The sequence below is a fragment of the Puntigrus tetrazona genome, unplaced genomic scaffold (assembly GCF_018831695.1).
Source record: "Puntigrus tetrazona isolate hp1 unplaced genomic scaffold, ASM1883169v1 S000000173, whole genome shotgun sequence".
In the NCBI taxonomy this organism is placed as follows: Eukaryota; Metazoa; Chordata; class Actinopteri; order Cypriniformes; family Cyprinidae; genus Puntigrus; species Puntigrus tetrazona.
The window spans coordinates 455,707-527,795 of record NW_025047844.1 but is presented as its reverse complement, the minus strand read 5'-3'; the positions used below and the strand labels follow the sequence as shown (position 1 = coordinate 527,795).

At 39.4% G+C, this 72,089-nt stretch overlaps 2 protein-coding genes and 2 long non-coding RNA genes across 5 annotated transcripts in view; 1 reads left to right on the top strand and 3 right to left on the bottom strand.

Annotated features, from left to right (window-relative positions):
- The window catches only part of mxra5b (matrix-remodelling associated 5b), a 13,401-nt gene extending 11,443 nt beyond the window's left edge, over window positions 1–1,958 (top strand). Inside the window, exon 6 of the mRNA XM_043230486.1 lies at window positions 1–1,958. This exon is cut by the window's left edge and continues 1,669 nt beyond it. Coding sequence (XP_043086421.1) covers window positions 1–228 — 228 coding nt within the window. The 3' untranslated portion in view covers window positions 229–1,958.
- A 14,564-nt stretch (window positions 1,959–16,522) lies between these two features.
- Window positions 16,523–56,444, bottom strand: LOC122333037 (NACHT, LRR and PYD domains-containing protein 12-like). 2 transcript variants are annotated; one of them, XM_043230541.1, is made up of 16 exons: window positions 56,218–56,441; window positions 55,942–56,032; window positions 55,678–55,791; window positions 55,159–55,236; window positions 50,119–51,915; window positions 48,533–48,703; window positions 48,120–48,290; window positions 47,306–47,476; window positions 46,496–46,666; window positions 45,913–46,086; window positions 45,121–45,291; window positions 39,463–39,633; window positions 19,119–19,289; window positions 18,299–18,469; window positions 17,481–17,651; window positions 16,523–16,582 (listed from the first exon to the last, which is right to left on the bottom strand). In XM_043230541.1, exons 2-16 carry the CDS (start codon window positions 55,983–55,985, stop codon window positions 16,567–16,569), a joined length of 3,762 nt encoding a protein of 1,253 aa, XP_043086476.1. In that variant the 5' UTR covers window positions 55,986–56,032; window positions 56,218–56,441; the 3' UTR covers window positions 16,523–16,566. The 2 variants fall into 2 exon arrangements, with proteins under 2 accessions (XP_043086476.1, XP_043086477.1); XM_043230542.1 differs by lacking the exon at window positions 55,159–55,236 and having other exon boundaries at window positions 56,218–56,444.
- LOC122333041 lies at window positions 23,227–26,226 on the bottom strand. Its single transcript, XR_006248573.1, has 3 exons — window positions 26,197–26,226; window positions 23,332–23,450; window positions 23,227–23,242 (listed from the first exon to the last, which is right to left on the bottom strand). It is a non-coding gene; the product is annotated as an uncharacterized LOC122333041 (long non-coding RNA).
- Window positions 26,287–27,463, bottom strand: LOC122333040. Its single transcript, XR_006248572.1, has 4 exons — window positions 27,266–27,463; window positions 26,989–27,079; window positions 26,768–26,881; window positions 26,287–26,314 (listed from the first exon to the last, which is right to left on the bottom strand). It is a non-coding gene; the product is annotated as an uncharacterized LOC122333040 (long non-coding RNA).
- Window positions 56,445–72,089: the final 15,645 nt, after the last annotated feature.

Sequence of the window (72,089 nt, the reverse complement as noted above, 5' to 3'; positions counted from 1 at the left end):
AACTGCATTCCTCTTGCTACGCCTAAAGCCGAGGTGGTCTGGGAAATCCCTGACGGTCTTCAGCTGAAGGTCGGCGTCCAGCCGCGGCTCTATGGAAACAAGTATCTCCATCCGCAAGGTTCACTGGTCATTCAGAATCCTTCCAGCAGAGACAATGGTGTTTATAAGTGCACGGCCAAAAACGTGGTCGGTAGCGATAGTAGATCAACTTACGTCTATGTGTTTTGATGCAAACTAACTTTTCAGACAAGCCCAGAGAACTGCGTTAAGACTGTTTGCACAAAAATACATCATCCTTTGCAATCTACTGACTCTTGTAAATATGAAAGCGTGAAATTTCTGTCCACTTCAAATGAAGCGACTCTGGAGTGTCCGTACATCAATGGATGTTCATCAGTGCTGTTGGGAAGTAAACTGATGATCAAGCTCATGTGGAATTTGCAACAATAGAACTCTGCATAATCTCGTTTGTTGATGTGTTAACTCTTTACTTAAAGCCTTTGTGTATAATGTATTATAAAAGTAGTTTTAATGCATCAATTCTGCTATGAAATACACCTTATAATGCATTGCCGGTTTTACTTTTTACTTTTAACACTTATACAATTTTTTTACACTATGTATTTTAAATTTGGTAATAATTTACAACGTACATTATGAATAATTATTATAATGCAGTATACATAAAGGCTTTAAGTAAAGTGGTACAATATCTATTGTGCTTTTAATTATCAACTCCATTTAGCATATTTTACCATGATTAATTTAATTGCTAATGCTTCAGTTTGCCAACTACAATATTGAGCATCAGCTAAGATTATTGATTATATGATTTATATTATTTTTTCTTGCTTTTTGAATTTTATTATTTACTAATATATTATTGAAATCAAAAGCTGTATCTTTTAATATTATTTAATGCACCTGAACTAACATGAACTTACAGTGAACGGCTTTAATTAACCCTAACAAAAATTAAATCAATTCTGAAATAAATGCATTGCTTAATGTTGCAGCGCATTTACTAACATTAACTAACGGGACTTTTAACCAATTCATATATTGAAATTTTGCAGATTTTTGACCCCACATTATTTTCACATTTTACATGCATTCATTTAGCACTAAAACGTTAGTGACTGAAACATCAGAAACTAGTCTTAAAAATGCAACAGAGAACAATTTACTTTTATATTAGAAAGCTTGACTCTTATTGAATTGTTCATTAATAATAACTTCTTTAACATCCACTCATGCATATTTATGAATGAAAAGTGCTCATTGCATGAAATAGGAGTCTGGTTAAACTGCTGCACTTCATATGTGAACATAATTAGATCATTTCTACCGCAACTGATGACTATGAGCATTAATGTTTTCTTATGATGCTTCCCTTGCATGAATAAGATCAATAACTGACCAATGCTCAGTTTTATAACATTAGTATGCTGCTAAGCTAATGTGCTCAGTGTGCAGCATCATATTTGGGTGCTTATGTATATTCATATTCTTATGAAACATTGAAAGGATGTCTAATCTCTCCTCAGCTTTGCTTTCACTAGTCTTTGCATCTCAGCACGCTGCCTTTTTAGCAGGTTTTGCGACGCAGCTTTTAACAGCTATGCTTGGCCAGCGTGAAAATCTAGTGAAAATGCTTTATTATATTAAATCAGGGATTGCTTCCAGAGCACATTATTAAGACTTTTTTTTCTTTTGCCACGTATACAATGATGCTGCACTTGAGAAAGGTTGAGAAACGGGTGTGAAATAGTCTCTTCTCACTTCAACGCTGGACCAAGAGCTGATTTAATACATGGTTCGCACAGAAAAACAAATCTATATTTGTTTATGCCTTTTCTGTATATCATCATTCATTTATTTGAATAAATTATGTCTTTTTTTTGTGCCAAAAATCTAATCCACATCCACAAGTTTATTATTTATAAAAAAGTACTTCAAACCGGCTTCGTTTTTTTTAATAAAAACTGTTTCCATACTTCTTTAGTAATTTGTAAACATGGTGTTTTATTTTTATGTACTTTAAATGAAATGTTAGCATGTTTTCAGCTAAAAAAATGTACATGATTGTTAGATTTTATTGCTAATTTAATTTTGAGACACTTATACCGTGCTATACTCGTATGTCTACTGTTTTAGATGTATAGTATATATAGATACTAAATATACTGTATAAAGACCAGTGAAAGCTCTACTGTGCAGTACACTATATATTTATAGTATGGTGGACTGACAGCACTATTTGGGATTTTTACAAGCCTTTATTAATATTTAAATAGAGTAGTTCAGCCAAAAAAAACTTTATTTTCTAAATGATGCTAACCCTCAGTTCATTCAAGATTAGAATGAGTTTGTTTCTTTGTCAGATTTGATTAAATGTGTAATTCGTCTCTGTCTCATCAATGGATGTTCTGCAGTGAATGGGTGCCGTCAGAATCAGAGTCTGATAAAAGTCTCGTATTTTAGTTGAAATGTTTGATCTTCTGTCTTCTCCAGATGTTAACTGATGGACCGGATCGCTGTGGATTATCGTCATGCTTTTATCAGACTCTCGTTCTGACGGCACCCATTCACTGCAGAGCATCCATAGCGGAGACAGAGACGTTGTAATTCATTGCAAAGGCAATCAGCTGGTCAAGCAAAACCAGATCAGTCAGATATGCACGACTAACGAAACAGAAAAGAGAATAAGATTGATTTTCCTTAAGTAACACACAGAAGCAGTGAGCGTTATATATTTAGCTGAATTATTCAGTCAGTTTGTGTTTTGTTGTCCTCTGATGGAGATGACTTCACAAGTAGATTTCTCTCTGATTTTTAGGGTTCTTGGACAAAAGAGGCCGGGATTTCAGAAAAGCAGCTAATATGACATCCCTGACCCAAATCAGGACCTTCAGAGGGAATCTGTTTTCTTCTAGTGACTGAAGAGCTGGTGAGAGGTGGCTTACATCCACACTGTAAAAACATCTACATAAAAATGATTCAAATAGAAATATCTGTTGCCAGAAATTCACCAAAAAATGTGTTGACAGTGTTTCAGATATTACGGGGTATTATGCCATACAGATGCTTGTATATTTAACAACTTATACCTTACAGTATATATAAGCGATATTAATATACAAAACCAGTCTCAAATGTGAATAAATAATTTTTCCATTGATGTCTGGTTTGTTTGGATCTGACAATATTTGTCTGAGATTTGAAGTCTGGAATCTGAGGAAATGCAAAAACATAAATCTTGAATTTAATTCAAAACAATAAATTAATTGAATTTAAGCCTAAAACGTTTTTTTATTCATATATAGGAAATAAAGATTAAATAAATGTATAACACCCAAGTGTTGATATTCATATTTTATAGGAAATAAATTGTAAATAAATGATCCCTTATTTTACTTTAAGTTTTTTGTATATTTTTACTTTTGTGTGTGTGTGTAATATATAAATATATATATTATATATATATATATAATATATATATATAATATATATATATATATATATTAGGGATGCACTTTCCACCTCCAAAAAAATTCTTGGCTGAAAAAGGCTATTTCGTTTTTTATAATATAATGTGATTCTGTCTGATTCTTAATTCTCAAAGTCATGAAATGAATAAAAACGTCTGTGTGGTATAATTGCAATGCTATTGCTGTAACTTAGTTACAGCTGACTCCACGCTTTACAATTCTCAAGGCTCCTGATGATAGTTATTATATGACTTGAAAAAGTTATGTCTGATTCTAAAATGAATAAAAATAATGCAATGAACAAACAATACATTTGAACGAACAATTTTATTACAGTATTTATTAATGTCTTAATGTCAGTTGTTAGTTCATGTTCATTCAGAGATTAACGAGCACAGCTGTTAATTTTAATACTGCATTAGTAAATGTTGCAGTTAACATGAACCAATATTAATAGTGTTGTTCATTCTTAGTTCATGCTAACTGTACTAGTCAACTCGTTATAACTAATCATCCCTGATGTAAACTTAAACTATGTTCAGTTTTGCTGCCTTCAGTAAAAGTGGGGTTATTTTAAAGGCTTGCATTTTTAATTTTTTTTATTTAGTATCATTGAAATGGTGTTAAGTCTTACAAAAGCACTTAATATTATTTAATAAATAACAAATAATCATTACAAAGCGGTTTCTGCCAGCTACATCCAGAATATATATAATGTTGACAGGACCTGCTAAATGGCCTTGTATTTGATTATTATTTTTAGATGTATTTTCCAGAAGGATAAACTGGGGCCGAATGAGAAGGTAAAGACTGGCAGGACCTTGGTTTTTACAGTCAAACGCTCCGCTGGGACTCGACTCCTCCTCGCTTTTGACCTATTTCTCCTTTTCTACTCCCAGAGTGCACTTCTCTTAATATTTAATGATTTATAAACAGCTGCTAGAGCACAGCTGACCTTGACTTGAAGTACTAGCGATGACAACAGCCCTCGAGTTTATTAGAGACTCTTCTAACTGCTTTACCTCCACATGTAGAGCAATAAAACGTACTTTTATTCAAAGCAATTGGGATATCGTTTCATAATGAGTCATAATTGAGAGAAACGAGCGTACAGGTTCATGTCTAAACCAGCCGGAGGAGTTCTGTTAGTTTAAATCATAGATTTATGGTTTATAAGGTCAGAAAGCAAGTCCAAGTGGAAAAGCAGCTGTTTCTGAGTCACACGTCTCTAATTTCTGTCTCGTTCCTCCCAGAATCCTGCCTTAATGTTTGCTACAGCGTCATTTAGTCTCGTTAGATGCTTTTCCACCTTCATCAGAACAGCTGCTTGAACCCCGTCTCAGACAAACAGGCACGCTTTTACACTACACACATGCAAAAAAGTGATTTTCTCAAGTGCTTGTAATGATTTTTATGCAGCACAAGTGTCTAAATATTCCTAAATCAAGACACATTTACTCGAGAAGCATAATTTGTCTTGTTTTCTTAAAAATGTATCAATGCCAAACTTATGTTATGCTTGAATGGAGAAAAAAAATTGGTAACATTTTATATATGGTGCATTATAAAAATATTTTTAATGCATAAATGATGCACCTTATTAATAATGTTTTATACCGAAAACTGTCTACCAATGTAGCATGAAAACTAAACTACCAGTTGTAGATTTATTTTCCATTTTTTAGCACATTTTGATTGATTTTCTAAGAAAACAGGACTCCTTGTGTCAGTTTGCTTTGCAAGTAAATGCATATTGACTTTAGCATTTTTATAAAATATAAATGATATATGCATTTTAATATATAATTAAATATTTATTGAATTTTTCACCTTATAATGCATATTATAGGTATAATAAAAAAAAGTGCATTCAAAATATGAGAAGCAAAAAAAGTAACAAGGTGGGTTTTTTTTTTCTTTACAGCATAAATGTACTTTTCTTAGAAAAAAAAAACATTTTGCATCATTTGCTTTTCAAGAAAATCTATCTTGATTTAAGGATGCTTGGATATTTGTACTGGAAAACAAGAAAAAAGAAGAAAATGAAAGACTGAGTTTATAATGAGAATCTGTGATGTTGAAATGATGTTTAATATGAGAAGATAGTAATTGAACATATTGTTATCTTGTATTAACCCTTTTATTGGACTTTTTCTAGTAAAATTTGGGATGATTTCCGGCTGTCTTGTGCTGATCTGGTGTGTCTTTGGGATGCTTTTTGCTCTGAGAAGTTTTGTTGAATCTCTGCGAGGCTTTAAAGATGCTGGAAAGTCTGATCTTCATCAAACACTTTTAAAAATCATCGTGTGTCTGCTGAAACCCAACGATCACATGTTCACACAGACTGCATGAGTTTATGACAACCACTCGCTTGATTTGATGCAGATGTTGCTCAAACACACTTCAAAGATCTCCTGGTCAGCAGACAAATCTGAACTTCGATTCAGAAAAAATATGTGAAGTAAATTGAGCTTGGATATAAAATTCCCTGACGATGATCTGTGGATTCATGGTTCTTCGGGCAGATCAGATGAGGTTTATGGGACTGAATCTTAATGGTTTTGCAGAAAATGTCAGCCTGAGACAGAACGAAGGAACTGGAGAGATCACATCTGTGTGTGCTTGATGCAGGCCTGATTTATGTGGCTGAAGAATGCTGAAGCAGCTCGTTTATGACGCCCAGTTTTATCCGCCATTGTTCCTCAAAAGATCTCGTGATCTTCATTAAGTCTCAGACTTTCCCAGGCAGCGGACTGAACTTTGTAGTCTGTGTGTTCCCACGGATAAGAAACAGTGAAACTCGAGGTTTGATCAGCTTTATGGAACGATCTAACCAAAAATAGCACTTTTTATATAAATAACATTAACTTAAATACAGATCAGCTGCTTTCTCCAAACCTCACAGAATCTCATTCACTGCTTCTTTTCAAAATCTTGTCAAATATAAAAAAATTATCCTACTTCCCCTTTGAATTAATTTGATTTCTCTGACCCAAATAGCATATAGAATATTATTATTATTATTATTATTATTATTATTATTATTATTAGCTGACACCTCTCAAAGAACAAAAATAAAAATAATTAAAAGAAATATGCTTTATGATGTAATTTCCCTCATATGAAGAACATCTGATTAATTTGATTAAATCATTTTGCTCAAGTAATTTAAATATTATTTGAGTTTCTGGATCTTTAAATCCTTCATAGACTTTAACGCCAAAAAAAGTTATTGCTGCTATAATGATGTATTACAAATAATTTCATATTATGCATTGTATTTTTGAATTATGAAGTTATATTTTTAGAATGTAATGTTATATATTGTATTATATTTATATTTAATCATATATTACATAATATAAATTATATATTTCATAATTATTTTTAATATTATAATTGGATTTATTTTGTGCCAAAAAATGTTTTCTACATAAAAAAAACAGTTCTACGTTTTGTTAGCAGATAATAGTCTTTCTCAGAAGAGCAGCCTGGCTTCAGTTTGTCAAGCTACTAGTTATTTAAAGTAGTTAAGTGGTTTGAAAGCAGCTTCAGCACAAGTTTTGACACAAAGAACTAAACAGCTGAAGCAACAAGACCACACCGAGAACTTTATGGTGTGTGTGTGTGTGTGTGAGTGTGTGTGTGTGTGTGTGTGTGTGTGTGTGTGTGTGAGAGAGAGAGAGAGAGAGAGAGTGTGAGAGATTTTTATTATTAAAGTCTTCATTATACATTTAAAATCTTCCACATATCAATTCATTTCATAAAATCCACAGATATTAAGGTAGAATGTTCAACTTCCATTTGTGATTCTTAATTTTGCAAGTCCTTTAAAAACCTTCAATATATTACAATCATTTTTGAAATCTAGTTTTTGTTTTCTACCCATATTAAAATTCAGCAAACACTCTTTCTTTTCTTTTTATTCTTTTCTGTGTTTTAGACTCCTTAAAACCATAAATAAATGCAAGCATACTGAACATTTCATCAAAAATCATTGTTAGCACTTCGAACAAAGTCTAGTCTATCGACTAACGGTCGATAAAAAATACAACTTTTAATTACTTGAGGATTCATAACAGGAAAAAAAGGCATTAACTGCAAGAATGTCATGTAAGATCCTCAGTTTCAGATTATATTTTGTGAATGGTAGCTTGTATAATGTACCCCACATTGGTTTAAAAATCAGCACACAAATGACTGCATCATGTAGAATCAGAACCATGTACCAGCTTTACACACACCACAAATATTTTCCACAAGCAAAACTTAATGTTTCTGTCCTTCAAATAGTTTACTGTTAAAGGACAGTCATATCCATATCTGATAAATTTTGTTATAATGTGGAATAATAATATAGAAACATTTCTAATTTACAATTTTTTCCAACATCTATCCAACTATTGTTTTTTTTTATCAAACATCATAATTCATCAACACGTTCATTAAAAAATGCCAATCTACAACATTTGGCAACTTAATCCCATCTTCCCAAACACACTAATGTTTAAAAGAGGTTGTAACCATCCCATCGAAAACCAGATATATTTCAGATATTTTTGGTTCCTTCCCATCATTAGATATTAAATAATGACTTAACAGACAAGCCAACCCGCTGTTCCTGAATTAGAAAAGAAATCTGGATCCATTTCAGGGTGCTAAATCTTGATTTGTTTTTGTTTTTTTGTCAGGTGGCAGAACAATGTGATTAATTATAATGATCTTGATGCTCATCAGACTACATTCTGACCAACTAGGTCACATGTAAATTGGTAGTATGCACTGAGATCAGGACCCTTTTTTCACATTGAAAATATTGATTAATCCCCAACCACCATTGATGGAAGACAGGAACTTAAGCTCAACTCCTGCAGCTTGGAAAAATTTACCTCTCTTAATACAAATGTAAAATCATCAACAGATCACAATGAAACTGCCAATACAACAGTTGGCAAGAGGCATTTAACCATGCAGAGGCACCCCATCCCATCGAATGGAGTGACACCTGGCCTTCTTCCCCCAATTACCTGTTACCCAACACTACTAGAAAGCAACTGCTTTCCTGAATTAGAAAAGACTATAATACCTCGCAAAGGTATTCTGTGTTAACAGCCCGCAGAACAATGTGGAGATGTCTGCAGTGAAGGATCTGCAGTGGCCATTCTGACCTAAAGGTCAGCAGAGTCACTAGCAATATGCACTGAAATCAACTCAAAACTCATCTTTTCGCTTGGACACCCCAACCCAACATTGATAGAAGACAGGATCTTCTCCTGCTCCTTCCTATCCTTTTCTTGTTAAAGACAAAAACAATCAAGAGATCCCATGAGGGCACAAAGACAATACTAGGAGGATTTAACCTTATGCACTAATGGCGCCTTTGACAGCGATATTTTGCTTCTATATGCCTGTTACCTCAACACACAGGAAGCAACTGTCTCTACATAAAGGCGACTATAAAACCTGACTAAATGTAAATGTCTGCTAGAGAGACACTGTGCATCAACGCAATGGAGGAGGGAACACTTTGGGTGGAGTGAGCTCTCACCCCTAGGGGGCAAGGTTCCCCTTGGGCCTGGTACGCTAAGGTGATGGCATCCACCATCCAGTAGGCCAACCCCTGCTTGGGCCTTGCCTTTCTGCTGACCTCCATTGCAGACAAAAAATGGCTCAGAGCTTCTGAATCCTGGGTGCAGTCCACATATATGTGTAATGCTCTGACAGGACTGGATCTGCCTCCTCTGTGGGCAGTGCTTTCAGGTTCACCAACTGATCGAGATAGGGTGTGGTAGGAACCTTAGGCACGTATCCAGGCTGAGATCTCAGGACTACATGAGGGTAGACTGGCTCGAATACAAGGCACTCTTCATTCACCAAAAATGCTGGTCCCCTTGATGGAAGTGAGCGCGGTCAGGCAGGAACCTAAGCTCAACTGACTCCAGGGGCTCAAAAGGACCTCTCTGAAGGCCAGCCAGGACAATTGAGAGATCCTATGAGGGCACAAGGGGTGTCCTAGGAGGATTTAACATTTTGGAACCTTTAGGAACCTTACGACGAGATTGTGCTTTCCCAAAGACCGGCCTTCTACGGCATCATGAAGCAGGTGGAGAGGGACAGCCTGCGCTCAAACCCTTCTTGCAGGAAGTAGAGCACTACTCCAATCTCTGCTAGAAGAACGCCAGTTCGCAAACACGCTCCACTTCAAGGCATAGGCTTGCCTCATAGAGGGAGCTCTAACCTGTGTAATAGTGTTCACCACACCTTGTGGTAAACCAACTAAGTCTGCCGCATTCCGTTCAGGAGCCACACATGGAGGTTCCAGAGGTCTGGACAGGCTGCAACATGGTGCAAGCCCCTGAGAAAGAAGTTACTTCCTCAAAAGAATTCGCCAGGGAGGGGCTGTTGCGAGGAGATTGAGTTTGGAAAACCAAGTCCGGGTGGGCCAGTATTGCGCAACCAACAGGACCTGTTCCTCATCCTTCCTGACCTTGCACAGAGTCTGTATGAGCAAACTCACTGGGGGAAACACATATTTGCGTAGAGCCCAAGGCCAGCTGTGTGCCAGTGCGGGTTCAGCTGTGCCAAGGGGAGCCTCGGTTAGGGAATAGAACAGCTGGCAATGGAAGGATTTACAAGAAGCAAACAGGTCGACCTGAGCCTCTCCGAATCAACTCAATCAGCTGGATCATCTTGGGTGGGGTATCCATTATCTGGGAAAAGTGAGTGTTGTCGTGAGAGTGCGTCGGTTGCACGACTGAACTCCCTCAGAATATGTACAGTGTGCAGTGATTTGAACTGTGACTGACTTCATAGGAGGAGATGTCAAGCAAGCTGTTACATGCAACGTGACCATGAACCTCCCTGGAGGTTGATGTATGACACAGTCGCAGTGTTGTCTGTACAGACCGACACATGCCTGTCTTGCAGCAGTGGCTGAAAGTGCTGCAGAGCTAGATGTACTGCCAATAGCTCTAGGCAATTGATGTGCCAAAGCAGACAAGGCCCTGTCTAGAACCCCAAGCCCAGAAGTTGTCTCCTGGAACATATGGCCAGAAGCCATATGCCCCAGGAGCCTCTGAAAACATTTCAGTAGAACCACTGTCTTGCCTCTGAATGAACTCATGCGGGTCAGCACTGATTGCACACGCTGTCATACTCACCGAGTCGCCGGGCAAACTGAATCGCATAGCCGAGCCGAATTGTCCATATAAGTCAGTTATTGCCCACGCTGTCATACTCACCGATTGGGTAAACGGAATGCCATCAACACATCCAAACTCCTCGCAAGTGACACTATTGGAATCATCAGTGTACCAAGAGTTGTGCAGCGAGAAGCAGTTGGGGCAGACAGCATGTTTGGGCTGGATCTCACCAGAATGCCCAAATGCCTTACCATGCTGGCTGGAGATACGCAGGGACGTGCTACGTAACTGTCTTCTCTTGGTCACTGGCAATGGGGGACACTGGGGACAGAGTGAGGAAGCAAAGCATTGCACACCACGAACCTGAAGGCATGAAGGATGAGGAGATTGCTCTTTTTCACATTTGGTACAGAAGGGAAATGAAACAGAAATTTTTCTGTGTCCTGAAGAGCAACTTCCCACCTCTCCTGAAGAGCAACTTCCCACCTCTCCGGGCCATCCGTCCCAGGGTCTCTTTGTCGTCTTCCTACAGAACTTGGAGGCTACCTGTGGCGGAGTGGGCATCACCCTCTGGCGTGATGCTAGACGCATCGGCCTTGACGGGGTCTCAGGATGAGGCGGAGAGGATATTGTTGCTGCAGGGGAGCGCCCAGCGCCCTTGATGACGAGCAGTCTGAGACGAAGCCCGTGGTGGAACTGTGGGAGATGGAGGATCAAGCCGGGGGAGGGTGTGATGAGTTGCCTTGGTCTGCTGCTGTACTGCAAAAATCTGTTTAGCAAACGTCCAAGAAGCGAATCTTGTCAGTATCATGCATCTTGGGCCATCAAGGCAGACATCGGCTTCCCAAGGCACTGCGCCTCGACCTTCATCACCGGTAGGGAGAAATTAGTCACCGTACACAGCTCGCAACCACCCTTCTGCAGCTCTTTTCAGTGCCTCTGCCTGGTGGACCTGCAGGATCGCCATGGCATGCACGGCAGAGGCGGCTTGGCCCACAGCAAGCCTTAGCAGTGAGAGCTGCAGTGGTCCTACATGTTTCAGAAGGTGGCATTTTGCAGTCACAAGTGCATTGCATCTGCTCTCTCCACCTTGGAAATATCCACATATCCCCTCACCTTGCCGCCATCAAGGGTGGTGAAGATGGAGGAGGAAGACGAGCGGCCTCTGGCTGAAAAAGGAGCCATCCACGACTTCATCAACTCCTCATGCTCTTCCGGAAAAAAGGCAATGGAGCGGGACGTGATTTACTATCACGGCAGCACCCAGGAACCAATCTTGCAACTACCAAGGCTCAGGGCTGTGCGGTGTGGACACCTCCAGCCCGATACTCACGGCCGCCTGGGCAAGCATGGCTTGCAGCTCCGTACCTGAATCGGGCGGAAGCCACAGCTCCCGAGGGCCACAGTTCGTCCTCATCATTCTCCTCAGGTGATGATAGTCCTTCCCCTGATGCTGCGGTAAACATCTGGTCCTCCCTTGGTGCACCGAACAAAAAGAGAGGACCGCCATGAGATGGCTCACTATAGCCCTCTAATCCTCCAATGTGTCAGCCATTGATCCTCTGCCAGTCACAGAGAGACCAGGTTGGGTGACAACAGAAGCTACCGATTCATCCCAAAGCATATGGTGAGACACCCAGGGGAATTGCTGGAACGCAGAAACACTGCAAATTGTCTCATCGATGCCACCTAGAACAGCTTCTGTTTCAGCTTCTCCTCTGTTTGTAGTACTTCAGGACTGGAAGTCATGCAGAAATCTGATGAGTAGCCTATTTATGCCCACGTGATGGGAAGGGGCTCAGGATTAGTTAACCACTTGCCAAATTTCATTGGCACTTTCTTATATCAAAGCTAATAAGGGCTTCAAGCAAGAACCCCAGTCTGTCGTCACAACATAACTCGTAGTAACTGACAGACAGGAAATTGTATTCTTTTTTTAGATACATTAACTGGAGCATGTGCATGAATTGATTTCAGTGTTATCTTTAAGTTTTTTGCAGTAGCTTTTAATTATCTTCTTTCTAATATAAGTTCTAATGCAAGTTTTTAAAGCAGTTGCTGAAATCATAATTCAAGCGTCTGCTAATTTTTAAATCAAACCCAGCAGATAATTTAATGAAGTTCTCATGCAGCTGTTTTTCATCCTTATAAATGCAACAAAATATATAAATAATAAGTTTACTTCTTGGGTTGACATTTATGAAGTAATTGCCTTTTATCCTGCAGTAATGAGTTTTTCTTCCCCCCTTTCTTGTTGTTTCTCAGACATCAGTTTTTTTATTATGCATTAATTTCATTTTCTTTTAATTTAATGTTCTAGTGATTATGAGGTTAAATATTAAATAGAATGCATTTTTATTTGACCTTTTTTAATTATTCTAGTTAGCATCAATATCTTTCTCTCTCTCTTTCTCTTTCAGTTTTACATCATTAAACTAAATTAAAATGATAAATTATGCTTTGGCAAACTGATTGACTGATTGATTGATTCCAGTTAAGTTTTATTCTATTTCAGTTAACAATGTATTTATTAAACACATTTAAAGGAACATCTAAGTACAAATAGAAAAACCATCACGTTTTCGTTGTTCAGTGTTAAGTTGCATTATTGGTGCAATAATCCCATGCTTTGATGCAAACATGAAACTCTTACAGCATTACCAGAAATCCTGGCAATGAGGCGCAGATGGAATCCATTCTCTTAAAACAATTAATCAAACAACAATTTGTCTGGAAGTGATTTCATTAATGTCTGGTTAATATAACATCTGCAAAGAACAATTAATAGCACAGTTTCTGCCAGAGCTTTCATCTAAATCATTTAAATCAATAAATGATTGGTGGTCTATGTAGAATTTTGTGTAGAATCAATAAAAAATCACTAAAAAGGTTGTATTTGCTCATTTTCTTTTTTTTAATACAAATCTGTGTTCAATCTTAAACTATTGAGAAAACTATTGAGAGTTTTCTAAAACAGATAAAAAAATTCCTTCTCCAGTAAATGTCTTGATATACAATAGGACTGAAGATAAAAATACTGAAAACAACATTTGTTTCTTGCAGTGGCACAGTTTCTGATTAATTATTTTATTTAAAACACTGCATTTGAAGATTTCGTCAGCACAGAAAGCTGTTGCTGTTGTTTGTTCTGCTGAAAGTGAGCTTCTATTTAGTTCTAATAAATCCTGCCCTGATTACAGGCTCTGAAACACTGTGAGCATGATGAGAGGCTTTGAAGACGTCTTTATTATATGATCCTTAAAATACAGATGCTTTACAAAAACAGGCATGATCATGTTGTCTGTCTGGAATCATTAGGATCTCTACTTAAATGTTGCTTTCTCTAGATTTTTTTTTTGAAGTTAAAAAGTTTTTAAACATTATTTCTGTGCTGCTGTGTGGTTTTTCTTAATGAACCTCAGCAGCTTCATCATTTTTAAAAACATCTTCTGTTTTCTTCTACAGAAGGAAAGAAGGTCTTGAAATCTTGGAACAACATGAAGGTGAGTAAATGATGATCAAACCTGACAGCTGGTTTAACGCTAGAAAAGTTTAAGACCACAGAAGACCCGATGACTCTGCTTAAGTGTCCTTCTGTTCTGAGCATGTCAAGGGTCAACAGTGAAGTGGTCAAGCAGCCAAGAGTCCTCTATAATTTGCTGGTGACCACAAACACAAAAACAGTGTCTGATCAAAGCTGTGTGTTGGAAAATAAAATAGATAATAGGTTAAGATATTAGTTTTTTAGTGCCATTGGACACTATCGACCACAACATTTTCTTGAATAGATTAGACAACTATGTCTGCATTAGTGGAATTGCCTTAGCATGGTTCAAGTCATACAGTAAACACTGCATTTGCTCCCTATCAAACACTGTATAGATTTTAAAATCTTGTTAATTATTTATAAAGCCCTGAAAGGTTTAACTCCTCAATACTTGAGCGAGCTCTTATCACATTATAGTCCTGCATGTCCACTGTGTTCTCAAAACTCTGGCTGTTTAATGATACCTAGAATATCAAAATCGACTGTGTCACGTCTCTGACTCTTTGTTTATGGTTTTTGTCTCGTGCCATGTGCTCCCAGTGCCCTGCCTTCCCTCTATGTTAATTGTATCATTGTCCTCAGCTGTGTCTTGTTAATTTAGTTAATTTCCTTGTGTATTTAGTCCTGTGTGTTTTGAGTTCACGTTGTCCTACGTAGTTTTTGTCCTGCTTGCCTGTTCTGCCTACTTTTGTATCTTTATTTTTTCCCGTTTGGATTAAATCTGTTTAAGTTTATTTTGAGTCCCTGTGTGCTTAGTCTCGCGAAAGCGCGAACTTGACAGACTGCAGGCAGTAAGCCCTTTTCTGATTTAACACCCAAACTCTGGAACAATCTCCCTAACACTGTTCGGGAGGCAGACACACTCTTTTGGGTATAAATCTAGATTAAAGACACATCTCAGTTTTAATTGACTTTGTAAAAGAGGTGACTAAAACACAGGTTTGTGCTACTAGAGTGTTTCCACCCTTTTATCAAGAGTTAAGCAGTATGGAAGGGATAATGTTTGATTGAATTACACATTGAGTTTGGTTGGAAATCAGAGCGAGAGAAGGAGAGAATTGGCAAAATCTGAACACACACTCGGAGCAGCTAGAAGGCAGCACCACTGTCAGCAGACAGTGAAGACGCAGCACTTATGTTTCTTTAATTAAATCAGAGCCTTTTGAGGATTAATTCTTAAAGTCTGATATACGTTTGAGGCCGAACATACAGCTTCTTGGTCTCGTACTGACAAATACAAAATGGTGCCAAAATACCTGTCTTGGAGAGTATCCTAGAAAATGTGAAGTTAAAGAAAGACATTGGATGTATATATAGATTAAATGTTATAATGGATCAGTTGTCTCTTAAAGTGACAGCGTCTAATTTACTAACTGCTGTCTGTATCCTTAATGTTATTCCAAGACGCTCTTAAATGACATACTTTGTATTTTTAAGAAGAATGAATCCACAGTCCAAAATTGATAATAATTCAGACACACTGGGAGAGATAAAAAATATTTATATTTATAGATCACAGAATTAAACATTTTAATGGAAACTAGAGTGAAGCTACATTTTTATCTTATATTTTATCTTATATTCTCCAATTACACACACATACAAGGTGTGTTACTAAACTTCTAAAGCAGATCCATCATGCAAAAATACATTTTTTCAAAAGATGTTTGAACACTGTTTTGTGGCCACAGTGTGTGAAAACAACCTGTAATGGTAAAAATGATTTATTCATAAAACCAATAATTACGTAGCAGATTTCAGATTCTCCCCATGTTTACGTCACAGAGGGGAAAAGGTCCTGCCCATTGTAACGCTCTCTGCCCTATTAGCATAAACACAGTCTTGAATGTGAGAGAAGCTGAGGCCCACCATTAGTGTTTTCTTGCTGTGTCTTCTGGAGATCAATCAATCAATCAATCATTTTTATTTATATAGCGCTTTTAACAACACAGATTGCATCAAAGCACTGTACAGTATAATGTAGAAGAGTACAATGACAGGGATGTATAATGACGAGAGTGACCAATTTCTTATTAAATGCAGAGACGGTCTCTGTAATCAATTCGACGTTAAATCACTAGAAGTTAAGTGTCCCCAACCAAGTAAGCCAGAGGCGACAGCGGCAAGGAAACAAAACCCCATCCATACAGAATGAAGAAAAAAAAAACATTGGGAGAAACCAGACTCAGTTGGGGTCAGTTCTCCTCTGACCGGACGCCCAGCACTTAACTTCCAGTTCAATTTTAAACGCAGCTGTGTCATATAGTGTAAATGACTTAGTGTGTGTGTGTATGTGTGTGTGCATCAGGATCTGGTGATCTGTCGACGTGCGCGTCTAGGTGTTCTGGTCTCTGATGAACATAATCTCTGTGTGCTGATCCACCATCTAGTCTGGATACAAACTGAAAACAGATTGAGAAAGAGACAGGACTAATATTAGCGTAGATGCCATTCTTTTTACGATGTCACAAGTACATTGTATTTTAAGAGTAGTGTTCCCGGTTCCAGCAAATCTAAGTAATGCAGCCTAAAAATCCTTTAATGGATTTGAATAATAAAAGGTGTGTTGGTGTGTTATGTGTAGGCTAAGTTAAAAAGATGTGTCTTTAATCTAGATTTAAACTGGCAGAGTGTGTCTGCTTCCCGAACAGAGTTAGGGAGATTGTTCCAGAGTTTAGGTGCTAGATAGGAAAAGGATCTGCCGCCCGCAGTTGATTTTGATATTCTAGGTATTATCAAATGGCCAGAGTTTTGAGAACGTAGCGGACATGCAGGACTATAATGTGATAAGAGCTCGCTCAAGTATTGAGGAGCTAAACCATTCAGGGCTTTATAGGTAATTAATAAGATTTTAAAATCTATCCAATGTTTGATAGGGAGCCAGTGCAGTGTTGACAGAACCAGGCTAATATGATCATACTTCCTAGTTCTAGTAAGCACTCTGGCTGCTGCGTTTTGGACTAGCGAGATGTGCAGTGTCTCCCTCTGAAAGAATTCTCCTTCTGAAAAAGCTTCTTAGCGCTCTTTTATATTACATATAAAAGCAATGTGAAGAAGATCACGGTAATTAGTTAACCTCATCATAATCACAAATGGGGCTTATAAACTTTGAAATAGCATGCAATGTCAAGTTGATGTCAAAATTTGTTATTTTTACAGTGACAAGCTCTTATCAATGTAATTTATATAATTAAATTTCATGCAAGTGCATTTTCAGTAAAGTTCAACTTCAGTGATTCTGCTTATGTTTTTACTTTTTCCCTTCACAAATATTTTACAGTGTGTCATATATAATCTTACCACAGTATCTCCAGTTTACAGTCAGGACCCTGTAGTACACCAGAGAGCAGATTTACTGATTCTCCTAGTTTATTCCCAGACAGATTCAGTTCTCTCAGATGTGAGGGGTTTGATCTCAGAGCTGAAGCCAGAGCAGAACAACCTTCATCTGTGACGCCACAATAATCCAACCTGTAGAGAACAATGACACACTCTTCACTCTCAGATCAGATCAGTTTAGCTGAGAATCTATTAGTAAAAATAAAGTACAAATCAATGAGTGATGAGTCATTGGACTGAGATTTAAAATGTGAAAGACTACAATTAATCATTTAAAACATTACTAATTCAAGAAAATAATTCATATTTCTTTATTGCACTGTCAGTATTTTAACCAAATTATCTTTAGAGATTCATGCAAATCTGTTTAATCCCACTATTCATTACACAGCTGAGCTTTACACTGTTGTTCTGATCTGTATCCACTGTCCTTGCTCTCAATCTTATCTGACTGCTTTTAGTAATTTTGTCTGCTAACAGTCAAGCCTTTGCTAACAAGACAGGCTATTAGCACTTAGTTTTTCTAATGCAAAAACAGATTTAACATCAACACAGAAGTCCAGACATGTACAGAAAACAAAGCCAGACAATGTTTTACTTTATGTATCTCTGTACCTTAATTGACAATTGTCTCATCCAATCAGTAGCAAGTATTCAATTTACAAACAAAACCTAATTTTTACATTTTGTGTGACTTCTCATTTTGTTTTCAGACTTTTTTAGGGGTGATTTGTTTTTCATTTCACAAATATTTTATACTGTGTCATATATAATCTTACCACAGTTTCTCCAGTTTACAGTCAGGATCCTGTAGTACACCAGAGAGCAGATTCACTGATTCTCCTAGTTTATTCCCAGACAGATTCAGTTCTCTCAGATGTGAGGGGTTTGATCTCAGAGCTGAAGCCAGAGCAGAACAACCTTCATCTGTGACGCCACAATAATCCAACCTGTAGAGAACAATGACACACCCTTCACTCTCAGATCAGATCAGTTTAGCTGAGAATCTATTAGTAAAAATAAAGTACAAATCAATGAGTGATGAGTCATTGGACTGAGATTTAAAATGTGAAAGACTACAATTAATCATTTAAAACATTAATAATTCAAGATATTAATCCATTTTTCTTTATTGCACTGTCAGTATTGTAACCAAATTGTCTTCTCTAGAGATTCATACAAATCTTTTTAATCCCACCATTCATTACACAGCTGAGCTTTACACTGTTGTTCTGATCTGTATCCACTGTCCTTACTCTTAATCTCATCTGACTGCTTTTAGTAATTTTGTCTGCTAACAGTCAAGCCTTTGCTATCAAGACAGGCTATTAGCACTTAGTTTTTCTACTGCAAAAACAGATTTAACATCAACACAGAAGTCCACACATGTACAGAAAACAAAGCCAGACAATGTTTTACTTTATGTATCTCTGTACTTTAATTGACAATTATCTCATCCAATCAGTAGCAAGTATTCAATTCACAAACAATACCTAATTTTTACATTTTGTGTGACTTCTCATTTTGTTTTCAGACTTTTTTGAGGTGATTTGTTTTTCATTTCACAAATATTTTACAGTGTGTCTTATATAATCTTACCACAGTTTCTCCAGTTTACAGTCAGGATCCTGTAGTACACCAGAGAGCAGATTTACTGATTTTCCTAGTTTATTCCCAGACAGATTCAGTTCTCTCAGATGTGAGGGGTTTGATCTCAGGGCTGAAGCCAGAGCAGAACAACCTTCATCTGTGACGCCACAATCTCTCAACCTGTAGAGAACAATAATACACTCTTCACTCTCAGATCGGTTTAGCTGTTAAAAAATAGAGAACAAAACTATAAAAAAATATATGGTATATGGATCATTGGACTGAGATTTAAAACTTGAGCCTCATTTGAGAGATAAATAATGTTTTTTGTTGTACAATGTAAGTGGTTTAAATAGAACCTATTATGCAAAATTCACTGAATATATGAATCCACTTAGCTCATTTACTCCTGAAATCTGAGAAAATTTATTTAGTTTTTCGAAACTTAATTGACATTCATTTATATCAGCACAAAAGTTGCTCCTTAAAGAAGCCAGCTTACACCTCCAGAAGAAGGTATCACACGTTAGTTTTCCAACTTAACATTTTGAAAAGAGTTTCTTGGCACATTGTAAGGCTAATCTTGCTAAAGCTACCATTGTCTGTTTTCACTAATGCTGCCTTAATATGCTACCAGAATGATCATAAATAGGAATGTGGAATATAAAATGATGAAAGTAATGTGAAGTTGACAGCTGGAATCACGCTATGCTCCCTTCTTCTTCTTCTTCTTCTTCCACTTATCTGGGGTCGGGTCACGGGGGCAACAGTCTAAGCAGGGACGCCCAGACTTCCCTCTCCCCAGACACTTCCTCCAGCTCTTCCGGGGGAACACCGAGGCGCTCCCAGGCCAGCCGAGAGACATAGTCCCTCCAGCATGTCCTAGGTCTTCCCCAGGACCTCCTCCCGGTGAGACATGCCCGGAACACCTCCATTGGGAGGCGTCCGGGAGGCATCCGGAACAGATGCCCGAGCCACCTCAGCTGCCCTCTCTAGATGTGGAGGAGCAGCGGGTCTACTCCGAGCTCCTCCGAGTGACTGAACTCCTCAACCTATCTCTAAGGGAGCGCCCAGCCACACTACGGAGGAAACTCATTTCAGCCGCTTGTATCTGGGATCTCATCCTTTCGGTCATGACCCAAAGCTCATGACCATAGGTGACATTCTTTTATGATCGACCACAAATCGTGAGCTTCGCCTTGGGGCTCAGCTCCTTCTTCACCATGACAGACCAGTACAGCGACGAGATACTTAAACTCCTCCACCTGAGGCAGGAGCTCCCCACCAACCTGAAGGGGGCAAGCCACCCTCGTCCAACTGAGAACCATGCACTGGGATCGGACAGCCCTTAACAATGGGCCCCCTACCTCGTATTCCCAGAGCACCCCCCACAGGACAATGCGAGGAACCCGGTCTTAGCCAATATCCGGATCTCGTTCACCCCCGGTGTCTTGCCACCGAGGAGCTTCTCAACAACCTCAATGACCTCAGCCAGGGTAATGGTAGAGTCCCCCTCCGGGTGCCTGGCCTCTACTCCCTCATTGGAAGATGTGTTGGCAGGACTGAGGAGATCCTCAAAGTATTCCTTCCACCGCCCAACAATATCCTCAGTCAAGGTTTGCAGGTTCCCACCAGCACTGTATATGGTGTTGGCAGGGCACTGCTTCCCTTTTCTGAGGCGTCGGATGGTTTGCCAGAACCTCTTTGAGGCTGTCCGATAGTCCTTTTCCATGGCCTCCCAGTACTCCTCCCAGACCCAAGTTTTTGCCTGCCACCCGGGCAGCGGTCAGCTAGGCCCACTAGTACCTGTCAGCTGCCTCAGGATTCCCACGAGCCAACCAGGCCCAATAGGACTCCTTCTTCAGCTTGGATCATAACCTGAAAAACTAAAATTCTTTTTGACATAAGAGGACAGTTCTAATTTCAGAACTTAAAACTTTATAAAGAAGGCAGTCTGCCAAAACGACAGATTGTGAAATGTTCTCTCTATGATGTAAAAGTGTGTATAAGCTCCGCCTCCACAGAAGATTGACTGCCTGTTTAGCCCTGATTCACAAATACAGTGTTTTTGAGAGACGAACATGCAGGTCTATTCAGAAACCAAATGATAAAGCTGTGTTTAAAAAGAGCATTTTGACGAAAGGGTCAAAAGTAAGACAGAAAATAGCTCATTACTTCTACATTATTTTTTGATGTAAAAATGTTGCCAACATTTGATAAAAACACGTCAAAATACTGACCACTAAACTCTGGACAACATCTGCAGCACTTAAGATTTATGAGATTTTCTTGATGTTTTAACAGTAAAGTGATTGTTCTCAATGATACTTACTGAACTGATCTGGACTCTTTAATCACAGGCAGAAGCTTCTGAAGAACTTTCATATTTTCAGGCCTATTTTTTCCTTTAACAAATTTATCAAGACGAAACTCATTCAGTTCCTCTTCTGATGTCAACAACACAAAAACTAAAGCTGACCACTGAGATGAAGAGAGTTCAGTTTCCTTTATTCTTCCAGATTTCAGATACTGTTGTATTTCCTCCACTAGTGAATGATCATCCAGTTCATTCAGGCAGTGGAACAGATTGATGGATTTCTCTGGAGAATCAATGGTCCTGATGTTTTCCTTGATGTACTCAACTGTTTTCTTATTGCTTTTAGATCTGCTTCTTGTCTTTTTCATTATTTGTTGTAGAAGAATCTGATGAGACTCCACTGACAAACCCAGAAGGAACCGAAGGAAAATATCCAGATGTCCATTTTTACTCTGTAGAGCCTCTTTCACTGCTTTCTGATGTAGCTTATATAATGAAACATGTTTTGATGAATTGAGTTGAAACCAATCCTTCACTTTAGACCACAAACTCTGGTTAAACACATTTTTGTTGTGTTTTGTCCAGGAGAGGTGCACATATAGAGCTGCTAGATGTTCCTGAATACTAAGATGAACAAAGCAGAAGATTTTCCCCTGATATAAACCCAACTCCTCTCTGAAGATCTGAGTGCACAATCCTGAGTACACTGAGGCCTCTGTCACATCAATGCCACACTCTCTCAGATCTTCCACATAGAAGATCAGGTTTCCTTTCACAAGCTGCTGAAAAGCCACTTTCCCCAGCTTGAGGATCATCTCTTCATCAGTCACCTTCTTCTCATAGTCTTTCTCATGTTTGATGTTGGTCTGAAGGATCAGGAAGTGTGTATACATTTGAGTGAGAGTCTTGGGAATCTCTTCAGTCTCTGCTCGACTCAACATCTTCTCTAGAACAGCGGCTGAGATCCAGCAGAACACTGGGATGTGGCACATGATGTAGAGGCTCCTCAATGATTTCAGGTGTGAGATGATCCTGTTGGCCAGACTCTGATCACTGATTCTCTTCTTGAAGTATTCCTCCTTCTGTGGCTCATTGAAGCCCCGTACCTCTGTCACTCGATGGACACACTCAGAGGGGACGAGATCAGCTGCTGCTGGTCTGGAGGTGATCCAGATGAGAGCAGAGGGAAGAAGATTCCCCACAATCAGGTTCATCAGCAGCACATCCACTGAGGCTGACTCAGATATATTACACAGTTTCACTTTACAATGCTCTGAAAATCCAGAACAGACGACACTCGTCCAGACCATCAAAGATGAACAATACCTTATGTTCATTACTGGATATTTCCATTTCTTTAGTTTCAGGGAAAAACACATGAAGAAGATCTGAAAGACTGAGTGTTTTGTCCTTCATCAGGTTGATTTCTCTGAAAGGAAGTGGAAATATGAGCTGTATGTCTTGATTCTGATTCCCTTCAGCCCAGTCCAGAATGAACTTTTGCACAGAGACTGTTTTTCCAATTCCAGCGACTCCTTTTGTCAACACAGTCCTGATGTCTTTATCTTGTCCAGGTAAAGGTCTAAAGATGTCACTGCATTTGATGGCTGTGTCCTCTGTTGCTGTTCTCCTGAACTGTGCCTCTAACTGCCTCACCTCATGCTCATTAACGATCTCTCCTCTCTCACTCTCTGTGATGTAGAGCTCTGTGTAGATCTCATTCAGGAGTGTTGGGTTTCTCTGCGTCGATGTTCCCTCATGCAGACGCTCAAACTTCTTCAGGAGATTTGACCTGAACGTGTTGAGGATGTCATGCCTGGAAAATGATTAAATCAGGTAATGAGCACATTGTCGTATCATGTATTATGCATCCTAATTAAATAATCGTTTACAAAAATACTAGACCTGAAATTCCTGAAGTCTTTGTATCTCCACTCTTAAACTACAATGAATTATTCCTAGATGGGTCATTCTTCATAGACACGCTGCTGTGCTTGGCTTCTGATCTTTTTTCATGAACAGAACTATAACAGATAGAGATTAAAGTGTATCATTTGAATTACTATATCTATCTTGTATTATAACATATCAGATTCAGATTAACTTAAAAGTGCTCTTCATCATAATTTAATTCAAAATATTTTATTACAAGCTACAATAAATAGAAATGGGTGCTTTCAAAAAACACTATTAAATGTTAAAATATCAGATAAAGATATTTAAAAATAAATATAACTCTAATTTGGTCAGTAATTAGTGCTCTGAAATACAGCACATCTGTGCTCACAACAAGTTTGATTTCCATCTCAAGCAGTGATGGGGTAACTCATTAAAAATGTGAGTTGCATAATGAAATAACCCATAACTTTCATGTAACTAGAAAAGTAAAGCATTTCTTTTAGATTTACATATCCAAACCATCTTTGTGTTCTCATTTATACAATGACATCTCTCCTGTCTTCATGTTGACAGAAACTGGGAGTGAGGAGCAGAGGCAAGGCTACTACCTTCAGCCTGAAGCTTATTCATTTCACTTTGTTGTGACGGGGCTTTTTTAGTTTATCAGATAGTAGAAGTTCTTGCCAGGGAACATGGGATCTGGGGCTGTACCATTAAATTTACACATATGGATCCTATTAGGCCGCTACATATGACCACTAACCCTCCTCCTGTTCTCAAGGATTCATTGAGTGAGGGCATGGTGCTGGACACTCCACCATGGCTGGCTGCTGAGGGGATGTAGGAACTCAACAGGGTCTGCACTATTGACTCTCTGGAACGGTAAAAGCAAGCTGACCCGAAGCCGGTGACAGTCTAAGTATATCTTAGGGCTCAGACAGGACAAAGCAAAGTTAGGGCTGGGTCTGCCTCCTCCGGTGGCAGCCCTTGCAGGCTCACCACCTGATCTCTGAAAGGAGTACTTGGAACCTTGGGCAAGATTTCCTGAGAATCAGCTGCCCCGAAATTTAGGCACGATTTGACGACCGAAACATGCTTGTAGGTACCCTACCCTTATGATGGAGGCCAGTGCAAGCAGGAGCAGAGTCTTCATTGGTAAGAACTTCAGCTCAACTGTTTGCAGAGTCTCACATTGGCCTAGCTGTAGTACTCTAAGCACTAGAGTCAGGTTCAAAGAGGGTACAGTGTAGAATTTAACCTCTTGTAAACCCCCTTAAGTAACCTGATGAACAGGTCATGCTTCCAACAACTTTACTTCCGAAGGGTCATAGTTGGCAGCAATAGCAGCCACATAGACTTTGAGGGTAAAGGCCTTCTCTCCACCCCTTGCTGCAAAAATCCAACTCCATGTTGAGAAAAGAAATCTTCTTCTAGGAGAGTTAGCTCTTTCCCCAGTTTACCTGAATGCCCAATAAGCTAATGTGCAAGAGTGTGAATGCAAACACCCTTCACTCTCAGGCGAACAAGGCCTGCCTCCGCAACTTTTGTGAAGACGCAGGGCAGCAGGGACAATGCGGAGATCAAGATCTTGTACCAATATGCTCGTCATTCAACGTGGACCTCAGCCATAGTTTGAGGTGCGTGTAAAGTCAATACCTGGTTCCAAGTTTGATAGAGGGTGTACAGTCAGGCTTTTATCAATGCTGTTGAAACCTGCTGCCTGCTGGCCTGGTCCAATGTGTATGTCCGTTGTCTGACTCTCCATGTCGTCTTGGGATTTTTGGAAACCTGATTCTCCACCTGGCCCTCCTCCGGGGGAGGGGAGATGTATTCACTATCCTCCAAAGAGTAGTTCCCTTCTCTCTCTGGGTTGCCATCTCAAGGCCTCTTGAATTTTGAAAGATCTCTCAGAAAGGTTCACCCTCTAAAGGCCTTGATCTTGGAAGGCCTGTCTGCAGCCAAGAAGAGAACCAGATCAAGGTAAAGGCACAAAGCTCCACCTCCTTCTAGGTAATAAAGCCTGGCCCACAAATAAGAGATGATCATCTTCCTGCTATGAGCATGAGTCATCAACAAACGACCACATCCAGAAAAACACAGGTGATATGTTTTCATCAAGTAACAAGACCAACATCATCTTCAAAGATGTAATGTCGAGTTTGCCATGTCATACACAAAGACACATCTGTAAAGGGTGTGAGGGAGCAACTAAAGCACACTAGAGATATGGTCGTCTCCAACACAAACAGGTGAATATGTTGTATCGCTAACACCAAGAGCTCAAAAGAGCACACTGAAACTGTTCAGTAGAGTAGTTAGGAGCTAAACAATGTGATTGCTCAGCTCCAAAGTGAAAAGTTGAATATTTGCTGCACCATTTGCTGTGATTAGCGGCAAGTGGATGCAATCATCATGTTCATTGGCTCGTTTAGTTTACACTCGAAGTGGATTGGTCTTCCGGCTCAAGACCCCAATTCAAAGGAAACTAAGTAATACAAATTGTTTGTTTTTTATGGTACCTCAATTTCACAATATGTTACTTTTAACTAAATAAATCACTTTCTCTTATTTGTCTCTTCATCCACTGCTTTCCTGTCTGTTCTCTACTATGCTGTCTAGTGTTGTCACAGTACCAACATTTCTGTATTTGGTACCAATACCACGGTTCTCTGCAACAATTGTGGTACCAGTAGTAGTAAAAGTATAAGAAACAGTAAACAAGTTTCACCCAAATTTTAACTAATGAAATTTTAAACATTTAATTTTTAATAAATAAATAAAGGTGCTTTACTGTTAAAATTATAATATATTGTTTGATTATTTCAGAAAATAAAGATTGTAATTTTTTTAAACAGTGGTAGTAACATGTACCAGAGATCAGTGTTTGTTTCTTCACTCTTAACAGTATTGGATGACTCATAGACTGATCACTCTTCATAGACACACAGCTGGGCTGGGCTCTGCTTCTGATCTCTTCTGATGAAATGAACTAAAACAGAGACAGAATAAAGTGCATACTATATACTATTTTTAAAAAATCATGTTAAAAAACACAATGATAATTTAATTTACAATATTTTATTAAAAAAGTTGTTTGTTTGATGATGTTGTTACATATAATTTACAACATATTATTAATTGTGATTAATTGCATCCAAAATAAAGGTTTTGTCTACATAATGTGTATATTATGAATCATAAATACACACATATACAGTATACATTTAAGTAAAATATTTGCATGTGTATATTTATATTAATATAAATTATATTATAAATAATTATATTTAACATAAAACATAGCATTTTTTTTAAATGTATACATGGATGTGAGTGTATTTAGACACATCATAAATATAAACAGTATACACGCATATTATGTACACAGAAACTTATTTTGGAGGCAGTTAATCATTTGCCAGCACTAAACATAAAAACATACCAGAGATCAGTCCTTTTGTCTTCACTCTTAAACAGTATTGGATGAATCATAGACCAATCACTCTTCATAGACACACAGCTGGGCTCTGCTTCTGATCTCTTCTGATGAAATGAACTAAAACAAAACAAGTTTTAGATTACTAACTTTTTAGATCAAGTATTTTTCCTCCAGACAATTAAAAACTCCCATCAAAGTGATTTAATATTGTTTATTAAAAGTACCTGCGCCCTGGAGACAACTCTTCATCTGTGGATGTTTGTTCCATGATGAACAGGATCTGATCTCCAGCACTGATTCTAAAAAAAGCTTGTCCTGAGAGAGACAGGGTCATAAGATTCATACAGATACATGACGTTAGTGTGTTAACAAACGACCAAATAAACCAAAGACAACACCAAACACCAATCAATCTGCTTGAAAAAGAAAATATATAAAAGTATAAATAAATAACAGTACGTTGTATAGAGAAAAAAAGGAGAAGAAAGTCTGCACACTCACTTTGATTCAGAGAGATTCACGAAATCCTCCTTTCTTTGAAGCAGCTGCGCTTGAAAACATCGATAAAGGTTCATATGAAACATTAATATTCCGTCTAGAATCGATTCTGTCTTTTTAGATGCAGAAGAATAAGCTCTGAGCATTTACTTTCACTTTCAGACACGAAAGAGAAGAATAAAGTCTGTGACTCCCCCTAGTGTGTAAGGGAGCGTCTAAAAACACACTTCACACAGACAGAACTAAACACAGGAGAAAATACTAAACCAAACGAGGACTAATAGACTAATTAACAGACAACGGAAATAAATAAAAGAATATGGCAGCAGATAAACATTTTATACATTAGTATAAAAACATAATTTAATCAGGTAAAGCTTTAAATATAAGGTTTATGGGTGAAAAAGATTACATGAAAAGTGAGATTCTTGTGTCTATTTTTCTGCAGTTATAAAATAACAGACAGAATATTAGGCACTGTATAAGTTATTAGTTTGAGCACTACAAAAAATAATACATTTTAGTGATAAAGAAAGAGATGGAGTATATACACTATATCAATGATTGTGAGTGACTGAATGAAAGGGACCTAAATGGGTTGAATTTGGCCTGAACTCATAGATATTATGAATTACAGATGTTATGATATCAGAAGAATGAAAAGCATAATATCTGTCAGCAATTTAGAGCATCAGTGCCTCCGAAACAATTGCTGTATTTTACTTTTTTCCATCTTTATTAGTTATTTTCTCACAGGCAGACAGAAACTATATCAAAGACAGATTTTAACAGCCAAACGTTTGATTGTAGAAGAAAAGAGAAAAGCCCAAAAGTTCAACTTTAAAGGTTTAAAAACAGACGGAAATGAATTCATGACAGAAGCTCGGGACGTTTGGTGAATTTCTGTTTCTGAAGGACTGGATGGAAATCAAAGCTGCTTTTTTACAATGTTGTGTTTTAGAATCTTGTCCTGATGAAATAAATATCAGAAGAAAAGTCAGAATTACAAAATATTAAACTAATAATATTAATGTTGAGATGTAAATGGCTTGCTTTAAGTATACATTAATCAGACTTGAAGGAAATCAGAGCTGCTTTGACGTGTTATAAGTTATGAACGGTTCAATGTACGCAAAAAAATGGCAGCAAAATTCAAAATGCACAAATATAGAATTTCAGTGACGTCACAGTAAAATATTTTTCCTTCTTCAGTGTAATAAACACAAGTTCAGTAGCTTGAGGATCTCTGGTTCAATCTTAATAATTAAAAATGAAAAGGTTTTTGAGTTGAAAGAAAAAATCATATGCTGCCACGGCTTATTAAAAATATATAAATAAATCTTTATACACATTATATATATATATATATCCAGTTTTACATGTGATGTATCTTTATAGGATGTATCTTTATAAAAAAAGAAACATCTGTTGTGTTTCAATCAAACTTCTGATTTCTGTCTCCATCTGCTGGACTGAGTTCATCAGGACCATGATCATGTTCAGCAAGCTTCACAAATCAGTTATTAATATCAGATTCAGGTGTTTTTAAATGATTTTGATCAAAGAGGAGGAAACAACGCAAACCAACTAAAACCACAAAATAACATGCCGTTTTAATTCACTCGTAATATTGTAATTAATTAATTAAGGAAATGATTTCTGCTAAAAAAATAAATGTACAAATATTTCCAAACTTTAATACTTTATTCAGTACATTCAGACAAAAAAGAAATGATCCTCTTCATAATAAATCATATTCACCCGGAGCTCCTTCATCTGGCATCAGCACGACTTCAGTACGGAATTATTTGCACCACAGAATAAAATTATAAAAATACAACTGCGATATGTAACATTTCTGAGGAAATCAACTCTGAGAAAAACCACAACCGACTGAGTGCAAGATTATGTGGACGGTAGCTTGCAATACATAAATGTGTGTGTGTTTATTATTATTATTATTATTATTAATTCTATTGCACGATTATGCTGTTCCTAAAGTCTATCCACTTACATAAACACCACATCCGTAGACTGTGTGACGTCAGAGTTCACAAATTTTAGAGAGATAATCTTGCAAAGAAAATGGAAAACTGAGAATTTATAGCCTGCCCTTGTGACAATCTCTTGAGAGAAATGATTTAACAATCGGAACTGAGAAAAAAGTCAGAATTGGGAGATGCACATTTAGAATCACCCTTTCAGTTCTGAGGAGAAATCTAGAAGAGGTGTGATACAGCAGCAGATCTCTGGTTGAGTGTTTATTGTGTGTCTTCTGTATCCGTGTGCTCGTGGCAGGAGCAGAAGGGGAACGTCCCGCAGCAGGGCTGCAGCCAGGGCTTCCAGAGCACCTTCTCCCAGCTCAGCTGCTTCTCCACCGGCGTCAGGCTCCGGCGGTGCTCCGTCACGGCCCGCTCCACCCGCTCCAGCACCTCGGAGAAGAGCGGCTCGGTGTCCGGCGCCAGCGGACGGCTCTCTGACGGATCCCTGCTGAGGTCGAACACCAGCGGAGGCCTGTGGTACGTCACAAACTCACCGTGACACAGACAGACGTGAGTGTGGTAGCAGCCCACGGCTCCCGCCGGAGAGAAGTTCGGAGTGAAGAAGTGAACCTTGAAGATGGACTCGCCTGAGGAGGTTCAGACTCCATTAGTGCAAAAAAATGTGTTGCTGTTATTATGTTTCACTGTAATAAGTATCACTAATAAAACCCTGCAGCACAGAAGACAACAATACTGTAGGGGTCAGAATTATACATTTTTATTTCATGCCAAAAATCTATAAAATATTGAGTAATTGTGATCAATGAAGATATTTTTTAAACTTCCTAATGCACATATATTAAAATGTCATTTTTGATTAGTGATATTCACTGCTAAGAGCTTCATTTGGACAACATTGAAGGTGATTTTCTCAGTATTTAGATTTTTTTTGCTCCCTCAGATTCCTCCGTCTGATCCTGACAAAGATTTATTTATTCAGCTTCAGATCTTTCTGACTGGTTTTGTGGTCCAGGGTTTCATTTGACTGTTCTGTTTCCTAAAGGCACAAGTTTCATGATTTATACTCTTTATGTTTGTTTAAAGTGTGTTTTCATCATCATTACTCCAATCTTCAGAGTCACGTGATCTTCAGAAATTAGAATAATATACTGATTCACTGATCAACAAACATTTCTGATTATTATCAATGCTGAAAACAGTTGTGCTGCATATTTTTTTGGAAACTAATGCATTTAATTTTTCAGTATTCACAGATTAATAGAAAGTAAAAAAAACAGTGTTTATTGGAAATAGAGTGTGTGTGTGTGTGTGTGTGTGTGTGTGTGTGTGTGTGTGTGTGTGTGTGTGTGTGTGTGTGTGTGTGTGTGTGTGTGTGTGTGTGTGTGTGTCACTCACTGTCGTTTGGGTGCCAGCGTACAGCGTTCAGGTACATGCCGCAGTAGTGGAACATGAACTCGTGTTCTGAGCGATTGGTTCTGGCCTCCAGCAGAGGCATCAGATCATGACCGTCCAGAATCCTGGAACACAGACACACACACAGAGACTGCTCTTACACATCATACAGGTTTGTCTATTGCTCCTGTCTGCTGAGAGGTTGGTTTGTTTGTAGCTGCGTGTAGCTTTGCTTTTCAATTTATCACCTCTTCTCTAGCGATCAAATATAATTTAACTGTGTACATATCGTTGATACTATCAAATTAATCTAACTAATTCGACTGCTGTTACTTCGTTCGCTTTAATCTAAAACTAGGCGGTGAGTTAGTACTCGTTAGCCGATTCCCTTTCGCTCCCACCCACGTTTTCGCGCCTATTGTGGGCTTTTTTCCACTCCTGTTCATTTGTTCCTCGCACTCGTTCGCTCCGCTTTCACAAGCTCATCAAAACAAGAGTGAATCCTTACGGTGAGTAAATGGCTTCTCTCTGCATCGTCACTTGCACCGTCGGCCACATAGTATAGCTTATCCTTCTCTGTTAGCGATCAGGGATTCACGTGTGATAAATGCAGGGAAATAGCTAGGCTGACAGAGAAGGTTTTAGAATTAGAGACACGCATCCAAACTTTAATTGAGGACAGTAAGAATGCGAGGGCTGTAGATACTTCTTTGGATGCGACTAGTACAGTGAATCATGTACATTGTTCGGTTCCAGCTTCAGAGCCCGTGCAGCAGGGCAATTGGGTGACCGTGAGGCGGGCTAGTCGCGGGTCAAAACACCGCTCTTCCGTTCCGATCAGAACATCAAACAGGTTCTCTCCACTCAGTGACGCACCCACTGAGAAACCTGATCAAAGTGCTCTAGTAATTGACGATTCTATTGTACGGAATGTGAAAATAGAGACACCAGCCACCGTAGTCCACCGTGCTGGCTAATGCTAAACGTAAATTTCGTGAGATTGTTATTCACGTCGGCGCTAATGATGTTCGACTTCGCCAGTCGGAGATCACTAAAAATAATATTAAAGAGGTGTGTGAATTTGCAAGCACGATGTCGGACAATGTAATCTGCTCTGGTCCCCTCCCTGCTTACCGGGGTGATGAGATTCACAGCAGACTGCTGGGTCTCAATGGCTGGATGTCTAAGTGGTGAACAACGCAGAACAACATAGGCTTTATAGACAATTGGATGAGTTTCTGGGGCAGACCTGACCTGTTGAAAAGAGATGGTCTTCATCCCTCCTAGGGTGGTGCCGCTCTTCTATCTAGAAATATGGCATATAGTCTTAGAGCTCCAACTTGACCAACTAGTGCCCAGGTCAGGAAGCAGACAGACTGGCTAAGCTGCCTCACGTCACAGAAGGCAGTTAATTCTCAACACATAGAGACTCTTTCACCTAGATATCACACTATAGAGACAGTGTCTGTTCCCCGAATTAGAAAACGCAGAGAACGTCCAAACCAAAATAAAAGCAGTAATTTAACTAATGTCCAACAAATAAAAACTACCTATAATTCAAGTAAGCAAACGATAAAACTTGATCACTTTCCACAAAAGCACTTTATATATATGATTTGATCAAAGATCAGAACCTAGATTTGCTCTGTTTGACAGAAACCTGGCTAAAACCAGATGAATACATTACTCTAAATGAATCTACTCCCCAAAGTATTGCTATAAAAATGAGCCACGTTTAAAAGGTAAAGGGGGAGGTGTTGCTACAATTTATAACAATATTCTTAGTACTTTTTAAAGGGCAGGCTTTAAGTATAACTCATTTGAAGTTTTGGTGCTGCATATAACATTATCTATAGAATCGTGTGCTAGTGATAAATCTTCTGTCATGTTTGTACTGGCTACTGTATACAGGCCACCAGGGCACAGCACAGATTTCATCAAAGAATTTGCTGATTTTCTAACTGAGCTAGTAGTCTTAATTGTTGGCGATTTTAATATCCATGTTGATAATGAAAAATATGCATTAGGATCAGCTTTCTTAGACATTCTGAACTCCGTTGGGGTTAGACAACACGTCTCTGGACCTACTCATTGTCAAAATCATACTCTAGATCTAATACTGTCACATGGAATGGATGTTAAAATGGTTGAAGTTCTGCAGCAAAGTGATGACATTTCAGATCACTATCTAGTCTTGTGTGAACTCTGTATAGTTAAACTTGTAAACTCTGCACCTTATTAAAAGTATGGTAGAACTATCACTTCCACCACAAAAGAAAGCTTTCTATGTAATCTTCCTGACTTATCCCAATTCCTTAGCACATCATGATATAACAGAAACTATGCACTCTCTTTTTTCTAGCACTTTAGATACAGTTGCTCCTTTGCACTTAAAAAAGATGAAAGAAAACAATCTAACTCCATGGTATAATGAAAATACACGCACCCTAAAGAGAGCAGCCCGGAAAGTGGAGCGCAGGTGGAGAAAAACTAAATTAGAAGTATTTCACATTGCCTGGCGGGAGAGTATCCTGTCACAAAGAAAAGCATTAAAAATTGCAAGATCTGATTATTTTTCATCCCTTTTAGAAGAAAACAAACACAACCCCCGGTATTTATTCAGTACAGTAACTAAATTAACAAAAAATAAAACGTCAACAGGTGCTAACATTCCCCAAGAGTATAGCAGTAATGATTTTCATGAATTTCTTTACTTCTAAGATTGATACCATCAGAGATAAAATTGTAACTATGCATCCGTCAGCTACAGTTTCACATCTGTTAGTGAGCTATAGATCCCCTTAGGAAAAAGGGGATTTTCCATCTTAAAAATATATCTAAATTTACGACCTATGCTTTCAACCTCTAATGCAGAAATATTAATTAATGCGTTTATGACCTCAAGGTTAGATTATTGTAATGCTTTATTGGGTGGTTGTTCTGCACGCTTGATAAACAAACTTCAGATAGTCCAAAACACAGCAGCTAGAGTCCTTTCTAGAACTAGGAAGTATGATCGTATTAGCCCGGTTCTGTCAATGAACCACCCGTTTACGCTTCTGTTTTCTCCAGCACCCCTTGCGGCGTCCTCTTCCCCGGCCTTTGGCATCAGGAGACACCGAGGACTGAGGGCCAGGTACGCACAGCAAGCCGAAGTCACAGAGTCTGCGTACAACGTCGTCACTCAGTTTAGTTATTGCGTGGTTTCTGAGCAGTTTCAGTGTCTGGTGGTCGTATGCACGGACACAACTGTCGTTGGTGTCCATGCCCTACGAAATTTCGGCTGAAGCATACAAAATTTCATCTCCAACAAACAAAAAACACCATTTTGGTTCCGGAGTGGCCGCTGCGTGCTACTGCCACACCGCCATCTTGGATTAAAGGTGTCCAAGGAGGTGGACACCTCCCTGGTGTACACCTCCAGCCCGATACTCACGGCCGCCTGGGCAAGCATGGCTTGCAGCTCCGGACTAAGCGGAAGCCACAGTTCGTCCTCATCATTCTCCTCAGGTGATGATAGCCCTTTCCCTGATGCAGCGGTCAACATCTGGACCTCCCTTGGTGCACCAAACGAAAAGAGAGGACCGCCATGAGATGGCCCCCCTGCATTGCTCTGCAACCAGACGAGTGAGTGGTCTGCGGGGTTGGAACTCTGCCAGTCGCAGAGAGACCAGGTTGGGTGACAACACAAGGTGTCGATTCATCCCAAAGCATACGGTGAGACACCCAAGGGAATTTCTGGAACGCAGAAATACTGCAGATTGTCTCGTCGATGCCACCTAGAACAGCTTCTGTTTCAGCTTCTCCTGTTTGTAGTACTTCAGGGCTGGAAGTCTTTCTTATATCAAAGCTAACAAGGGCTTCAAGCAAGAACCCCAGGCTGTCGTCACGACATAACTTGTAGTTACTGACAGACAAGAAATTGTATTCTTTCAGATACATTAACTGGAGCTTGACTATTAATTGATTTCAGTGTTATATTTTAATTTTTTGCAGTAGATTTTAATAATCTTCTTTCTAATATAAATTCTAATATAAGTTTTTTAAGTAGTTGCTGCTGTGAGACTGAAGATCATAATTCAAGTGTCTGCTAATTTTTAAATCAAACCCAGCAGATCAAGTTCTCATGCAGCTGTTTTTCATCCTTATAAATGCAACAAAATATATAAATAATAAGTTTACTTCTTGGGTTGACATTTATGAAGTTATTGCCTTTTATCCTGCAGTAATGAGTTTTTCTTCTCCCTTTCTTGTTGTTTTTTAGACATCAGTTTTTTATTGTGCATTTAATTTTATTTTCTTTGAATTTAATGTTCTGGTGATTACGAGGTTAAATATTAAATAGAATGCATTTTTATATGACCTTTTTAAATTATTCTAGTTAACATCAATATCTCTTTATCTTTCTCTCTCTCTTGCTGTCAGTTTTACATCATTAAACTCATTACTGTCACCAAGCCAGCAGAGGGAGCTCTTACCTCTGGGTGATCTGTGATCACTCCCTCTGCTGCTACTTCCTGTCTGAGGACTATAAAGACTGGTAGCAGGCCCCTCACCTGGAGGTTGCATTGTTCGCCTGTTCTATTGTTGTTTCCGAGTTTCCTTGTGTTTTCCTAGTTGTAGATTCCTTGGTTTTGACCCTGCCTGTCTTCTGATTCTCTGATTGTTTGCTGCCTGACCTGACCTTCGCCTGTTTCTGGATTTTGTTATTGCCTCGCCTCTTATACATCTGTTTGACACCTGCCTGTTTTGACCATGCCTTCGTTTAATAAAAGCCTGCTTATGGATCCGCACGCCTCAGACCACTCATTCGTGACAATTACATCATTAAAAATTTGAAATTATGCCTTGGCAAATTAAATGATTGATTGATTCCAGTTAAGTTTTATTCTATTTCAGTTAACAATGTATTTATTAAACACATTTAAAGGAACATCTAAGTACAAATAGCAAAACCATCACGTTTTCGTTGTTCAATGTTAAATTGCATTATTGGTGCAATAATCCCATGCTTTGAGAAATTTTGGCAATGAAACGCAGATGGAATCCACTCTTTAAACAATTAATCGAACAACATTTTGTCTGGAAGTGATTTCATTAATGTCAAATATAACATCTGTAAAGAACAATTAATAGCACAGTTTCTACCAGAGATTTCATCTAAATCATTTCAATCTATGAATGATTGGTGTCTGTGTAGAATTTTGTGTAGAATCAAAGACAAATCACTAAAAAGCACTATTTGATAGTTTTCTTTGTTTTAATACAAGCCTGTGTTCAATCTTAAACTGTTGAGAAGAACAGTGTCCTTTCTAAAGTGTTTGGGGAAAATGATTGAATTTTTTTAAATAAAAAAAGTTTTCTAAAACAGATAAAATATGCGGGTTGCAGATTTTTCCGACAACATTGGCAGATTTTTTGTTCATTCTTTAAGCAGAAAACGCTTAAATATATATATATATATATTTTTAATTTCCTTCTCCAGTAAATGTCTTGATATACAATAGGACTGAAGATAAAAATACTGAGGACAACATTTGTTTCTTGCAGTGGCACAGTTTCTGATTAATTATTTTATTTATTGATTAGTAAAACACTGCATTTGAACATTTTGTCAGCACAGAAATCTGTTGCTGTTGTTTCTTCTGCTGAAAGTGAGCTTCTTTTTAGTCCTAATAAAACCTGACCTGATTACAGGCTCTGAAACACTGTGAGCATGATGAGAGGCTTTGAAGACATCTTTATATGATCTTCAAAATACAGATGCTTTACAAAAACTGGCATGATCATATTGTCTGGTATCAATGGGATCTCTACTTAAATGTTGCTTTCTCTAGTTATTTTAGTTAACAAGTTTTTAAGCATTATTTCTGTGCTGCTGTGTGGTTTTTCTTAATGAACCTCAGCAGCTCCGTTGTTCTGATAACCATCTTCTGTTTTCTTCTACAGAGGGAAAGAAGGCCCTGAAATCTTGGAACAACATGAAGGTGAGTAAATGATGATCAAACCTGACAGCTGGTTTAACGCTAGAAAAGTTTAAGACCACAGAAGACTCTGCTTAAGTGTCCTTCTGTTCTGAGCGTGTCAAGGGTCAACAGTGAAGAGGTCAAGCAGCCAAGTGTCCTCTATAATTTGCTGGTGACCATAAACACAAAACCAGTGTTTGATCAAAGCTGTGTGTTGGGTAACCAAGAAAATAAAATAGATAATAGATTAAGATATTAGTTTTTTAGTGCCATTGGATCTCAGCGCTGCATTCGACACTATCGACCACAACATTCTCTTGAATAGATTAGACAACTATGTCTGCATTAGTGGAATTGCCTTAGCATGGTTCAAGTCATACTGTAAACACTGCATTTGCTCCCTATCAAACATTGTATAGATTTTAAAATCTTGTTAATTATTTATAAAGCCCTGAATGGTTTAGCTCATCAATACTTGAGTGAGCTCTTATCACATTGTAGTCCTGCACGTCCGCTGCGTTCTCAAAACTCTGGCCATTTGATGATACCTAGAATATCAAAATCAACTGCGGGCAGTAAGTCCTTTTCTTGATTAACACCCAAACTCTGGAACAATCTCCCTAACTCTCTTCAGGAGGCAGACACACTCTGTCAGTTTAAATCTAGATTAAAGACTCATCTCAGTTTTAATTGACTTTGTAAATGAGATGGATAAACACAGGTTTGTGCTACTATAGGGTTTCCACCCTTTTATCAAGAGTTAAGCAGTATGGAAGGGGTAATGTTTGAAAGAATTTCACATTGAGGTTGATTGGAAATCAGAGCGAGAGAGAGAGAGAGAATTTGCAAATACCATTGGCAGATACCAGTTTTATCAAAAATTTAATTATTTACTTAAAGTTTATTATTATGCATCATAATGAAAGTGAAGGAAAAGGGAAAAAGTGACGTGTGGCCAAGAATGGTGAACATATTTACACACCCCAATACTGAACACACACTCGGAGCAGCCAGAAGGCAGCACCACTATCAGCAGACTCTTATGTTTCTTTAATGAAATCATAGCCTTTTGAGGTTTAATTCTCAAAGTCTGGTATGTCTCAAAGCGCTTGAAGCCGAAAATACAGCTTCTTGCTCTCGTACTGACAAATACATGCAAAACAGAGTCAAAATACCTGTCTTGGAAAGTATTCTAGAAAAAGACAGTTGAAAAAGACATCAGATGTGTATATAAATGTTATAATAGATCAATTGTCTCTTGAAGTGTCAGTGTCTAATTTACTAACTGTTTTCTATATCCTTAATGTTAATTCAAGAAAATGTGAAGCTACATTTTTATCTTATATTCTCCAATTAGGTGTGTTACTAAACTTCTATAAGGGAAACACCTTGCAAAAATGATGTTTGAACACTGTGTGTGTTGTTGGCCAGTTGTGTGGCCACAGTGTGTGAAAACAACCTGTAATGGTAAAAATGAATTATTTATAAAACCAATAATTCCGTAGCAGTCTCTCCAAATGAGCTGTTTCAGATTCTCCCCATGTTTATGTCACAGAGGGGAAAAAGTCCTGCCTATTTGGAATGCTCTCTACCCTATTAGCACAAGCACTGCCCTAAATGTGAGAGAAGCTGAGGCCCGCCATTAGTGTTTTCTTGCTGTATCTTCTGGAGATGTGCAGTGTCTCCCTCTGAAAGAATTCTCCTTCTGAAAAAGCTTCTTGGCGCTCTGTAATGTTAATTGATAAAGCTATTATTTTAATATTGCATATAAAAGCAATGTGAAGTTGATCACTGTAATCAGTCAATCTCCTAATCACAAGTGGGGCTCAGAAACTTTAAAATAGCATGCGATGACAAGAGTTATTTTTTACCGTGACATGCTCTTATCAATGTAATTTATTTGCTTATTTGTATATATTTTTATAAATATTTTGTAGCATATAATATATATATATATATATATATATATATATATATATATATATATATATATATATATATATATATATATAAATCTTATCACAGTTTCTCAAGTTTACAGTTTACAGTTAGAATCCTGTAGTACACCAGAGAGCAGAATCACTGAATCACTTCTTAGTTTATTCCCAGACAGATTCAGTTCTCTCAGATGTGAGGGGTTTGATCTCAGAGCTGAAGCCAGAGCAAAACAACCTTCATCTGTGATGCCACAATAATCCAACCTGTAGAGAACAATGACACTCTTCACTCTCAGATCAGATCAGTTTAGCTGAGAATCTATTAGTAAAAATAAAGTACAAAAACTGTTTGATGAATCATTGGACTGAGATTTAAAATGTGAAAGACTACAATTAAACATTTAAAACATTAATACTTAAAAAATAATTTTTCTTTATTGCACTGTCAGTATTTTAACCAAAATTTTCAGTAGGGATTCATACAAATCTGTTTAATCCCACTATTCATTACACAGCTGAGCTTTACACTGTTGTTCTGATCTGTATCCACTGTCCTTGCTCTCAATCTTATCTGACTGCTTTTAATAATTTTGTCTGCTAACAGTCAAGCCTTTGCTAACAAGGCAGGCTATTAGCACTTAGTTTTTTCTAATGCAAAAACAGATTTAACATCAACACAGAAGTCCACACATGTACAGGAAACAAAGCCAGACAATGTTTTACTTTCTGTATCTCTGTACCTTAATTGACAGTTGTCTCATCCAATCAGTAGCAAGTATTTAATTCACAAACAATAATAATTTTTACATTTTGTGTGACTTGTCATTTTGTTTTAAAAATTTTTTGGGGTAATTTGTTTTCCCCTTCACAAATATTTTACAGTGTGTCATATATAATCTTACCACAGTATCTCCAGTTTACAGTCAGGATCCTGTAGTACACCAGAGAGCAGATTCACTGATTCTCCTAGTTTATTCCTGGACAGATTCAGTTCTCTCAGATGTGAGGGGTTTGATCTCAGAGCTGAAGCCAGAGCAGAACAACCTTCATCTGTGATGCCACAATAATGCAACCTGTAGAGAACAATGACACACTCTTCACTCTCAGATCAGATCAGTTTAGCTGAGAATCTATTAGTAAAAATAAAGTACAAAATCTGTGTGATGAATCATTGGACTGAGATTTAAAATGTAAAAGTACAATCATTTAAAGTCTCATTCAAGAAAATAAGTTTTAATATATATATATATATATATATAATTTATTTCACTGTTAGTATTTTTAACCAAATTGTCTGACTTGACAAAATGAAAGATCTGTTTAATCGTCTCGGGTTACTTGACTGTAACCTTGTTCCCTGAAAAAGCGGGAACGAGATGCTGCGCTGAATGCGCTAATGAGAACGTCTTTTGTTCGACCGGTTGTTGAAGCATGTGTGTCAAACACGCCAAAGTTTGGCTTATATAACCTCGGTCAGGTGACGTCACCTGATCACGAACACCTGGAGGTTATAAATAGATGTGGCGCGGAAACATCCTCAGGTCAAATTTTTGTCTGAAAGGACGTCCAGTCACGCCCACAGTGCGGCATTGAGGCGCAGCATCTCGTTCCCGCTTTTTCAGGGAACAGGGTTACAGTCAAGTAACCCGAGACATTCCCTATCAAAAGCTACTCTCGATGCTGCGCTGAATGCGCTAATGGGAACGAGAATACCAACGCCGCCGCACTAGGAGTGTCTCGACCCCCAGCGTTGTGTAGTGTGTGCGCGCAACACTGAAGAGGTCTCAGACATTACCCTGGGATGTCGACTCAAGGACATGCGAGCCCGGAGTAGCATGAACATCCAAACTATAAAATCTAACAAATGTGTGCGGAGAGGACTAACCTGCCGCATCACAGACTTGCTGCAAGGGCGCGCCTCTTGCTAAAGTCATCGATGATGCAACCCCTCTGGTTGAATGAGCTCTAACTCCTAGAGGCGAAGTTTGACCACGCGCCTCATAGGCTAGGGCAATAGCATCTCTCACCCCGGTTGCGGCCACCATAGCATACGAAAAGCTGCTCTGACTTACGCCACTGGCTAGTGCGGTGGACGTAATCTGGAGAGCACGTACTGGACACAGTAAGTGAAGTTTCTCCTGCTCCGGTGTCATGAATGGCGGAGGGCAGAAGGCTTCAAGGATGACCGGATTTACAGTCGAGAATGTAACTTTCAGAAGATAACTAGGGTGAGGATGCAAAATAGCTTTTACCAGCCCAGGGGCAAAATCTAGGCAGGATGGCAAGACTGACAGAGCCTGCAAATCCCCAATTCTCTTCAGAGAAGTAATAGCTGTTAGAAAAACCATCTTTAGGGTCAGAAACCTGACAGGCACTGACTCTAGTGGTTCGAAAGGGGTGTCCACCAAGCCTTCAAGCACTATAGCTAGATCCCATGAAGGAACTGTCGCCCTAGTGGGCGGCCTCAACCTCTTAGATCCTCGAATGAAGCGAACAACTAGAGGGTGTTTCCCTACGGAAGCCCCTTCAATCAGAGCATGGCAAGCCGAAATGGCGGCCACGTAAGTTCTGAGAGTATTAGGACGTGTGCCTGAGGACATTTTCTCTTGCAGAAACTCTAGCACTGAAACAATCTGGCAGTGAACTGGGTCTGCATGGTGTGTTGTACACCAACTTTCGAAGATGCGCCATTTCATGGCATATGTTCTTCTAGTGGAGGGAGCCCTAGCGCTAAGAATAGTCTCTATTACAAAAGGCCAGCATCACTTAGTTGGTCCCTCTCAGGGGCCAGACATGAAGATTCCAGAGCTCGGGACGGGGATGAAATATTGTCCCCTGTGCCTGAGAGAGAAGGTCCCTCCTCACCGGAATCGCCCACGGCGAGCCGTCGAGGAGAGATATTAGATCTGAGAACCATATTCTGGTTGGCCAACGGGGCGCTATGAGTAAGAGGCGAGACCCCTGTTGACGGACCTTGGCTAGGACTCCAGGGAGCAGAGCAATCGGAGGAAATGCATAAAGACGCATTCTGGGCCACACATGGGCCATCGCGTCCAGACCCAGGGGAGCTGGATGAGTCAGAGAGAAGTAGAAGGGACATTGTGCTGTCTCCTGTGAAGCAAAGAGGTCCACCTCCGCTTCGTAAAACCTTTCCCAGATTTGACTGACTACTTCGGGGTGGAGTTTCCATTCCCCATGTGTCACAGCTTGTCTGGACAGCAAGTCTGCTCCCCTGTTCATGTGACCGGGAATATAAATCGCCCTGAGGACAGGAACTTGTCCTGTGCCCAAAGCAGAACCTGCTGCGCGCTTAGCTCGCCTGGGGCGCAACCGCAGTCCGCCCTGGTGATTTATGTAAGAGACTACTGCCGTGTTGTCCACCCGCACTAGGACATGGTAGCCTCTCAACTGCTGAAGGAAGTATTTCAGGGCCAGAAATACAGCCTTCATTTCGAGGCAATTGATGTGCCATTCGAGAAGATGACCTCTCCAGATCCCTTGGGCTGGACGGCCATCTAAGACTGCTCCCAACCCGTGAGGGGATGCGTCTGTCGTTAGCATCTTGCGACGACAACACGGACCTAGAGTGGGACCCAAAGTCAGAAACCGGGGTCTGAACCACATAGATAGGGTACGAAGCCCTCAACGCGTAACCCTTATTTGTCTCTGGGGATTGGCCCTTGGATGAAATCCCCTGGCTCTGAGCCACAACTGAAACGATCTCATGTGCAGGAGGCCCAAAGGTATCACTGTGGAAGCAGCTGCCATGAGACCTAGAACTCTCTGAAAGTGATGAAGAGTGACTTTCTGGCCTAGCTTGATGCTCTTTAGGGTGTTCAAAATGGATTCGAGGCGTGCAGGAGACAGCTGTGCCTGCATCGTGGTCGAATCCCATACGACCCCCAAATATGTTGTCCTCTGAACAGGGGAGAGAACGCTTTTCTTGGCGTTGAGTCTCAACCCCAGCGATCCGAGATGAGCTAGGACGACATCCCGATGTCAAAGCGCAAGCTCTTGAGACTGAGCCAGAATCAGCCAGTCGTCTATGTAATTTAGAATGCGGATGCCCTGAAGTCGTAAAGGAGCCAGAGCTGCATCCATGCATTTTGTGTATGTGCGGGGTGACAATGCTAGGCCGAAAGGAAGAACCCGATACTGGTAAGCTTCGCCCCCGAAAGCGAACCTCAGGAACTTCCTGTGTTGTGGCAATATTTCTATGTGAAAATATGCGTCCTTTAGATCGATTGTCACAAAATTTGAGAAACAATCATTTTTATTGTTAACATCTTGAACTTGTATGTTCTGAGGTGATGGTTCAATCCTCGAAGATCTAAAATCGGACGCAGCCCCTCATCTTTCTTGGGAACGAGAAAATACCGGCTGTAATAGCCTGACTGTCTGTCTGGTAGAGGAACACGTTCTATGGCCCCTTTGTCCAGCAGAGTTTGCAACTCCTGTATCAACAAATGCGCCCGTTCCGGTTTCACGGAAGTGAAAATCACGCCGTTGAAACGCGGAGGACGATATGCGAACTGAATCCTGTAGCCTCTTTCTATGGTCTTTTGGACCCATGGGGAGATATTTGGCAGAAGCTTCCACGCTGCCAGCTTCTCTGAAAGGGGCACTAATTTTGACACTTCGTTTTGTTGGGGGGTTGTTAGATGTTCGGAGTCCTGAAACGTGGCAGGAGGCGACCGAACATCCAACGTTTTGTTGGAAACTGTTGCTCCCCGAAACACCAGTGGCGGCGGAGATTGAACAATGGTCCTGAGTGCACCAGTATCAGGGCTTCTTTTTCGCGGAGATTATGCTCCGCAGGTCCGGTCTCCTTGAGGCGGACTGTGAAGCGCGGCGAGCCGCACCTCAGTCTCTACGAGGGGGTGTTCGGCTCGCCACACTGTCCTTCTGTGCCTCACGCCTCAAAGGAACCGGACCTGGTCGGGACCGGGTGGCTGACGGTCCCGACTCTTGAGCACGGCGGGGAAGAAACCTCACAAACGCTTCCTCATAGCGCTTCGCCTCCCGAAACCCAGTGGCGACGGTATTAACTGCGTCGCCAAATAGGCCGGAAGGCGAGACAGGGGCATCAAGGAGGATGGCGCGGTCTTTGTCCTTGATACCCGTGAGGTTGAGCCACAGATGTCTCTTCGTGGACACCATAGCAGCCATAGAACGGCCGATGGCACGGGCCGTCTGCTTGGTCGCACGGAGAGACAGATCTGTGGCTCGGCGCAGCTCTAAAAACTCCTCTTCATCTATGGACCCGCCTGTGCTCAAGTCCTTCAGCAGGTCAGCCTGGTTACGCCTGCAGGACCGCCATGGTGTGCAGGGAAACACCAGCCTGACCCGCTGCCTGAAAAGCTTTCCCCACCAGCGAAGATGTCATACGGCACGGCTTGGTGGGGAGGGTCGGTTTTTTTCAGGGACGATGAAGTTCCAGGGGACAGATAGCCCGCAAGCGTCTCTTCCACCTGGGGCATCATCGAGTAGCCCCGTGCCTTCGCATCCACGATAGTCGAATAAATCGACGTCGATGGCATGAAGACACGGGACAAATAAGGCTTATTCCACGAGCGCACCAACTCCTCGTGGAGATCGTCAAAGAAGGGGAGAGACCGTCGCTGAGGCCCTTCCCCCCGGCCACCCGACAGAAATCTGTCGTCTAGTTTCGAGCGCTTGGGGTTCTCTCGCTCCTGGGGCTAGTCTAGATTTAATCTTTGGACTGCGTGAGTTACCACCTCGAGTAGCTCCTCATACGATTTATTGTCGCGGGAGGAGCGCTCTGTGGTGGCACTTTCTGCTTCCCCAGAAGCAAGAGATAAGAGATAGAGAAATGGACGCGAGAGCTTCGCGATCCGGCGAGAGCGCGAGAGAAAGGGGCTGGTCCGTCTCACGCGGCTCAGCCGGATCGGCACGCGATCCACTCGATCCTCCTTTAAAAAAGGCGAGGCGAGCACGAAGCACCTTGATAGAAAACAGATCACAGTGCTTGCACTCGCACTCGAGCCCGAGGATCGCGTGCTCTTCTCCCAAGCACTCGAAACAAAACGTATGACGATCGTCCTCGGAGAGCTGCCTCTGGCACGGAGGCAAGCATCTCCCTTCCTGATGCGTCATATTATTGTTTTTTCTTTTATATATATATTTTATATATATATATATATTTATTTATTTTTTCTTCCTCCTCACACACACTCACACACAATGCGGTCCTTGAAGACAAAAGACCTGAGGATGTTTCCGCGTCACATCTATTTATAACCTCCAGGTGTTCGTGATCAGGTGACGTCACCTGACCAAGGTTATATAAGCCAAACTTTGGCATGTTTGACACACATGCTTCAACAACCGGTCGAACAAAAGACGTTCTCATTAGCGCATTCAGCGCAGCATCGAGAGTAGCTTTTGATAGGGAACTCATTATTCATTACACATCTGAGCTATACACTGTTATTTTGATCTGTATCAATATGTATGGAGTAGTGGTGTGTGTGTGTGTGTGTGGTTAATTAGTTTTTTCCCTTCACAAATATTTTACAGTGTGTCATATATAATCTTACCACAGTTTCTCCAGTTTACAGTCAGGATCCTGTAGTACAGCAGAGAGCAGATTCACTGATTCTCCTAGTTTATTCCCAGACAGATTCAGTTCTCTCAGATGTGAGGGGTTTGATCTCAGAGCTGAAGCCAGAGCAAAACAACCTTCATCTGTGATGCTACAATCTCTCAACCTGTAGAGAACAATGACACTCTTCACTCTCAGATCAGATCAGTTTAGCTGAGAATCTATTAGTAAAAATAAAGTACAAAAACTGTTTGATGAATCATTGGACTGAGATTTAAAATGTGAAAGACTACAATTAAACATTTAAAACATTAATACTTAAAAAATCATATTTCTTTATTGCACTGTCAGTATTTTAACCAAATTTTTCAGTAGGGATTCATACAAATCTGTTTAATCCCACTATTCATTACACAGCTGAGCTTTACACTGTTGTTCTGATCTGTATCCACTGTCCTTGCTCTCAATCTTATCTGACTGCTTTTAATAATTTTGTCTGCTAACAGTCAAGCCTTTGCTAACAAGGCAGGCTATTAGCACTTAGTTTTTTCTAATGCAACACAGAAGTCCACACATGTACAGGAAACAAAGCCAGACAATGTTTTACTTTCTGTATCTCTGTACCTTAATTGACAATTGTCTCATCCAATCAGTAGCAAGTATTTAATTCACAAACAATAATAATTTTTACATTTTGTGTGACTTGTCATTTTGTTTTCAAACATTTTTTGGGATGTTTTGTTTTTCCCTTCACAAATATTTTACAGTGTGTCATATATAATCTTACCACAGTATCTCCAGTTTACAGTCAGGATCCTGTAGTACACCAGAGAGCAGAATCACTGAATCACTTCTTAGTTTATTCCCAGACAGATTCAGTTCCCTCAGATGTGAGGGGTTTGATCTCAGAGCTGAAGCCAGAGCAGAATAACTTTCATCTGTGATGCCACAATAATGCAACCTGTAGAGAACAATGACACACTCTTCACTCTCAGATCAGATCAGTTTAGCTGAGAATCTATTAGTAAAAATAAAGTACAAAATCTGTGTGATGAATCATTGGACTAAGATTTAAAATGTAAAAGTACAATCATATAAAGTCTCATTCAAGAAAATAAGTTTTAAAATATATTTTTTTTATTTTATTTCACTGTCAGTATTTTTAACCAAATTGTCTGACTTGAAAAAATGAAAGATCTGTTTAATCTCATTATTCATTACACATCTGAGCTATACAATGTTATTTTGATCTGTGTCAATATGTATGGAGTAGTGGTGTGTGTGTGTGTGCGTGTGTGCATGCATGCGTGTGTGATTAATTAGTTTTTTCCCTTCACAAATGTTTTACAGTGTGTCATATATAATCTTACCACAGTTTCTCCAGTTTACAGTCAGGATCCTGTAGTACAGCAGAGAGCAGATTCACTGATTCTCCTAGTTTATTCCCAGACAGATTCAGTTCTCTCAGATGTGAGGGGTTTGATCTCAGAGCTGAAGCCAGAGCAGAACAACCTTCATCTGTGATGCTACAATAATCCAACCTGTAGAGAACAATGACACTCTTCACTCTCAGATCAGATCAGTTTAGCTGAGAATCTATTAGTAAAAATAAAGTACAAAAACTGTTTGATGAATCATTGGACTGAGATTTAAAATGTGAAAGACTACAATTAAACATTTAAAACATTAATACTTAAAAAATAATTTTTCTTTATTGCACTGTCAGTATTTTAACCAAAATTTTCAGTAGGGATTCATACAAATCTGTTTAATCCCACTATTCATTACACAGCTGAGCTTTACACTGTTGTTCTGATCTGTATCCACTGTCCTTGCTCTCAATCTTATCTGACTGCTTTTAATAATTTTGTCTGCTAACAGTCAAGCCTTTGCTAACAAGACAGGCTATTAGCACTTAGTTTTTCTAATGCAAAAACAGATTTAACATCAACACAGAAGTCCACACATGTACAGGAAACAAAGCCAGACAATGTTTTACTTTCTGTATCTCTGTACCTTAATTGACAGTTGTCTCATCCAATCAGTAGCAAGTATTCAATTCACAAACAATACCTAATTTTTACATTTTGTGTGACTTGTCATTTTGTTTTCAAACTTTTTTTGGGGTGATTTTTTTTTCCCTTCACAAATATTTTACAGTGTGTCATATATAATCTTACCACAGTATCTCCAGTTTACAGTCAGGATCCTGTAGTACACCAGAGAGCAGATTCACTGATTCTCCTACTTTATTCCTGGACAGATTCAGTTCTCTCAGATGTGAGGGGTTTGATCTCAGAGCTGAAGCCAGAGCAGAACAACCTTCATCTGTGACGCCACAATAATCCAACCTGTAGAGAACAATGACACACTCTTCACTCTCAGATCAGATCAGTTTAGCTGAGAATCTATTAGTAAAAATAAAGTACAAAAACTGTTTGATGAATCATTGGACTGAGATTTAAAATGTGAAAGACTACAATTAAACATTTAAAACATTAATATTTAAAAAAAAATCATATTTCTTTATTGCACTGTCAGTATTTTAACCAAATTTTTCAGTAGGGATACATACAAATCTGTTTAATCCCACTATTCATTACACAGCTGAGCTTTACACTGTTGTTCTGATCTGTATCCACTGTCCTTGCTCTCAATCTTATCTGACTGCTTTTAATAATTTTGTCTGCTAACAGTCAAGCCTTTGCTAACAAGACAGACTATTAGCACTTAGTTTTTCTAATGCAAAAACAGATTTAACATCAACACAGAAGTCCACACATGTACAGGAAACAAAGCCAAACAATGTTTTACTTTCTGTATCTCTGTACCTTGATTGGCAATTGTCTCATTCAATCAGTAGCAAGTATTCAATTCACAAACAATACCTAATTTTTACATTTTGTGTGACTTGTCATTTTGTTTTCATACTTTTTTGGGATAATTTGTTTTTCCCTTCACAAATATTTTACAGTGTGTCATATATAATCTTACCACAGTATCTCCAGTTTACAGTCAGGATCCTGTAGTACACCAGAGAGCAGATTCACTGATTCTCCTAGTTTATTCCCAGACAGATTCAGTTCTCTCAGATGTGAGGGGTTTGATCTCAGAGCTGAAGCCAGAGCAGAACAACCTTCATCTGTGATGCCACAATAATCCAACCTGTAGAGAACAATGACACACTCTTCACTCTCAGATCAGATCAGTTTAGCTGAGAATCTATTAGTAAAAATAAAGTACAAAAACTGTGTGATGAATCATTGGACTATTTAAAATGTAAAAGTACAATCATTTAAAGTCTTAGTCAAGAAAATAAGTTTTTTTGTGTGGTTAGTATTATTTTTTTCCCTTCACAAATATTTTACAGTGTGTCATATATAATCTTATATCATATATAATCTTACCACAGTTTCTCCAGTTTACAGTCAGGATCCTGTAGTACAGCAGAGAGCAGATTCACTGATTCTCCTAGTTTATTCCCAGACAGATTCAGTTCTCTCAGATGTGAGGGGTTTGATCTCAGGGCTGAAGCCAGAGCAGAACAACCTTCATCTGTGACGCCACAATCTCTCAACCTGTAGAGAACAATGACACACTCTTCACTCTCAGATTAGTTTAGCTGTTAAAAAATAGAGAACAAAAATATAAAAGAAATTATAATGGTAACTGGACATTTTTAAAACGTCACAGAACAAAAACAGAAAAGAAAGCCTCATTTGAGAGATAAATAATGTTCTTTGTTGCACAATGTCAATGGTTTAAATGGAACCTATTATGCAAAATTGACTGGATATATGAATCCACTTAGCTCTGTTAATTTACTCCTGAAATTGGAGAAAATTTATTTTGTTTTTCAAAAGCAACTTTATTGACATTCTTTTATGTCAGCACAAAAGTTGCTTCTTAAAGAAGCCAGCTACACCTCCAGAAGAAGGTATCACACATTAGTTTTCCAACTAAACTTTTTAAAAAGAGCTTCTTGGCACATTCTAAGGCTAATGTTGCTAAAGCTACCATTGTGTGTTTTCACTAATGCTGCTTTAACATGCTACCAGAATGATCATAAATAGGAACGTGGAATATAAAATTGCATATGAAAGTAAGTTGACCGCTGGAATTAGTCAAGATCATAATTACAAGTGATCTGATCATGGCACCATGAGTTATTTTAATCACGCTATGCTCCCATCTGGTTAACAAAGTGCATGTTTTTATGCACGGTAAAATCAGATGACTTTTAAGTCAAGTGTGTTTTCTGTAAATACAACAACTTTGTACTAATAGTACAGTGTTTATTTGCAAAGGCTAGTGCCAGCATTGCTAGAGCTCCTGAAAACTCCACCCTCTTGCTTGGAGCATCTGCTCATTTGCTTTTAAAGGAAAGGCACAAAATTTACCCTAAAAGTGGCAATTTATACAATATAAAAAATATTTTGAGTTAACATAAAACTTTACATACATACACTGGGGACATCAGAGACTTATCTTATTATCTTGTAAAAAGGAGTGTAACAGGGATCCTAACCTGAGAAACCAAAATTCTTTTGACATAAGAGGACAGTGCTAATTTCAGAACTTAAAACTTTATATAAAAGTTTGGCAGTCTGCCAAAACAACAGATTGTGAAATGTTCTCTCTATGATGTAAAAGTGTGTAAAAGCTCCGCCTTCACAGAAGATTGACTGCTTGTTTAGCCCTGACCACTGATTCACAAATACAGTGTTTATGAGAGACGAACATGCAGGTCTATGCAGAAACCAAATAATAAAGATGTGCTTAAACAGAGCATTTTGACGAAAGGGTCAAAAATAAGGCAGAAAATAGCTCAGTACTTCTACATTGTTTTTTGGTGTAAAAATTCTGCCAACATTTGATTAAAAACACATCCAAATACTGACCACTAAACTTTGGACAACATCTGCAGCACTTAAGATTTATGAGATTTTCTTGATGTTTTAACAGTAAAGTGATTGTTCTCAGTGATACGTACTGAACTGATCTGGACTCTTTAATCACAGGCAGCAGCTTCTGAAGAACTTTCATGTTTTCAGGATTATTCATTTCTTTAACAAATTTATCAAGACGAAACTCATTCAGTTCCTCTTCTGATGTCAACAACACAAAAACTAAAGCTGACCACTGAAATGAAGAGAGCTTGGCTTCCTTTATTGTTCCAGATTTCAGATACTGTTGTATTTCCTCCACTAGTGAATGAACACCCAGTTCATTCAGGCAGTGGAACAGATTGATGGATTTCTCTGGAGAGTCAATGGTCCTGATGTTTTCCTTGATGTACTCAACTGTTTTCTTATTGCTTTTAGATCGGCTTCTTGACTTTTTCATTATTTGTTGTAGAAGAATCTGATTAGACTCCACTGACAAACCCAGAAAGAACCGAAGGAAAAGATCCAGATGTCCATTTTTACTCTGTAGAGCCTCTTTCACTGCTTTCTGATGTAGCTCAGATAATGAAACATGTTTTGATGAATTGAGTTGAAACCAGTCCTTCACTTTAGACCACAAACTCTGGTCAAACACATTTTTGTTGTGTTTTGTCCAGGAGAGGTGCACATATAGAGCTGCTAGATGTTCCTGAATGCTCAGATGAACAAAGCAGAAGACTTTCCCCTGATATAAACCCAACTCCTCTCTGAAGATCTGAGTGCACAATCCTGAGTACACTGATGCTTCAGTCAAATCAATGCCACAGTCTTTCAAGTCTTCCTCGTAGAAGATCAGGTTTCCTTTCACAAGCTGCTGAAAAGCCACTTTCCCCAGTTTGAGGATCATGTCTTCATCTGCCACCTTCTTCTCATAGTCCTTCTCATGTTTGATGTTGGTCTGAAGGATCAGTAAGTGTGTGTACATTTGAGTGAGATTCTTGGGAATCTCTCCTGTCTCTGCTTGACTCAACATCTTCTCTAGAACAGTGGCTGAGATCCAGCAGAACACTGGGATGTGGCACATGATGTAGAGGCTCCTTGATGACTTCAGGTGTGAGATGATCCTGTTTGCCAGACTCTGATCACTGATTGTCTTCCTGAAGTATTCCTCCTTCTGTGGCTCATTGAAGCCCCGTACCTCTGTCACTCGATGGACGCACTCAGAGGGGACAAGATCAGCTGCTGCTGGTCTGGAGGTGATCCAGATGAGAGCAGAGGGAAGAAGATTCCCCACAATCAGGTTCATCAGCAGCACATCCACTGAGGCTGATTCACTTACATCACACAACTTTACAATGCTCTGAAAATCCAGAGATAGACGACACTCGTCCAAACCATCAAAGATGAACAACACTTTATATTGATCACTGGATATTTCCATTTCTTTAGTTTCAGGAAAAAACACATGAAGAAGATCTGAAAGACTGAGTGTTTTGTCCTTCATCAGGTTGATTTCTCTGAAAGGAAGTGGAAATATGAGCTGTATGTCTTGATTCTCCTTCCCTTCAGCCCAGTCCAGAATGAACTTTTGCACAGAGACTGTTTTTCCAATGCCAGCGACTCCCTTTGTCAACACAGTCCTGATGTCTTTATCTTGTCCAGGTAAAGATCTGAAGATGTCACTGCATTTGATGGCTGTGTCCTCTGTTGCTGTTCTCCTGAACTGTGCCTCTAACTGCCTCACCTCATGCTCATTAACGATCTCTCCTCTCTCACTCTCTGTGATGTAGAGCTCTGTGTAGATCTCATTCAGGAGTGTTGGGTTCCTCTGCATCGATGTTCCCTCGTACAGATGCTCAAACTTCTTCAGTAGATTTGACCTGAACATGTTGAGAATGTCTTGCCTGGAAAATGAAAATACTGCATTATTAAATCAGGTAATGAGCACATTGTCTTTCATGTATTATGCATCCTAATTAAATACTCTTTTACAAAAATACTAGACCTGAGATCAGTCTTTGTATCTCCACTCTTAAACTCCAATGAATTGTTCCTAGATGGGTCATTCTTCATAGACACACTGCTGTGCTTGGCTTCTGATCTTTTTTCATGAACTTATTCTTATGAACATGTATTATTCATTACTTAAAAGTGCACTTCATCATAATTTAATTAAAAATATTTTATTACAAACTACAATAAATAGAAATGGGTGCTTTCACAAAAACACTGTTAAACGTTAAAATATGAGATAAAGATATTTAAAAATAAATATAGCTCTATTTTGGTCAGTAATTAGTGCTCTGACATACAGCACATCTGTGCTCGCAACAAGTTTGATTTTCGTCTTGAGCAGTGATGGGGCAACTCATTAAAAATGTGAGTTGCATAATGAAATAACCCATAACTTTCATGTAACTAGAAAAGTAAAGCATTTCTTTTAGATTTACAATTAAATATCCAAGTTGCCATTGTGACACCAGTTACTTTGTGTTCTCATTTATACAATGATAACTCTCCTGTCTTCATGTTGAGAGAAACTGGGAGTTAGGAGCAGAGGCGGGGCTTCTACCTTCAACCTGAGGCTTATTCATTTCACTTTTGGTGTGAAAGGGTTTTTTTGGTTTATCAGATAGTAGAAGTTCTTGCCAGGGAACATGGGCTCTGGGGCTATACCATTAAATTTACACATATGGATCCTATTAGGCCGCTACATATGACCACTAACCCTCCTCCTGTTCTCAAGGATTCATCGAGTGAGGGCATGGTGCTGGACACTCCACTATGGCTGGCTGCTGAGGGGATGGAGGAACTCAACAGGGTCTGCTCTATCGATAAAAGCAAGCTGACCCGAAGCCGGTTACAAAGAGCTGGTGTGAGGTCCTGAAGCTTTGTGTCCAGTCTAAGTAATATCCTAGGGCTCAGACAGGACAAAGCAAAGTTAGGGCTGGGTCTCAAAGTTAGGGCTGGGCCTCCTTCGGTGGCAGCCCTTGCAGCAGGCTCACCACCTGATCTCTGAAAGGAGTACTGGGAACCTTGGACAAGATTTCCTGAGAGTCAGCCACTCCGAAAATTAGGCACGATTTGATGACCGAAACATGCTTGAAGGTACCCTACCCTTATGATGGAGGCCAGTGCAAGCAGGAGCAAAGTCTTCATTGGTAAGAACTTCAGCTCGACTGTTTGCAGAGGCTCACATTGGCCTAGCTGTAGTACTGTAAGCACTAGAGTCAGGTTTAAAGAGGGTACAGTGTAGAATTTAACCTCTTGCAAACCCCCTTAAGGAACCTGATGAGCAGGTCATGCTTCCAACAACTTCACTTCTGAGGGGTCATGGTTGGCAGTAATATCAGCCACATAGACTTTGAGGGTAAAGGAAGACAACCCTTGCTGCAAAAATCCAACTCCCATGTTGAGAAAAGAAATCTTCTTCTAGGAGAGTTAGCTTTTTCCCCAGTTTACCTGAATGCCCAATAAACTAATGTGCAAGAGCGTGAATGCAAACACCCTTCGCTCTCAGGGGAACAAGGCCTGCCTTGACAAGGACAAGATCTTGTAATATCATTACCAATATGCTCGTCCTTTAACGTGGACCTCAGCCATAGTTTGAGGTGCGGAAGGGTCAATACATGGAAGTACGTGTGAAGTATGGTGGGGAAAGCGAGGTGGAACGCAGGAACCTGGTCCATGTGTGGAACGAAGTCCGACTCTCCATGTCCTCTTGGGATTTTTGGCAACCTGATTCTCCACCTGGCCCTCCTCCGGGGGAGGGGAGATGTATTCACTATCCCCCAAAGAGTAGTTCCCTTCTCTCTCTGGGTTGCCCGTCTCAAGACCTCTTGAATTTTCCTCTTCAGAAAGCTCCAGTTCACCCTCTGATGCAGTAATTGACATCTGATCTTCAGGAGGAGTGCCATGGATTTGGCTGGTACACTCCTTGTAATGGGCCCAGCACGTTTCATTGACAGCTCAACTGGTTACAGAGTGCAAGAAGACCAATGGTCCCTCAGGGGTTGGTTTCCTAAAGGGTATTCCTGAAGGCCTGTCTACAGCCAGGACGAGAACCAGATAAAGGAAAAGGCACAAAGCTCCACCCCTTTCTAGGTAACAGAGCCTGGCTCACAAATAAGAGATGATCATCTTCCCGCAATGAGAACATGAGTCATCCACAAATGCCACCTCGGCATGCCTAATGTCCAGGCATCTGACGCAGTGACTGTGACCATCACCCAGTGTCAGGTAACGACCGCATCCAGAAACACACAGGTAATATGTTGCATCAAGCAAGACCCACATCATCTTCAAAGATTTTCATGTTGAGTTTGCCAGTCTTCAAAAACACATACCTGTAAATGGCGTTTTAGTGTACTAAAGCACACTAGAGATATGGTCGTCTGCAACACAAACAGGGTGACGCGCCGTATCTCCAACACTAAGAGCTCCAAAGAGCACACTGAAACTGTTCAGTAGAGTAGTTAGGAGCTAAACAATGTGATTGCTCAGCTCCAAAGTGAAAAGTTGAATATTTGCTGCACCATTTGCTGTGATTAGTGGCAAGTGGATGCAATCATCATGTTCATTGGCTCGTTTAGTTTACACTCGAAGTGGATTGGTCTCCCAGTTTAAGACCCCAATTCAAAGGAAACTAAGTAATGCAAATTGTTTCTTTTTTATGGTACCTTAATTTTGCAATGTTACTTTTAAAAGTCACTTTCTCTTATTTGTCCCTTCATACACTTCTTTCCTGTCTGTTCTCTACTATGCTGTCTAGTGTTATCACAGTACCAACATTTCTGTATTTGGTACCAATACCAATGAAAATCCCACGGTTCTCTGCAACAATTTTGGTACCAAATCAAAACATATAAACATGCCAATTTAAAAAACAATTTTTTATTAATAAAATCAAAATAAAAAAAGCCATTTTTTTACTCATTTAAAATTGTTTCATGTTTTTCCAAGAGTAGTAAAAGTATGAAAAACAGTAAACAAGTTTCACCCAGATTTTAACTAATTTAATGTTTTAATAAATAAATAAAGGTGCTTTACTGTTAAAATTATAAGATATTATTTGATTATTTCATAAAAATTAAAAAATAAAAATAAAATTGATAATTTATTTCTTAAACAGTAGTAGTAACATGTACCCGAGATCAGTGTTTGTTTCTTCACTCTTAAACTGTATTGGACGATCCATAGACCGATCACTCTTCTGATGAAATGAACTAAAACAGAGACAGAATAAAGTGCATACTCATATACTATTTAAAAAAAATCATGTTAAAGGACACAATGATAATTTCATTTACAATATTTTATTAAAAAGATGTTTGTTTAATGATATTGTTACATATAATTTACAACATTAACTGCATCCAAAATAAAGGTTTTGTCTACATAATGTGTATATTATGCATACATAAATACACACATATACAGTATACATTTAAGTAAAAATATTTGCATGTATATATTTATATTAATATAAATTATATTATAAATAATTATATTTAACATAAAACATAGCATTTTTTTTTTAATGTATACATGGATGTGAGTGTATTTAGACACATCATAAATATAAACAGTATACACACATATTATGTACACAGAAACTTATTTTGGATGCAGTTAATCATCTGCCAGTACTAAACATAAAAACATACCAGAGATCAGTCCTTTTGTCTTCACTCTTAAACAGTATTGGATGACTCATAGACTGATCACTCTTCATAGACACACAGCTGGGCTCTGCTTCTGATCTCTTCTGATGAAATGAACTAAAACAAAACAGGTTTACTTTTTAGATCAAACATTTTTCATCAACAATACCGCAATGAGGAGGCTTTTTGTCCTTGCTAATGTTACTAAAACCTCCAGACAATTAAAAACTCCCATCAAAGTGATTTAATATTGTTTATTAAAAGTACCTGCGCCCTGGAGAAAACTCTTCATCTGTGGATGTTTGTTCCATGATGAACAGGATCTGATCTCCAGCACTGATTCTAAAAAAAGCTTGTCCTGAGAGAGACAGGGTCATAAGATTCATACAGATACATGACGTTAGTGTGTTAACAAACGACCAAATAAACCAAAGACAACACCAAACACCAATCAATCTGCTTGAAAGAAAATATATAAAAGTATAAATAAATAAAAGTACGTTGAATAGAGAAAAAAAAGGAGCGGAAAGTCTGCGCACTCACTTTGATTCAGAGAGATTCACGAAATACTCCTGCCCGTGAAAACATTGATAAAGGTTCATATGAAACATTAATAATCTGTATAGAATCGATTCTGGCTTTTTAGATGCAGAAGAATAAGCTCTGGAGTTTTACTTTAACTTTCAGACACGAAAGATAAGAATAAAGTCTGTGACTCCCCCGTAGTGTGTAAGGGAGCGTCTAAAAACACACTTCACACAGACAGAACTAAACACAGGAGAAAATACTAAACCAAACCAGTACTAATGGACTAATTAACAGACAACGGGAATAAATAAATGAACATGGCAGCAGATAAACATTTTATACATTAGTATAAAAACATAATTCAATCAGGTAAAGCTTTAAGTATAAGGTTTATGGGTGAAAAAGACAACATGAAAAGTGAGATTCTTGTGTCTATTTTTCTGCAGTTATAAAATAACAGACAGAATATTAGGCACTGTATAAGTTATTAGTTTGAGCACTACAAAAAATAATAAATTTTAGTGATAAAGAAAGAGATGGAGTATATACACTATATCAATGATTGTGAGTGACTGAATGAAAGGGAACTAAATGGGTTGAATTGGGCCTAAGCTCATAGATATTATGAATTACAGATGTTATGATATCAGAAGAATGAAAAGCATAAAATCGTCAGCAACTTAGAGCATCAGTGCCTCCAAAACAATTGCTGTATTTCACTTTTTTCCATCTTTATTAGTTATTTTCTCACAGGCAGACAGAAACTATATCAAAGACAGATTTTAACAGGCAAACGTTTGATTGTAGAAGAAAAGAGAAAAGCCCAAAAGTTCAACTTTAAAGGATTAAAAACAGACGGAAATGAATTCATGACAGAATATCAGGACTTTTGGTGAATTTCTGTTTCTGAAGGACTGGATGGGAATCAAAGCTGCTTTTTTACAATTTTGTTTTTTAGAATCTTGCCCTGAGGAAATAAATATCAGAAGAAAAGTCAGAATTACAAAATATTAAACTAATAATATGTTGAGATGTAAATTGGTTACTTTAAGCATACATTAATCAGACTTGAAGGAAATTAGAGCTGCTTTGACGTGTTATAAGTTATGAACAGTTCAATGTATGAAAGAAAACAGCAGTAATTCAAAATGTAAATGACAGAAGAAATATAGAATATGCACACATTTCTGTGACGTCACTGTAAAATATTTTTCCTTCTTCAGTGTAATAAACACAAGTTCAGTAGCTTGAGGATCTCTGGTTCAATCTTAATAATTAAAAATAAAAAGGTTTTTGAGTTGAAAGAAAAATCATATGCTGCCACGGCTTATTAAAAAAAGTAAATAAATCTTTATACAAATTTTATATATATATATATATATATCCAGTTTTTACATGTGATGTATCTTTATAGGATGTGCCTAAAAAAGAAACATCTGTTGTGTTTCAATCAAACTTCTGATTTCTGTCTCCATCTGCTGGACTGAGTTCATCAGGACCATGATCATATTCAGCAAGCTTAACAAATCAGTTATTAATATCAGATTCAGGTGTTTTTTAATGATTTTGATTAAAGAGGAGGAAACTAAAACCACAAAATAACATCCCGTTTTAATTCAATCGTAATATTGTAATTAATTAGAGAAATGATTTCCTGCAAAAATTGAATGAATGTACAAATATTTCCAAACTTTAATACTTTATTCAGTACATTCAGACAAAAAAGAAATGATCCTCTTCATAATAAATCATATTCACCCGGAGCTCCTTCATCTGGCATCAGCACGACTTCAGTACGGAATTATTTGCACCACAGAATAAAATTATAAAAAAATACAATTGTGATATGTAACATTTCTGAGGAAATCAACTCTGAGAAAAACCACAACCGACTGAGTGCAAGATTATGTGGACGGTAGCTTGATATAAAACATACTTATGGTTTCAGACACATAACATTGCAATATATAAATGTGTGTGCGTTTATTATTCTTATTATTATTTCTATTGCACGATTATGCTGTTCCTAAAGTCTATCCACTTACATAAACACCACATCAATAGGTCTGTCGTTGTTGTTTCGTGGACTGTGTGACGTCAGAGTTTTGAGAGATAATCTTGCAAAGAAAATGGAAAACTGAGAATTTATAGCCTGCCCTTGTGACAATCTCTTGAGAGAAATGATTTAACAATCGGAACTGAGAAAAAAGTCAGAATTGGGAGATGCACATTTAGAATCACCCTTTCAGTTCTGAGGAGAAATCTAGAAGAGGTGTGATACAGCAGCAGATCTCTGGTTGAGTGTTTATTGTGTGTCTTCTGTATCCGTGTGCTCGTGGCAGGAGCAGAAGGGGGAACGTCCCGCAGCAGGGCTGCAGCCAGGGCTTCCAGAGCACCTTCTCCCAGCTCAGCTGCTTCTCCACCGGCGTCAGGCTCCGGCGGTGCTCCGTCACGGCCCGCTCCACCCGCTCCAGCACCTCGGAGAAGAGCGGCTCGGTGTCCGGCGCCAGCGGACGGCTCTCTGACGGATCCCTGCTGAGGTCGAACACCAGCGGAGGCCTGTGGTACGTCACAAACTCACCGTGACACAGACAGACGTGAGTGTGGTAGCAGCCCACGGCTCCCGCCGGAGAGAAGTTCGGAGTGAAGAAGTGAACCTTGAAGATGGACTCGCCTGAGGAGGTTCAGACTCCATGAGTGCAAAACATTACAGTTTAGGTGATGATATCTGTCATGTATGTGTTGCTGTTATTATGTTTCACTGTAATAAGTATCACTAATAAAACCCTGCAGCACAGAAGATATATTATAGATAGATTTATATTTCAGCGCAGCCTGGTGATACACACCAAATTGAGAATCTAACAGAATGCATAGTCGATATAAAAACTGGATGATGAGTAACTTCCTAATGCTAAATTCTGAAAAAACAGAGGTGCTAATAATTGGACCTAAAAACCCCACATATAATAATCTAGAACACAGCCTATCACTTGATGGCTGCTCTGTTAATTCTTCATCATCAGTTAGGAACCTAGGTGTGCTGTTTGACAGCAATCTTTCCTTTGAAAACCATGTTTCCATCATCTGTAAAACTGCGTTTTGCCATCTTAAAAATATATCTAAATTACGACCTATGCTTTCAACCTCTAATGCAGAAATATTAATTCATGCGTTTATGACCTCAAGGTTAGATTATTGCAATGCTTTATTGGGTGGTTGTTCTGCACGCTTAATAAACAAACTTCAGCTAGTCCAAAACGCAGCAGCCAGAGTCCTTACTAGAACTAGGAAGTATGATCATATTAGCCCGGTTCTGTCAACACTGCACTGGCTCCTATCAAACATCGGATAGATTTTAAAATCTTATTAATTACCTATAAAGCCCTGAATGGTTTAGCTCCTCAATACTTGAGCGAGCTCTTATCACATTATAGTCCTGCACGTCCGCTGCGTTCTCAAAACTCTGGCCATTTGATAATACCTAGAATATCAAAATCAACTGCATGGCGGCAGATCATTTTCCTATCTAGCACCTAAACTCTGGAACAATCTCCCTAACTCTGTTCGGGAAGCAGACACACTCTGCCAGTTTAAATCTAGATTAAAGACACATCTTTTAACTTAGAATTGACTACAGAGACCGTCTCTGCATTTAATAAGAAATTGGTCACTCTCGTCATAATACATCCCTTGTACTCTTCTACATTATACTGTACAGTGCTTTGATGCAACCTGTGTTGTTAAAAGTGCTATATAAATAAGAATGATTGATTGATTGATTGATTGAGAAGACAACAATACTGTATAGATCAGAATTATAAATTTTTATTTTATGCCAAAAATCTATAGAATATTGAGTAATTGTGATCAATGAAGATATTTTCTAAACTTCCTAATGCACATATATTAAAATGTCATTTTTGAGTAGTGATGTGCATTGCTAAGAGCTTCATTTGGACAACTTTGAAGGTGATTTTCTCAGTATTTCGATTTTTTTGCCTCTCAGATTCTTCCATCCGAACCTGACAAAGATTTATTTATTCAGCTTCAGATCTTTCTGACTGGTTTTGTGGTTCAGGGTTTCATTTGTCTGTTCTGTTTCCTAAAGGTGCAAGTTTCATGATTTATACTCTTAATGTTTGTTAAACTGCAATTTATTTCTGTGTATTTTCATCATCATTACTCCAGTCTTCAGTGTCTCATGATCTTCAGAAATCATAATAATATAGTTTGGAGAAATCCGGTACTGTGGTGGAAGGTTCAAACGGTAAGTGACGTGATTGATTTGAGAGTGAATGGTGAACAGCCCTATGTAGTAGGGACTCGGCTTTTACAGGGCAGACGGAGGCGAATATCACAGGTGGAGAGCCATACTTTATCTCCTGGTAAATAAGTGGGATGAGGTAATCTTTGACAGTATACCTCCGGACTGCCAGGTGGACATGTGTCCCACACCATCTCGCTCTCCTGGAACCAGTGATTCACCGCGGGCACCTCCAAAGCGTCTCCAGACCATGGGAATAGTGCCAGTTGATATCCTAAAAACACACTGGAAGGGGTTAGACCAGTGGAAGTTTGTCGTAAAGAATTCTGTGCATACTCTGCCCACGGTAAATACTGGCTCCAGGACTCCTGATGTTGTGAGCAAAGGTACGTGAGGTAACGGGAGATTTTCTGAATCTTCCGCTTGGTCTGGCTATTAGTTTGAGGGTGATTTCTGGAGGATAGACTGACTGAAGTTCTTAGCAACTGGAAGAAGGCTCGTCAGACCCTGGATATGAACTGTGGTTCCCGATCAGATAGAATGTCCTCTGGGATTCTGGGAGGATAGGAGCTGTGGTGAAGAGGTGTTTTAATTCAGAGAAGGCTCGATGCGCTTCAGGAGTCCAGGAGAGGGTGTGTCGTCCTCCTTTAAGAAGGGAGGTTAGTGGTGCGGATTGTTGGCAAAGTTGGAAAGTTGGCAAACCCCAAGTAGCTTTTTGATTCTTTCACGGTGTGAGGTTCCGCCCAGTTGGTAACCAGTTGGTAACCGCTTCCACCTTCTCAGGTTCCATGCAAACCACTTTAGCTAAGATCACGCACCCGATGAAGGAGATGGAAGTTTGATGGAATTCACATTTGTCAGTTTTGAGATATGTGCTGTCACAGGTGTTGAAGGACTTGAAGGATGTGAGAGTGGTGTTCTTTCAGGTTAGATGAGTATATCGTCGATGTAAACAATGGTGAACTTGTAAAGGTAATCACGGAAGATCTTGTTCATAAAGTTTTGGAATATGTAGGGGCTATTGGCAAGTCCATACAGCATGACTTGATATTCATAGTGTCCGGCTGGGGTGATAAAGGTGGTTTTCCATTCATCTCCTTCTGGATGAGGTTGTAGGCACTGTGCAAGTCTAGTTTGGAGAAGATGCTCTTCGAGAGCCAAGGGAACTAGCGGAAGGGGGTAAGCAAACATTACTGTGCCATCATTAAGAACTCGCTAATCAATGCATGGGCGTAGGCCCCGTCCTTCTTAGCAACGAAAAAGAAGCTAGATGCCGCTGGGGATGTGGATGGTCTGATAAATCTTTGTTGCATTAAATGAGGAGGTATCATATCGCTCAAAAGTGAAATATGGAGTTCCTCAAGGCTCAGTGCTAGGACCGTTACTTTTCAACCTGTACATGTTACCTCTGGGAGATATTATCAGGAGTCATGGTGTTAGCTTTCACTGCTATGCTGATGATACTCAGCTCTATATTTCAGCGCAGCCTGGTGATACACACCAAACTGAGAATCTAACAGAATGCATAGTCGATATAAAAAGCTGGATGATGAGTAACTTCCTAATGCTAAATTCTGAAAAAACAGAGGTGCTAATAATTGGACCTAAAAACCCACATATAGTAGTCTAGAACACAGCCTATCACTTGATGGCTGCTCTGTTAATTCTTCATCATCAGTTAGGAACCTAGGTGCTGCGAGAAACTTCATATCCTCACTGGGCCTGGGACTGTAGCATCAACCTGCTGCCAGACATTAAATTGCCCCATGGAATAAATCAATCAATCAATAATTTTTATTTATATAGCGCTTTTAACAACACAGGTTGCATCAAAGCACTGAACAGTATAAAGCAGAAGAATACAATGACAGGGATGTATAATGACGAGATTGAACAATTTGTTATTAAATGCAGAGACGGTCTCTGTAATCAATCCTACGATAATCATTAGAAATTAAATGTCCTCAACAAAGCCAGCCAGAGACGACAGTGGCAAGGAACCAAAACCACATTCATACAGAATGGAGAAAAAAACTTGGGAGAAACCAGACTCAGTTGGGGCCAGTTCTCCTCTGACCGACGCCCAGCACTTAACTGTCAGTTCAATTTTAAACGCAGCTGTGTCAGATAGTGTAAATGACTTGTGTGTGTGTGTGTGTGTGTGTTTGTGTGTGCATCAAGATCTGGTGATCTGTCTACAGAGCGCATCTAGGTGTTCTGGTCTCTGATGAACATAATCTCTGGGTGCTGATCCTCCATCTAGTCTGGATACAAACTGTGAAACAGATTAAGAAAGAAATAAGACTAATATTAGCATAGATGTCATTCTTTTTACGATGTCACAAGTACATCATGTCTTAGGAGTAGTGTTCCCGGTTCCAGCTGATCTAATTAATGCAGGCTAAAAATCCTTTAACAGATTTGAATAATAAAAGTGTGTTGGTGTGTTATGTGTAGACTAAGTTAAAAGATGTTTCTTTAATCTAGACTTAAACTGGCAGAGTGTGTCTGCTTCCTGAGTTAGGAGATTGTTCCAGAGTTTAGGTGCTAGATAGGAAAAGGATCTGCCACCAGCAGTTGATTTTGATATTCTAGGTATTATCAGATGGCCAGAGTTTTGAGAACGCAGCGGACGTACAGGACTATAATGTGATAAGAGCTCGCTCAAGTATTGAGGAGCTAAACCATTCAGGGCTTTATAGGTAATTAATAATATTTTAAAATCTATCCGAAGTTTGATAGGAGCCAGTGCAGTGTTGACAGAACCGGGCTAATATGATCATACTTCCTAGTTCTAGTAAGGACTCTAGCTGCTGCGCGTTTTGGACTAGCTGAAGTTTGTTTATCAAGCGTGGAGTACAACCACCCATTAAAGCATTACAATAATCTAACCTAGATGTCATAAACGCATGAATTAATATTTCTGCATTAGAGTTTGAAAGCATAGGTCGTAATTTAGATATATTTTTAAGATGGAAAAACACTGTTTTACAGATGATGGAAACATGGTTTTCAAGGAAAGATTATGTCAAACAGCACACCTAGGTTTCTAACTGATGATGAAGAATTAACAGAGCAGCCATCAAGTGTTAGACTGTGTTCTAGATTATTATATGTGGGGTTTTAGGTCCAATTATTAACACCTCTGTTTTTTCTGAATTTAGCATTAAGAAGTTACTAATCATCCAGTTTATTTATATCGACTATGCATTTTGTTAGATTCTCAGTTTGGTGTGTATCACCAGGCTGCACTGAAATATAGAGCTGAGTATCATCAGCATAGCAGTGAAAGCTAACACCATGTCTCTTGATAATATCTCCCAGAGGTAACATGTATAGATTAAAAAGTAACGGTCCTAGCACTGAGCCTTGAGGAACTCCATATTTCATTTGTGAGCGATATGATACCTCCTCATTTAGTGCTACAAACTGATAGCGGTCAAGTGTGAGTATATGATTATTTTTGGTATTATTTCGCTTAAATGGTTTTCTTTATGCAAATGTGGAAAGAGAAGTGTTTGTGACACATGCAAATGAAAACATCCAATCTGTTTACATGGGACAAGGAAATCAGAAAGAACAAAGAAAGTGACAAGGAACAAAATGAAAGCAAAAGCATAAAAGACACAAAGGAAATCAAACAAATTAAAGAAGCACCAAAATGAGACAATATCACACCGTGTAGTCCAAAACAATAGCAGTAACCTCACATCCACAATCAGTCCAGTTTGGTTATCCACAACAATCAGAATCAGAATCAGAATCACTTTATTGCCAGGAATGTTTGCACATATGAGGAATTTGTTTTAGTGACAAAAACTCTACAGTGCAACACAATAACAAGACAAGACAGATATAAAGAGAATTATGTACAACATACAAAAAAATAAAAATAAAATGTGCAACACAGCAAATATAAAAAATAGAAAAAAATAAAAATATATACTATAAACATTCAAGTGTAACAGGAATTATTTTTGTGCAGTGTTGTGTGCAAATCTGTATGTTAAATAAATAAGTGTCCTCAAGTGTTCATGACATGGACTGCCTGGGGGAAGAAACTGTTCCTGTGTCTGGCTGTCCTGGTACTCAGTGCTCTGTAGCGGCGACCAGACGGCAACAGTTCGAAGATGGAGTGTGCGGGATGTGAGGGGTCCAGAGTGATTTTCTTAACCCTTTTTTAATGTGGATAGGTACAGTTCTTGGAGAGTGGGGAGGGTTGTACCAATGATTCTCTCAGAAGTCCTGACTACCCTCTGTAGTCTTCTGAGGTCATAGTTGGTAGCTGAGCTGAACCAGACAGTTATGGAAGTGCAGAGGATGGATTGTATGATGGCCGAGTAGAACTGTTTCAGCACCTCCTGTGGCAGGTTGAACTTCCTCAGCTGACGAAGGAAGTACAATCTCTGCTGGGCCTTTTTAACAATGGAGTCGATGTGAGTGTCCCACTTCAGGTCCTGGGAGATTGTGGTGCCCAGGAACCTGAATGACTCCACTGTTACCACAGTGCTGTCCATGATGGTGAGTGGGGGGAGTGTAGGGGAGTTCCTCCTGAAGTCCACTATCATCTCCACTGTTTTGAGCGCGTTGAGCTCCAAGTTGTTCAGACTGCACCACTCAGCCAGCTCTTTGACCTCCTGTCTGTAAGCAGACTCGTCACCGTCCTGTATGAGGCCGATGACTGTGGTGTCGTCTGCAAACTTCAGGAGTTTGACAGAGGCGTCTTTAGAGGTGCAGTCATTCGTGTAGAGGGAGAAGAGCAGTGGGGAGAGGACACAACCCTGAGGGGCTCCAGTGCTGGTTGTGCAGGTGCTGGATGAGAATTTTCCCAGCCTCACTACCTGGTGTCTGTCTGTCAGGAAGCTGCTGATCCACTGACAGACGGAGGTGGACGAGAGCTGCGTTAGTTTGGGGTGGAGGAGGTTTGGTATGATGGTGTTGAAGGCCGAACTGAAGTCCACAAACAGGATCCTCACATAAGTCCCTGGTCTGTCTAGGTGTTGCAGAACATAATGCAGTCCCATATTGACTGCATCGTCCACTGACCTGTTTGCTCTGTACGCAAACTGCAGGGGGTCCAGTAGGGGTCCTGTAAAGTCCTTCAGATAACCCAGAACCAGTTTTTCAAATGATTTCATGACCACAGACGTTAGAGCCACGAGTCTGAAATCATTAAGTCCATTAATTTTGGGTTTCTTTGGGATGGGGATGATGGTGGAGCGTTTGAAGCATGAAGGTACTACACACAGCTCCAATGATCTGTTGAAGATCTGAGTGAAGATGGGGGCCAGTTGGTCAGCACAGGTTTTCAGACAGGCTGGAGCCACACCGTCTGGGCCTGGTGCCTTTCTTCTTTTGTTCTTCCTGAAGACCTGGCACACGTCATCTTCGCTGAGTTGAAGGGCAGGTGTGGGGGAGAGGGGGATTACAGGAGGTGAGAATGGTTCCTTTTCAAACCTGCAGTAGAACTCGTTCAGGTCGTCTGCCAGTTGTTGATTTGCCACAGTGCTGGGGGGTGGTGTCTTGTAATTGGTGATGTCTTTCAGACCTTTCCACACAGAAGCGGTGTCACTAGAGGAGAACTGGGTGCAAAGCTTTTCAGAATAATTCCTCTTCGCCACTCTGATCTCCTTTTCTAGTGTGTACTTGGCCTGCTTATACAAGGCTCTGTCCCCTATCCTGCGAGCATCTTCTTTGGCTTGACGGAGCTGACTGAGTTTAGCAGTGAACCATGGTTTGTCATTGTTGTAAGTTAAATAAGTCCTGGTAGGAATACATATGTCCTCACAGAAACTAATATATGATGTTACAGTTTCTGTGAGCTCGTCCAGATCTGTGGCAGCAGCTTCAAAGACAGTCCAATCAGTGAGAGAAAAGCAGGTTTGTAAGTCCCACTCTGCTTCGTTAGTCCATCTTTTTACAGTCCTAAGAACAGGTTTAGCTGATTTCAGCTTTTGCCTGTAGGTCGGTATGAGATGGACCAAACAGTGATCAGAAAGTCCCAGGGCAGCTCGTTGGACGGAGTGATAAGCATCCTTTATTGCGGTGTAGCAGTGATCCAGTATGTTATGGTCTCTGGTTGGACAGGTAACGTGCTGTCTGAATTTTGGCAGTTCACGTGAGAGGTTGGCTTTATTAAAGTCCCCTAGAATGATTAAAACTGAGTCCGGTGTTGTTGCTCAGTCTCTGTGATCAGATCGGCGAGTTTTTGTAAAGCCAGGCTCACGTGCGCTTGCGGAGGGATGTAAACACACACCAGAATAAACGAGCAAAACTCCCGCGGCGAGTAGAAAGGCTTGCAGTTAATGAAGAGTGCTTCTACATCGGCGCAACACATCTTCTTTAACACAGTTACATCTGTACACCACCTTTCATTGATGTAAAAGCACGTCCACGCCGCCGCGCGATTTCCCCGTTAATTCTGCGACGCGATCCGCTCTAAACAGCTGAAAGCCCGGCAGACTTAATGCGCTGTCTGGAATTGCATCGTTTAGCCAGGTTTCCGTGAAACACAGAGCAGCAGAGTTTGAGAAATCCCTGTTAGTCCGGGTAAGCAGAAGAAGTTCGTCCATTTTGTTGGGTAGAGAGCGGAGGTTCGCCAAGTGAATGCTGGGCAACGGCGTTCGGAGTCCACGTTGTCTGAGTTTCACAAGCGCCGCCCGCTTCCCCGTCTGCGCGGCCTTAGTTAGGCTTTTGACCAGCACCGCTGCCCTGCTAACTACGATGTTCAACAAGACGTCGGAATAATCAAAGACCGGTGAAATATTTTGCGGAGTGGTCTGCCGAATGTTCAGCAGTTCATCCCTGGTAAAAACGATGGTGTTTGATAAACAAAAAACAGGAAAAACTAACAAAAACAACACGAGCACTTGAGAGCGAAGCACCGAGGCTGCCATTCGCGCGCCATCTTGAAAACTATCCAGAACACGAAATCAGAATCCTGCTATATGCCCTTTTTAGACAGTCAGAGTGACACTACATTGATTCTACAAGAAAAGGCAGATGCTCTGGACTCTGACAAGAGACATGTACATTTAAACCTTTCTACGCTGTCACCCAACCAGAGATACAGTCATTCCTAGTGAAAGGCTGTCTGGGCTGAAAGTCAGAGACTTCTATTCCTCAAAGAGAATCCTCTTCCTGTAACCTATACAAGAGTGTCAAAGTAATCACACCCTCGAGTCTGATTTCAACGAAAGAAAGGTAAAAGATTCTTTCTTCTCCCAAGAGGATCAACGCTTTATTTCTATAAAGGAAGGAGGTGTGAAAATAACAATAGACGGACATTATGAGCTACCTTTGCCATTTAAGGAGGACAGATCGGATCTGGCAACAATAAGAGCTGTGTAGAACACAGACTTAAGTGTCTCCAGAAGAGACTTGAAAGACATAAACAATATCGCAGTGACTATACAACGTTCATGAAAGAAACACTAGAGCGTGGAGATGCAGAAAGGGTCCCACTTGAAGAACTGAACAAAGGCCCTGCCTGGTACATTCCGCACCATTGGGTGTATCTCCCCCAAAAACCTGGAAAAATAAGAGTAGCATTTGATTGCTCAGCAAAGTATAAAGGCATGTCATTAAATGATCACCTGCTCACAGGGCCATAACTAACCAACACCCTGATAGGTATCTTGTGCTGGTTTTGCAAGGGTCCGTGGCAGTGATGTGCAACATAGAAACGTATGTTTCACCAGTTCAGAGTTACAGCCAAAGATCAAGACTACCTCCATTTCCTTTGGTGGGACAGAGTCCATCAGAGTACCAAATGCGTGTTTATTTGTTCAGAACTGCCTCTTCGCCAGCCTGCGCAAACTTTGGTCTCAAGTACATAGCGGCACAAGGTCAAGGTCAGTTCAGTGAAGCAACTATATGATTCATTGAAAGAAACGTTTAGGTGGATGATGGCCTTATCAGCTTCCACTCAGAAGAAGAGGCAATTAACCTAATCCATGAAGCGAAACAACTCTGCAGTAAATTGCAGAAGCACAAGTTTGTTTCTAATAGCCCACAAGTTCTTGACTCTCTCCCTAGAGACGATTGTGTAGAGTCAGTGAGAAACCAAGACCTAGCACTGGGCGAGCAACCAATTGAAAGAGCTTTAGTGGTTAAATGGAGGGTTGCTTCAGACCATATCCAGTTTTGAGTAGTCGTGAGTGAGCGTTCGCTCTCCAGACGAGGAGCTTTGTCAACTGTAGCATCCGCTTATGACCCACTTGGCTTTGTGGCACCTTTCGTTTTATTTGGCAAGCAAATGTTGCAGCAAATGTGTCTTGACAAGACACACTGGGATACACCACTCTCAAATGAGCTTAAGTCATAGTGGGAGTCCTGGCTTCTAGATCTAAAGAACCTTGCTCATGTCAAGATTGATCAATGCTATCTTCCAGCAAATTTTCAAGAAGTTCAGAGACATGAACTCCATCATTTTTCAGATGCAAGTGTTGCTGGATATGGTGTCTGTACCTATCTAAGAGCAATCAGTGAATCAGGACAATCCCTTGTTCATTTGTCATTGCAGAAGTCCAGAGTCTACACACCAAACTGAGAATCTAACAGAATGCATAGTCGATATAAAAAGCTGGATGATGAGTAACTTCTTAATGTTAAATTCTGAAAAACAGAGGTGCTAATAATTGGACCTAAAACCCCACATATAATAATCTAGAACACAGCCTATCACTTGATGGCTGCTCTGTTAATTCTTCATCATCAGTTAGGAACTAGGTGTGCTGTTTCACAGCAATCTTTCCTTCGAAAACCATGTTTCTAGCATCTGTAAAACTGAGTTTTTCCATCTTAAAAATATATCTAAATTACGACCTATGCTTTCAACCTCTAATGCAGAAATATTAATTCATGCGTTTATGACCTCAAGGTTAGATTATTGCAATGCTTTATTGGGTGGTTGTTCTGCACGCTTAATAAACAAACTTCAGCTAGTCCAAAACGCAGCAGCCAGAGTCCTTACTAGAACTAGGAAGTATGATCACATTAGCCCGGTTCTGTCAACACTGCACTGGCCCCTATCAAACATCGGATAGATTTTAAAATCTTATTTATTACCTATAAAGCCCTGAATGGTTTAGCTCCTCAATACTTGAGCGAGCTCTTATCACATTATAGTCCTGCACGCCCACTGCGTTCTCAAAACTCTGCCCATCTGATAATACCTAGAATATCAAAATCAACTGCGGGCGGCAGATCCTTTTCCTATCTAGCACCTAAACTCTGGAACAATCTCCCAAACTCTGTTTGGGAAGCAGACACACTCTGCCAGTTTAAGTCTAGATTAAAGACACATCTTTTAACTTAGTCTACACATAACACACTAACACACTTTTTATTATTCAAATCCATGTATAATAAAAGGATTTTTAGGCTGCATTACTTAGATTTGCTGGAACCGGGAACACTACTCCTAAAATACGATGTACTTGTGACATCGTAAAAAGAATGGCATCTACGCTAATATTAGTCCTGTTTCTTTCTCAATCTGTTTTCACAGTTTGTATCCAGACTAGATGGTGGATCAGCACCCAGAGATTATGTTCATCAGAGACCAGAAAACCTAGATGCGCTTGGACAGATCACCAGATTCTGATGCACACACACACACTTACACACACTAAGTCATTTACACTAACTGACACAGTTGTGTTTAAAATTGAACAGGAAGTTAAGTGCTGGGCGTCCGGTCAGAGGAGAACTGACCCCAACTGAGTCTGGTTTCTCCCAAGGTTTTTTTTCTCCATTCTGTATGCATGGGGTTTTGTTTCCTTGCCGCTGTCGCCTCTGGCTTGCTTGGTTGGGGACACTTAACTTCTAGTGACTATCGTTGAACTGACTACAGAGACCGTCTCTGCATTTAATAAGAAATTGGTCACTCTCGTCATTATACATGCCTGTCATTATACTGTACAGTGCTTTGATGCAACCTGTGTTGTTAAAAGCGCTATATAAATAAAAATGATTGATTGATTGATATTAGACAGAACAATAAAGCCACTCATATTTGATCATGCTCAGATAAAGGCATCAGACAAGCTCCTTATCTCAGGATAAGATGATTCATGGACATTATAAGCCTGTTCACACCTGTTTATTATAATCTGCACAGACTTATAAATGCTCAAGCTCTTTAAAGTCAATGGATTCTGATTGGCTATTAACGTTTTTATCAGCTGAAAGTTTGTGGTTTTGTAGGAAAACATGAATGCCTTGAATTTTATGTAAGCAGCTGTTGGTGCTAATTGATAAACAGAGATGTGACGTGTTCTTTTCAGCTCGTAAAAATGCCAAAATACCTGTCTTGGAGAGTATCCTAGAAAAATGTGCAGTTGAGAAAGAAATTGGATGTGTATATAAATGTTATAATGGATCAGTTGTCTCTTAAAGTGACAGCGTCTAATTTACTAACTGCTGTCTGTATCCTTAATGAAATGAAAGACGATCACTCACTGCTCTTAAATGACATACTTTGTATTTTTTAACAAGAATGAATCCACAGACAAAAAAATTATAATAATTCAGACACCAGATATAATTGTTTTTATTATTTAACAAATTATTGATAGTTGTGAAAATACTATACAGTGCTATTTTACATTTGATTATACAGTTTCTGTATCTAGATACCTACAAACATGAAAACCTAAACACTGTACATAACACAAAAAATAAAAAACAAAAATACAAATAAAACAATTTCAAACAGGGCCCACGGATACAAACTGCACGCTGGCCCTGCACAGACACACTGGGAGAGATAAAAATATTTATATTTATAGACCACGGAATTAAACAATTTAATATAGAATGACTAGAGTGAAGCTACATTTTTATCTTATATTCTCCAATTACACACACATACACAATAAAAATAGTTGATCACTGTAATTAGTCAACCTCATAATCACAAGTGGGGCTCATAAACTTTAAAATAGCATGCAATGATGAGTTCTTATGTCCGTGACATGCTCCTATCAGTGTCATTTATATAATTCATTTTCATGCGCAGTACAATTAGACAAAGTGCGTTTTCTGTAAAGTTTAACTTCACTGATTCTTCTTATTCGTTTTTTTACTTGACAAATTTAATAATCATATATATAATCTTACCACAGTATCTCCAGTTTACAGTCAGGATTCTGTAGTAAGTCAGTGAACAGATTCAATGATTTTCTTAGTTTATTCCCAGACAGACTCAGGTGTCTCAGATGTGAGGGGTTTGATCTCAGAGCTGAAGCCAGAGCAGAACAACCTTCATCTGTAATGCAACAATAATCCAACCTGTAGAAAACAATGACACACTCTTCACTCTCAGATCAGTTTAGCTGAGAATCTTTTAGTAAAAATAAACGTAACCCCTTCTTTCACCCCAAGGGGTTAATTTAATATTTGTACCAGAAGAATCCTGGAAACCCCGACAATTAGATGGTGAATTAGGCTGGTATTTTCCTCTTTTCCTTGTTTAATTAAAAATGTAAGGTTTAAGTTATTTCTTTCCCCTATGCAAACTCTACTCAAACAATTATTTTTTCCCCTTTTTAAATCCATAGAAACTCAGTTTTCAATTTGAAAATGAATTAACTTGGTAGATTCAATTAAATACAAA

Excerpts from the sequence above, each read along its gene's own strand:
- LOC122333037 (XM_043230541.1), bottom strand. The coding sequence starts at position 55,985 with ATGGAACAAACATCCACAGATGAAGAGTTTTCTCCAGGGCGCAG. Across the intron at positions 48,291-48,532 it reads TGTAAACTGGAGAAACTGTG|GTTGGATTATTGTGGCATCA; the intron begins GTAAGATTATAT and ends TGTTCTCTACAG. Across the intron at positions 17,652-18,298 it reads TGTAAACTGGAGAAACTGTG|GTTGGATTATTGTGGCGTCA; the intron begins GTAAGATTATAT and ends TGTTCTCTACAG.